This window comes from Neoarius graeffei, chromosome 14 (genome assembly GCF_027579695.1).
Source record: "Neoarius graeffei isolate fNeoGra1 chromosome 14, fNeoGra1.pri, whole genome shotgun sequence".
Lineage (NCBI taxonomy): Eukaryota > Metazoa > Chordata > Actinopteri > Siluriformes > Ariidae > Neoarius > Neoarius graeffei.
The window spans coordinates 4475917-4548005 of NC_083582.1; the positions used below are offsets into that span (position 1 = coordinate 4475917).

Consider the following 72089-nt stretch of genomic DNA (forward strand, 5'->3'; position numbering starts at 1 on the left):
ATCATTAGTTGGCTGCTGCAGATACATCCATCCATGACACACTCATCTCCCAACTGCCAGCTACTGGTATCACTGACACAGCCCTCCACTGGTCTCGGGCCTTCCTCACCAACAGATGACAGTTTGTCACACTGGGTCCACACAAACCCTCCATGTCCCCTGTTACTTGTGGTGTCCCCCAGGGTTCTGTTCTTGGGCCCCTCCTCTTCTTTAAATACAGTGTCTTGCAAAAGTATTCATTCCCCTTGCTGTTTTTCCTGTTTTGTTGCATTACAAGCTGGAATTAAAATGTATTTTTTGGGGGGGTTAGCACCATTTGATTTACACAACATGCCGATCACTTTAAAGATGAAAATTGTTGTTTTATTGTGACACAAACAATAGTTAAGAATTAAAAACAGAACTCTGGAGTCTGCAAGCATTCACCCCAAAGTCAATATTTTGTAGAGCCACCTTTTGCTACAATTACAGCTGCAAATTTCTTGGGGTACAGTATGTCTCTATTAGCTTAGCACATCTAGCCACTGGGATTTTTGCCCATTCCTCAAGGCAAAACTGCTCCAACTCCTTCAAGTTAGATGGGTTGAGTTGGTGTACAGCAATCTTCAAGTGATGCCACAGATTCTCAATTGGATTGAGGTCTGGGCATTGATTAGGCCATTCCAAGACATTTAAATGTTTCCCTTTAAACCACTCCAGTGTAGCTTTAGTAGTATGTTTAGGGTCATTGTCCTGCTGGAACGTGAACCTTCATCCCAGTCTCAAACCTCTGGCTGACTCAAACAGGTTTTCCTCCAGAATTGCCCTGTATTTAGTGCCATCCATCTTTCCTTCAGTCCTGGCCAGCTTTCCTGTCCCTGCAGATGAAAAGTATCCCCACAGCATGATGCTGCCACCACCATGCTTCACTGGAGGAATGGTATTCTCAGGGTGTTGGGTTTGTGCCACACATGTCATTTCCCATGAAGGCCAAAAAGTTTAATTTCTGTCTCATCTGACCAGAGAATCTTCTTCCATGTGTTTGGGGATTCTGCTACATGCTGTTGGGCAAACTCCTAATGTGTTTTCTTAAGCAATGGCTCAAAAAAGAGGGATATCAAAAGTAAAAATAGAAGCACAGTTCTCTGCAATGGGTTAAATATTTTCTAGTTGGAATGAAGTTTTGAGCACAAAAAACTGTAGCAGGAGTTTTGTGGTAAACAAGTGGGAAGAAGAAGAAGAGGAGGAGGAGGAGGACAAGGATGAGGAAGCATAATGTGTGAGAGATCGTACTGTGATTTCTGAAACAGTGATCACACAGTAAAATATTTTGATGAAATGCCAAACTCTTGTATGATGCAGTTTGTTATAAGATTAACTTTTTCATTCTCCTTGATTATTGATCGTTATTGTTCAGCAGGTTACGCTGCAGTCAGTCTTCTAACATCTCATCCATGTTCTCCTTTCATAAATTTGAGCACCTGCCCCTCTAATGGTCTCTGCATGGTCCTGCTTATGTGTGGAATCAGGTTTCATATTTATAAGTTCATGATATGGATTGACTCAAGTCTGTGGATAGGGAAATTAGTTCACTGTGGTCCACACATTTCTACTTTGCAGCATCTTTGATTTGCATCTTCCAAAGGAATACTATCCATTCCTACATGCTCACAAAATAATTCCAATCAATCTTTTTCACTTCTGAAAACATTCTCACCAGTCCCCCAAAATCCCATCCCAGTCCCACCCTCTCTGGAAAGAATCCATAATCCCCTGCTCCCAAAATAATTCGGAACAACCACTGTCCCTGCTCCCATAGGAAGTCTGACCATTCCTGTCCCAGTCCCGCCGTCTCATGAAGGAATTCTGACCAATACCCAGTCATGGAAAGAATTCTGATCTCACTCCTGGAGCAATTCTGACCAATCTCATCCGATCCTGAAGGATTTCTGACGATTCTTGCCCTCTCCAAAGGGATTTTGAACCAACCCCACCTGCTCCTGAGGAATTCTCAACACTTTTGCAGAAAAGTCACATGAACTTCACATGGGAATAAGAACATGATGCACATGCGAAGTACATGTGGTTTTTTTTGTTACTTCATGTTTTATTTCACACATTTTCCAACTATACTGTATGTGCTTTTATTTTCTGCAGGTTTTTCTCACATTATTCATTTACTGTCATTTTTTCCCCAAAAGCAATGCTAATGTTTCTTCACATTATGGATTTTTTCAACTCTTTTTTTATTTATTTTATTTAACCTTCATCTAACCAGGAAAAGTCCCATTGAGTTACAATCACTCTTCTCCCAGGGAGTCCTGGCCAAGACTGGCGGCAAAAAGTTTCAAAATACATAAAAAAACAAGACAAACTTACATACTACACCACAAATCCCATTCTATACATACTAAAACACAAACAAGACATTTCTTTATACAGGTAGGTGTTCTCCTGCACTGCCTTTTGGCATGCAGCACCTCCACCGGTGCCTTGTTTGCTAGCTGCAGGGTCGTCAGCTGGGGACCACCGCTCATAGATGTTTCGCCCCTTACCCCAGAACATCTCCTGGTGGCAGGGCAGTGAACAGGGATGTCTCCCTGCCACCCCCTGCAGCTAGCATTCTTAAATCGTACCTGCTCCCCACGCTACATCCCTCCGTCTCAGCCAGAGCCAAAAACTTGCCTTCTCTGCCTCCTCAGATAGCCCCCTAATGGCCCTCTGCAAACTGGTGCCACGCAGGCCTAAGTCTCTCAGCAGCCGGGTTGTCGAGTCTGCCACAAAGCCTCTTACCCCTACCTCCACAGGGTATAGCCTCGTACTCCATCTGGCTTCCCTGCACTCTACCAGTAGGTCAGAGTACTTTGCCCTCTTCCTCTCATGGGCAGCTGCCAACCCCTCTTCCCATGGCACAGTCAACTCTACCAACAGTGCTTTTTTCTCCACTGTGGTCCACAATACCATGTCAGGTCGTAGGGAGGTGCTGCAGATCTCTTGGGGAAATTGAAGTTGCCTGCCCACGTCCACTGCCAGCCTCCACTCTGCACCTTGATTGAGGAGCTTTGATGGTAGTATCCTTCCTAATCCTAAGTTCTCCCTGCCTGAGGAAGTGGATGCGATGTTGGGCTCCCGCTGTCTCTTCTCTGCTCGCCTCACGCCTTGCTGTTTCCACGATCTCGGCCAGCTTTCGGAGGATCTGATCGTGACGCCATCTCAACCTCCCCTGTGTCAGAGCTGTCCTGCATCCTGACAGGACATGTTGTAACGAAGCGTTGTTGGTACCGCATAGGTCACAGGCTTGTTCTGCCCCCAGCCACTGATGTAAGTTACGAGGGCAGGGTAAGGTGTCATACGTTGCTCGGATTAGGAAACTAAGGCAGGCCTGTGGAGTCTTCCAGAGATCCGCCCAGCTGACAGTTTTTCTCGTTATCCCCTCCCATGTTGTCCAACGGCCCTGCTGGCCCTGAGCGATGGCCTTGACTTTGAGCTCCTCCTGCTCCATCCTGGCCATCTCAGCAGCCACCAGGTCCTTCCTCTCCTTCTTACTTGATCTGGACCACACACGGGGTGGCTCCCTCCATCCAAGGCCTGCCCTCCCTAGCTGGACCATGCCAACCACTTCCTGGTGTTGTATCCTGCTTACTACCCTCTGCACCTCCTCCTCCACCTTCCACTTCCTCCCCGTCTTAACCCGTGCCCACTGGTCCTTCACCGCTGCATCGGAAGACTCCCTCAACTCCATTACAAGCCTTGCCTTCTCCTGCCTATACCCAAGGGTGATGGACTTCAGGGGCAGTTGGAGTGCATTCCATCCATACAGACCTGTTGCTGAAAAGCACTTTGGGAGCCCCAGCCATTTATGGATAAAGGCATTGGCTTTTGTCTCCATCCGAGTTACAGCTGAGGAGGTGACCTCGCAGAGCTTCAGCGGCCACATTACTCTTGGGTACAAGATAAAGTGGTAACACCACACCTTGTACTTTCCGGGCAACTGGCTGGCGTCGATCTTCTCCAGGCCTGCTGATAGCTGCTGCAGAATGGTCCTCCCCATCGACTTGTCTGAGAGACTGGATGTATATTGTCTTCCCAGACTGCGGATTGGCTGGTCAGCAATGAGGGGGATGTTTTCTCCTCCTATGGTGAACACAGCCCTGTCGTTTATACTTAATATGACAAATAACAGGGGCGGCACGGTGGTGTAGTGGTTAGCGCTGTCGCCTCACAGCAAGAAGGTCCTGGGTTTGAGCCCCGTGGCCAGCGAGGGCCTTTCTGTGTGGAGTTTGCATGTTCTCCCCGTGTCCGCGTGGGTTTCCTCCGGGTGCTCCGGTTTCCCCCACAGTCCAAAGACATGCAGGTTAGGTTAACTGGTGACTCTAAATTGACCGTAGGTGTGAGTGTGAATGGTTGTCTGTGTCTATGTGTCAGCCCTGTGATGACCTGGTGACTTGTCCAGGGTGTACCCCGCCTTTCGCCCGTAGTCGGCTGGGATGGACTCCAGCTTGCCTGCGACCCTGTAGAAGGATAAAGCGGCTAGAGATAATGAGATGAGATGAGATGACAAATAACAAGCTAATACAGACACAACTTAAAGAGCACCTAGTTAAAAACAATTGCACTATTCAGTCGGAGAAGACATTAAAAGGTTTTTAAAAGTATTGAAAGATGGAAGTGATTCTAGATTTAAAGTGTTTTGGAGTTCATTCCAGACATTTGGTGCATATGATGAGAAAGCTGTTTTACCAAGTTCTGTTCTTGCTGATGGAATAATTAGTAGTATGTTTTCTGATGACCTTGTCCTATAAACACTATTAGGGTAAGTCAGCGAGTTTGAAATATAGAAGGGTAATTTACCCATTAATGCTTTAACAATGAAAATCAATAAATGGAATTTCCTTCTGAGAGAGAGGGAGGACCATTGTACAGTTTCATACAGAATGCAGTGGTGAGTCTGAGCTACTGCACCTGTAATGAAACCCAAGGCTGAATGGTATAGTACATCTAGTTGTTTTTTTTTTTAATAAAGATGAAGTAGAGTGCATCTAAATTAGGTCACTGTAATCCAACACTGATAAGAATGTGCTCTGCACCAGCCTTTTCCTTGTTGAAAAAGGAAAGCACTTCTTTAATCTAAAGAAAAAACCTAACTTGGGTCTGAGTTTTTTTTAAAGGCTCTCAATATGGACCCCAAAAGACAATTTATCATCCAACCAAATACCTAGGTATTTGTAGGATGTTACTCTCTCTATTGGAGTACCATCTTGTGTTAAAATAGTGAAATCTATAAGAGAATGTGAACGTGTAAAAACCATTGATTTTGTTTTTTTTTTAACATTTAATACCAACTTTAATCCTACCAAAGATTTTTGTACCTGAGTAAAAGCAGACTGTAGATAATTATTTGCTTCCTTCAATGATGTAGCAGAAGTGTACAAAATAGTATCATCTGCATAAAGATGAATCTTTGTTTGTTTCAGATCCATACTTAAATTATTTATATAAATAGAAAATAAAATAGGACCCAAAACTGATCCTTGGGAGACACCCATTTTTACTTCTAGCAAGGATGAGGTACAATTATCTAATACCATACACTGAGTTCTACCACTCAGGTAATTAGAAAACAAATTTAACACAGTGCTACTAAAACCTATGCTTTGCAATCTTTGCAGAAGAAGATGATGGTCAATGGTGTCGAATGCTTTAGATAAGTCAATGAATAGAGCAGCATAAGACTTTTTGTTATCCAAAGCATTAACAATATAATTTATAACAGAGGTTACAACCATAATTGTACTGTGTCCTTGTCAGAAACCAGACTGAGTGGGACTTAAATTACAATTATCAGCTAAAAAATGTTTCAGTTGCTCATTTATAAGAGACTCAAACAGTTTAGCCAAGACAGAGAGTCTGGAGATTGGCCAGTAATTATCTAAGACTGACGGGTCTCCACTTTTTAATAGTGGGAGGACAAATGCAGATTTCCATGACTTAGGGATAGAACCACTGTATAGACTAAGATTGAAAATGGAAGCGATAGGACTGCAATCAAGTTTGCAGAAATTTTAAGAAAATATGGCTCAATCTGGTCTGGGCCAGCAGACTTTTTACAGTCCAGGCCTAACAGTGCCTAACAGTTCGGGTGTGGTCGCTGGGAAGACACACAAACACAGGTTAATTGACATCAGGTGTAGTGATTCTGCCACTTACCTTCCCTGACTCCGCCCTCCAGTCACAGACCAACGCTTGACCACACCCCCGCTGCCACGCTGGTATAATTCAGAATTCATTGTTCCATCAATGATGGATTGTGTACAAATGGAGGAAATTCAAGACCATTGTTACCCTCCCCAGGACGACCACTCCTGGGGAGGGTAACAATGGTCTTGAATTTCCTCCATTTGTACACAATCTGTCTGACTGTGGATTGGTGGAGTCCAAACTCTTTAGAGATGGTTTTGTAACCTTTTCCAGCTTGATGAGCATCAATAACGCTTTTTCTGAGGTCCTCAGAAATCTCCTTTGTTCGTGCCATGATACACTTCCACAAACATGTGTTGTGAAGATCAGACTTTGATAGATCCCTGTTCTTTAAATAAAACAGGGTGCCCACTCACATCTGATTGTCATCCCATTGATTGAAAACACTTGACTCTAGTTTCACCTTCAAATTAACTGCTAATCCTAGAGGTTCACATACTTTTGCCACTCACAGATATGTAATATTGGATCATTTTCCTCAATAAATAAATGAGCAAGCATAATATTTTTGTCTCATTTGTTTAACTGGGTTCTCTTTATCTACTTTTGGGACTTGTATGAAATTCTGATGATGTTTTTGGACATATTTATGCAGAAATATAGAAAATTCTAAAGAGTTCACAAACTTTCAAGCACCACTGTAGTTTCCCAGCAGGTGGGGTATGTGGCACCTTGGCCTGAGTGCACACTGAACATGACGAGAAGAAATGATTTATGTTGGAGATCATGTTCTCCCACCAGTATTTGCTTTTGATGAGTTGGTATATGTGGTGACTGATGGGATGACCAGTGGTGGGGGAAGAGTGGGCCAAGGTGATGAGTCTCCCTCTGAGTTCGGGTGGGACATGAAGGAGTCTGGGGGGGCAGTTCTGGGGGGCGGGGGTTCTGGGTTTGTGACTGTTGGAGTTCCTTGTCAATGTCAAAGTGATTGCCTGTACAAAACACTCTGGTGGTAGAATGGGAACTGTTTCAAAGGTGTGGGGTGAGGGGTTGTACATTTGGGAGAGAGTATCCACTTTGGTATTTCTGGAGCTGGGGTGATAGGATATTGTGAACTGGAAATGAGTGAAGAACAGGGCCCACCTGGCTTTTTGTGGGTTCAGGTGTTTAGCGGTCTTCAAATACTCTAGCTTTTTGTCATCAGTAAGGATTGTGCATGGGTGTGTGGTGCCCTCCAGCCAGTGTTTCCACTCTTCTAAGGTGAGTTTGATAGCTAGAAGCACTTAGTTACCAATGTTGTAGTTCCTTTCTGCAGGTTTGAGTTTCCTCGAAAAAAAAAAGCCACTGGGTGCAGCTTGTTTTTCTCCCCAATGTGCTGTGATACCACACCTCTAACTCCAGTTTCAGATGCATCTACTTCTATGATAAATGGCTTAGTAGGGTCTGGATGTTGTAGAATGGGGGCAGAGATGAATGCTGCCTCGAGTAGGTTGAAAGCCTCCTCAGCTGCCGGGCTCCATTGGAGGCAACATGGTATGTTATTTAACAGGGAAGTGAGGGGACCAACAATAGTACTGAAGCCCGGAATGAATCTCCAGTAAAAGTCTGCAAAGCCCAGAAAGCACTGTAGCTCTTTAACCAATGTGGGAGTGGGCCATGATGTGACTGATGTGACCTTGGTCTGGTTCATGCTTACTCCCTCAGAACTGATTATGTATCCTAAAAATGAGATCTGATTTAACATGGAATTTGCATTTCTCTGCCTTGACAAAGAGGTGGTTCTCAAGCAGGTGAGACAGCATGGACCTGATGTGAGCAAGATGACTGTCCTTGTCTGGGGAGTAAATCAGGATGCCGTCAATGTATGCTATCACAAATTTCCCCAGCATGTCTCTTAACATGTCATTTATTAGGCACTGGAAGATGCTTGGTGCTGAAGAAAGGTCATATGGCATGACTAAGTACTCAAAATGGCTGGTGGTGGTACTAAAGGCTGTCTTGCAGTCATCCCCCTCACAAATACATACCAGGTTGCAGGCACTGCGGAGGTCTAGTTTAGAGAAAATCTTTGTTGATCTCAGTTGTTCCAAGACAGATGGCACTAGTGGGAGTGGATAAGGGTACTTAATACTAATTTGAGTCAGTCCTTGGTAGTCAATACACAGCCAGAGGCCTCCCCCCTTTTTCTTCACAAAGAAGAAACCTGCAGATGCTGGAGATGTAAATCAGCTGATTTAATCTTGCTTCAGTGCCTCTTGTACATATTCTTCCATCGCAAATTGTTCTTTTTGGGATAGTGGGTAGATTCTGCTGCGAAGTGGAGTCATGCCTGGGAGGAGGTTGATAGCACAATCATAAGGGTGATGCAGGGGTAAGCCACATGCTTTACCTTTGCTGAATACTTCTTTCAGATCAAGATAGCAGGTAGGGACATTGTCCAGAGAATCGGGTGTAGGGCTCTCCACAGAACTAGAAGAAATAGTGACTTGAGGAAGCTGCAGACAATTTTGAAGACAAGCAGGAGACCATTGCCTAATGTCCTTTCTCTGCCAGGAAATTAAGTAGTCGTGGAATTGAAGCCAGGGGTACCCTAAAATGATGTCATGATGAGCTGCTTGTGTGAGGAGCAGGGAAATATGTTCGGAATGGACAGCCCCTACCTGAACCTGAAGATGTGCTGTGTGTGAGGTGATCAGCCCATCTCCAATGGAACCCCCATTGATGGTCCTTATTTGAGCAGTCCCTGTAGGGAATCTGTGGACAGGTTGAATCTTTGAACGACTGCACAGTGGATAAGATTCTCTTCTGCCCCTGAATCTATGAGTGCAGAGAGGACATGGGTAGCGTCTGGCAGCTTCAATAGTATTGGTAATTTAAGCAAACAGGGCAACATAGATAAAGTAATAAAGCAAGGTTGAGATGAAACGGAAATACTGGTCATACACTGAGAGACAGGTGGAAATCAAACAGCTTGTTATGTTAGTAGGGAACACTGAATGATACTCCGCGACTACATTGAATGAGAGCTTAGCTTATATAGGTGAGGGATAATTGCTGAATGAGATGCAGGTGGCATAATTAGTCATCAGGTGACAGAGGGCGCTGTGACTGTTGGGGTTTGTAGTGCGAAGCTGCCATGTTTGGAGGCTGCTCTGAACTTGTGTTTTCAGTGCCATTACTGAGGCTCTTTATCATTTAAAAATATGCAACATTGCAGATATTCACACTGCAATTTCAAGTGTTTTAAATATTTCCAAAACAGTAAAACATGGTTCTTTGAGCTTTTTTTGCATTCCACACTAATCAGGAAGTAAATATTGGCACAGGAAATTAAAGTCTACGAGATGAGTTTGTCGCGAGAATCAGGAGATTGTGACCTCTAGTGGTCAGGAGTGGTACTGCAGGACACTGGACAGTGGAGCAGAAACACTTGTGCAATTTTAACAGTTTGCTGAAGTCAAATGAAAACCGAGCTCTTACTGTCAGTATTATTACGTGAAGTGATATTACTAACCCAGTTTATAAATCTGCTGAGCAAGCTGTTAAGAATTATATCATTACAGTATACTCACACATTAATGACACTAAATCTATCATCTTTTTAAATTAATAACACATTTAAAATGATGTCTAGCTGCTGCCTTTTGAAATCTTTTTAAAATCAAGTCATAGCATATCTACAGATTGTCTGTGGAGCACAATGCCGTCTAAATATACACATTTAACAAATAAACTTTTCTTTCTTTGCAAGTTCTTTATTATGGTCTTTAGTTCGAGTAAAACAATTAATAGGTTGATCAGTTTTTCCATCACAAGTACATCATGATCATTTTTGACTCACCATTAAGAAAAAAAGCAGGAAAAGTAAAAAAGATAATAATATTGGTTTTAATAAGATGATCTAAACAACATCCTCATATTACTGAAAGTAAGAAAATGTGGAAAAGAAAACGATCATGAAGTCGTGTGTGAGTTCTTCAGAATGTTATCTCCCGGCTAACATGAGTGATGGCTTCGGTGATGCTGATGGAGGCAAAGAAATTAGAAATGAAATTAGAAATGAAATTAGAAATGAAATTAGAAATGACTGGATGTGTTTAATTCCAGATTGACTGGAACACAGCACGTACCTCTCAACCTCCAAACCACACTCACACAGATTCACTAAAACCTGCAGGTGTGAATGAGTGACAACAAACTGCACAGAGAAAGAGAGAGAAAGAGAGAGAGAGAGATTAAGTTAATAAGTCCTCGTCATAAGTTTGTACACCCCTACTCATTCATAGCGTTTTCTGTATTTTGACTATTTTCTACATTGTAGAACAATACAGCTGAGTCAATTCAGAGATGAATTACTTTCTGTGTATTGTTCACTTGGAGGTGGACTGACACCAGAGTGACTCTCAGACTCTCAAGGTCAACGCTTTTTTATTGGCATTTCAACCATATACAGTTGGTACACGACAGAGTTAAAATGAAACAGCCATGGCCTGAAGGTTAGAGAAGCAGCTTTGGGCCCAGAGTGTTGCTGGTTTGATATCTGGAATCAGCAGGAAAAATGTGAGGGGATTTTAATGTCTGAACAGCACTTTCCCCTCCCTCTGTATCATGGCTGAAGTGCCCTTGAGCAAAGCCCCTAACCCCCAACTGCTCCCTGGGTGCTGTAGTATAGCTGCCCACTGCTCTGGGGACCTGTGTGTGTGTTCACTGCTTCAGATGGAGGAATTTCACTGGGCTTGAGTGTGACAAAAAATGGTTTCTTCTTCTTTGAAAGAACATTTCTCCAGGACCATGGTGCTACATTAAACATCACAGGATCACAAATCTTTTAGAACATAAAGTGCAAGCAGCCACTGCCAACCAGTTCCTGCTAATACTGTCCTAAGCATGATTGCTATGTTCCCAGCTGCTCATTACATTGCATGCATTTAGCAGATGCTCTTATCCAGAGCAACGCACAACATACCCAGTAGGCTCAAGGGCACATCAGCCATTCCTGCTGGTCCAGGGAATTGAGCCAGCAACCATTTGGTCCCAAAGTTCTTTCTCTACCCTTTATGCCATAGCTTACCCATGGATTTATACTCATTCAGAGCTGACTGTAGCCGTGTATTTTTGACTGCGGATTCGACTGTGTTTCTCTTCACATAAAATGGACATTGACAATGTTTACCTTCATAAAGTGCCACAGAAATTAATTAAAAAAACATATCAATGTGTTTAATATTAGCAACCTTCATTTGTTTGAATGACAAAGAGCACAGTTCAATCTCCCAAATAACAAGTGTCAGTAAACCTGCCGATTTTGACCAAACTACACACATGGACTCTATGAACTACACTTCCCAGAACTCACAGCGCCCTCTGTCTCCCGACTATTAACCACAGCTGTCACTCATCACCCTATTAGTCCCTCTGTCTATTTAAACCCCACTTTCACACCACTTTACTGTGAAGTATTGTTCTGCCTTTCCCAGTACATACCAAGCCTTGTTTATTTCTGACTGATGCACGTTTTCTTGACTTTAGCTTCTCCTCTCTCGTTTCCTCTCTTGCCTGTCCTCGTTAGCCCTGTTTGCCATTCACCTGACCATTGCTAGTTCTTTGGCCCTGATTTATGTCTCACGTTTTGGCTTGTGCACTGTTTGCTCTACACTCCTCTTCTGCACATACATCCATAAATGCCTGCACTGTGATAACAAGTTATTAAAAAAAACCCATACATTATTGCATAATATTCTGTATCAGCTTTTGACTTATTAGCATTGGTCTCAAATTTAGAAATTAATTTGAATTAATACTGCTAAGAAGTGGCATGTGGCATCATCATGTTTTTATGATGGTCACTGCTAGTTTGCAAGGAAATTCAAGGCCCAGAGAAAGTAAAACATGGGCTGAGGTGTCATTCAGTGTGAAATTGAAGATAACAAGAATGGACATTTCAACTTGGAACATAACATGATGATACTTTCAACATATTTTACACAATTTCTATGATTCACCTTGTGACTCATCACCATCTGGGCACAAATTTTTAAACGCACTTTGTAATTTTGTCAATATTTTGAATTTCATTATTTTTTCAGACCTCAGATTTTGACACAAAGTCAATGAAATATTATAGCTGTAGCACAAAAGGGGTCTGTAAACCCTAATATCGCTCACATTTATAAACTTTGCCATTCTGAGGACCTGATAAGAAAACAAAAACTGGCATTTAAACAGATAAGAAACTATTTTTTTATGTTTAAACCAAATTCATGTGACTAGTGATAATATTTTGGAGGATATAATGTATTACATTACAGACATTTAGCAGATGCTCTTATCCAGAGTGACATACAGTGAGCACACACACACACACAGCTCTTGGGGAACAGTTGAGCATTAGGTGCCTTGCTCAAGGGCACTTCAACCATGGATTTTTCTTACTGGTCTAGAGAATCAAGCCAGCAACCCTTTGGGCCTAAGGTTGCTTCTGTAACCTTGAGGCCATTGCTGCCCCATGAATATGTTTTGGATATAAAATCCTAACCATGGCTTCCAAGATAAAAAACAAAAAAAAAAAAGAAAGATGTTTTTAATGGAAAAATATTATATTTTGATGTTGGATTCAGTCAAAAAGACTTTGGTTTGAGGTTACAAGAAACAAACAAATATTTAGAAGATGACTCAGTAGAGTGCATACCTCCATCAAGCCACATATTATCAACATCAAAATCAAATCACTTGAACCTAGGATAATACTAAAGCTGTCCACCAAATTTCATCCAAATCCATTCACGACTTTTTGCGTTACTTTGGGAACAGACAAAAAAAAAAATCCTGGATCCACATACAAATCTGGATTTGCATCAAAAGCTAATCAGTTGTTCCTTGGCCCATGGCTCATCTTTCCTCAAAATTTCATCAAAATCCATTCACCACTTTTTAGGTTATGTTGGGAACAAACAAACAGAGGCAAAAACATATCCTTTTCCAACACACTTGGCAGAGATAATCTCATTCATCTCATCTCATTATCTCTAGCCGCTTTATCCTTCTACAGGGTCGCAGGCAAGCTGGAGCCTATCCCAGCTGACTATGGGCGAAAGGCGGGGTACACCCTGGACAAGTCGCCAGGTCATCACAGGGCTGACACATAGACACAGACAACCATTCACACCTACGCTCAATTTAGAGTCACCAGTTAACCTAACCTGCATGTCTTTGGACTGTGGGGGAAACCGGAGCACCCGGAGGAAACCCACGCGGACACGGGGAGAACATGCAAACTCCGCACAGAAAGGCCCTCTCCGGCCATGGGGCTCGAACCCAGGACCTTCTTGCTGTGAGGCGATAGCGCTAACCACTACACCACCGTGCCGCCTGGCAGAGATAATAATGAAAAAATCCGAGACATGCAGAAACACCCCTATTGAGGTGACAGAATTATCCACCTGCCTAAAGACCTGAGCAGGAGACACACCAGGGGGCCATTTAAACAGATTAAACACTGCACTGGTGAAAGCACATGTATTAATATGTTTTTATTCCATTTAGTCTCTCATAAATTACAGCATGTTAATAAAGCTAGCCTCATTTATTAATTTTACCGAAAATGTATGAATTGAGCCGTTAGTTCATGCTGTTTCTTTGATTTGGTGATGAAATAAATGTTCGATACTGAATGAGTTTATTTTTTAATTATTCAGTTCATTGTTTTGGAAAAATCACAAAATAAAGATGTTAATTAGCTTGTTAATGTTACTAATGATGTATTAATGTTGATGTTAGGGGAACACTGTGCAGTGGAATGTTAATGTTACTGTGGTTTTTCTAGTTCCTGTTGTCTGAAATGATCATAAGTCATGTTAGTCAAAAAAAACAAACACACACATACAGTACAGATACATACCGGCTCCTCTTCCCAGTTGAAGATCGTTTTTCTAAAATGCTCAGCCACAACTTTGAGTTCGTACGTGCGAGTCACCTCACGTTTTTCAGTCAGAGCTTGTGAAGTGTTTACGCACTCAGTAATCTTCTGCAGGGCTTCATCCACTGTCTTCCTCTTCTACAAATAAGACCATAATATACACATTTCAAATAGAAAGACATCGAGAGGAACTGTTTCTAAAATACAAAGGTCTTTTCACGTTCCATGATAATATGTAATTCATGACAAAATGAAAACAATTTTGACATCATGGCTAATTTTATTACAGAATTAAAAATCAAACACATGTCACATGTGGGGGCGGGGTTTATCATATAATGGGTGTGGTTTAAACTTGACCCAGAGGAGTAATGGCTGATGTGGGACACCTGACCATTGTTTCCCCCAATAATAAACACCGCTGAGTTTGTTACATTCTACTGTGACACAGACGGTTGCTGTTCAGATTCATTTACAAAATTTGCTGCACAAAAATAATCTCGACTTAAAAAGCATGTCAACATGAAATGTAACTACAAACAGATAAAAAAAAGTATGTCGTGTCAATTTTTAAAATAAAACATGTAGTCATTGCAGATTGCTGTGGTCGAAGAGGAATAAAACTCTTAGGGACATGCTGTTAGAGGAAAATGATCAACTTTTTTAGTGGTAACAGTAACTCTGCTTCATCACTCCACCTCTTCACTCAGTATTTTACTATAACAGCTACATGCAGTGTTTATTACTCCTATAATACAGGGTTATGTTGATGAATAAGAGTCAGGCTATGGATACAGTGAGTGTGAGTACTGAATCTGTTCAGAAATAAGGAGTGTAAATAATGCGGTGCAGTAGAAGTGGCTTACTCACTCTTTTAAGATCCTCATATTGCCTTTCCAGGGCTTGTCTTTTTTCTGGATCCTGTTCATTGTTAATCCTGTTTTCTTGGATTATCAGTGGAACTTCTGCAGTGTCGACCACATCGGATACTTGAATGTTCAGCGATTGGGATGTGTAGGCCTCACTGACAGACTTGGAGGATTCTCCAAGAAATTCACTCAACATTAACTTCAGCATGCGCTAAATAATGTCAGTTAAAGAAGAATAATTATGACATTACATGAAACAATCTAAGGATTTAAACACTGTCATTAACGTTTAATTGTCATAAATAATACAACACTTGCCAATGCCAGAGAACAAAATCATTAAGGATTTTTTTTATTCACAGAATGGTTCACTTTATTCCAAAATTGGCATATAATAATGATGTGCAGAAACCTTTAAGATATTCCATTTATTTTTATTGTACATTGTCATGTATTTCTCCTGGGCAGCCAAGTGCATACTGACTGCACCATGCTGGCATATGACTCGACATGGTTTCTCCAACACAAATAGTAAAATATCCCAGCTCCCTATGATGGAATATCCTCCTAATGGGTTCCTGCGCCATTGGCAATTCATTGACAAGAGCCTAGTGGAGCCCAAGCCTCAAGAGAGGGTGTGTGGGTGAGGAATATGATATACTGAATCACTGGGTCAGCTCACTGCTGGGTCAACTACCTCATTACCATCAAGGACCCATTGCTCAGAGACTCCACAAGGTTCAGTGACATGATGAAATGACTGTTCTGAACACTTGGCAAGGGCTTTTTTTGGGGGGTGCAGCCTGCATGGGCATGCCAAAGGCCAACATGTTGGTCTCCACTGAGGACCTCCCTCTAGAGGCCAACCTGGTGGCCTCCACTATAGAGCTCAGTCCAGAAGCCAACAGGGTGACCTCCAGCAGAATGCTCCCTTCAGAGGCTAACAGGGTGACTTCCACCAAAGAGCTCCCTCTATCGGCAGACAGGGCCACTTCCAATAAAGTGCTTCCACCAGAGGTCAACAAGGTTACCTCCGGCACCATGCTCCTGCTGGAGGTCAACCAAGTGACCGTCAGTGTCTGGCTTCTCCTGGTGGTCAACGAGACAATCTCCAATATCATTCCTTTGCAGGGGCCAGGATGGCCAAGTGGTTAAGGCTTTGGATTTAAGACCCAATAGATACATGTCTTTGTGAGTTCTCTTTGCCTGTTCTAGTTTATGCTTTGTGACAATGCTTGCCCCTTTTTGCAAGCCTGCTTTGTTAACCTTATGCCTTGGTTACTTACTAATAGTCTCTCTCTGTCACTCTCTCTCACTCTCTCTTTGGGAGTGTTTTTCCTGAGGTCAATTCCAGTGTATAGATACATTCATAGATGCACTGGGGCACATCATCAGTGATGTTTCCTGAGATCATTGCATGTTTTGGGTCTTTCAACATCAGACACCCTCACTCAGATGTTCCAGCCAGGGCCCGGCTTGTGTCCCAGCAGCATTGACCCACATTTTGGACCATTTTATCCAGATCCACCTAGAGGCCCTCTCTGCAGCTTCTATGGTGGATTTGATGGCACTCATCTTTACAGGTCCTGTGATACCAAGCCGGGTGTAGGTGTTACATAGGCAGCAAAGCCTCTACATCCTACTTCTCTGCACTCACAGCAAGGTTCTTTTGTGAGAGCTGGAGAGAAGCCATGACCACAGCAAACACCATCAGCCACCCTGCTTTCATGGGCATCAGACTGGGAGCTGTGAGTTGATCTTGGCAGGCAGCTCAAGTTCCCAAACCATGTGACATTAACCTCCTTGAGGCTAGATGTCATGTTAAAATTGACTTCTTCAAAGCAGGTCTTATTAATTGAGTGGACATTCCCTGGGAGGACTGCATGGAAGAGGCCAACAAGCAGAAGCAGCTCAATTAACACAAGCTGGTGGAGCAATGCTGAAGGAGTGGCTTGAAAGCTTGCTGTAAGTGCATAGAAGTGGGATGTAGAGGCTTTGCTGCCTGCTCCCTATGTAAGACCTACACTGTGCTCGGCATCACAGGAGCTGTAAAGATGAGAGCCATCAAATCCACCATAGAAGCTGCAAAGAGAGCTTCCAGGTGGATCTAGATAAAAAGGTCCAAAACATGGGACACAAGCCGGAGTCTGCCCTTGCCACAAGCCTTGTCATATTGAGGCTGTGGGATGGCTCCCAACCCAGCATGCCCAGGTAACACTATGTCCACCAGAGTTTTGTGTCTTAACTGAGACTCTGCCAGCTCCAGGCCATCTTGAGTGCTCCATTTCCTGCCTGTCCTCACCTCAGTCCCTGCCAATGCCACTCTGGATTCACTGGAGTCCTGAGACACCAGTGCCTCTCTTCTGCAGGAGACCCTGAACTCCTCCTCCAGGCTGCTGATAGGAAGCTGGAGTTTGTTGCTCCTACCGTACAGTGCTGCACTGCTGAGACTGTGTGGCAGACCCAGCCATCTACAGAGGTAACAGCTGATCTTTCTCTCTTGGGTCTCTACTGTAGACATTGTCACCTTGTTGCCCTTTGTCTGGCTGGAGTCTCATCACATCGCTCCTGTGGAGGACAGCCCCATATGGACAGTTGAAAGTCACACTTGGAAGATGCTCTGGACACTTATAGTAATGCTTTTATGGCTGAGGACTGCAGCTGACTTGCCAACTTTAGGACTGCAGTTATCATGAACAGTTTTGCACTCAAGTTTCCATCAATGAAGAGTTACAGCGGTTACACTTCCTGAGAGTCCTCAGGAAGTACAACCTAGACTCCAACCTGCTGCTGACCTTCTACCGCTCATCCATTGAGAGCCTGCTGACGTACTGTATCACAGTATGGTACGGCAGCTGCACAGCTGCAGACAGGAAGAGGCTCCAGAGAGTAGTAAAGGCAGCACAGATGATCATAGACTGCCCCCTCCCCTCCCTGATGGACATTTACACCTCACGCTGCCTCAGCAGAGCTAGGAACATTATCAAGGACAGCTCCCACCCTGGCTTTGATCTGTTTGACCTGTTGTCCTCATGGAGGCGCTACAGGTGCATCAAGACAAAAACAGTTAGATTCAAAAACAGCTTCTTTCCAAAAGCCATAACCACCCTGAATTCGAATATGCACTGACTTTATAGTCTAACTCTCACTGTGCAATACTTATAATGTGAAATACCTGGACTCTCCCTGTGCAATACTTATATGTGCAATACCTGGTCTCTCTCTGTGCAATACTTATAATGTGCAATACCCGGACTTTCCCGTGCAATACTATAATGTGCAATACTTATCATGTGCAATACCCAGACTCTCTCTGTGCAATGCTTATAATACTTAGAATGTGCAATACCCGGACTCTCTCTGTGCAATACTTGTAATACTTAGAATGTGCAATACCTAGACTCTCTCTGTGCAATACTTATAATATGCAATACCCCACTGCATAAATGTGGAACACAACACTGTATATAGCACCCCCCTTTTTTCACCCCTTCTCTTTTTTATTGCAGATTTTATATTTTATACTGTTTGCACTGTGATTGGAGTTGCTTTTAATCTCATTGTACATGTGTATAGTGACAATAAAGGCATTCTATTCTATTCTATTCTATTCTAAATGAGGATGAGTTCTCTTTTGAGTCTGATTCCTCTCGAGGTTTCTTCCTCATGTCAACTGAGGGAGTTTTTCCTTGCTACTGTTGCCATAGGCTTGCTCATTGGGAAGAGATTAGGGATAAAATTAGTTCATGTTTAAAGTCATTAAAATTCTGTAAAGTTGCTTTGTGACAATGCCTGTTGTTAAAAGCGCTATAAAAGTAAACTTGACTTTGTACACCAGCAGAAGCCAGAAGATATGGGGCAAGATGCCATGTTGGTATATCCATTCCTTGAACCTGCCAGGTAAACCAGACTTGTCTACTGTGGACAGCCAAGCTTCAAGGTTCTTGATGGTTGACTAGATAGATGCTGCATCCCTGAAGCTACAGTCAAAGACCTTGCCAAAATTAGTGACTTTTATTTCCGTTTCCGGTTGAGAGTACATTGTGCGCATTCTGGCTGCCACTTCTCACCAGAGTCTTTTATTTTATCTCATCTCATCTCATTATCTCTAGCCGCTTTATCCTTCTACAGGGTCGCAGGCAAGCTGGAGCCTATCTCAGCTGACTATGGGCGAAAGGCGGGGTACACCCTGGACAAGTCGCCAGGTCATCACAGGGCTGACACATAGACACAGACAACCATTCACACTCACATTCACACCTACGGTCAATTTAGAGTCACCAGTTAACCTAACCTGCATGTCTTTGGACTGTGGGGGAAACCGGAGCACCCGGAGGAAACCCACGCGGACACGGGGAGAACATGCAAACTCCACACAGAAAGGCCCTCGCCGGCCCCGGGGCTCGAACCCAGGACCTTCTTGCTGTGAGGCGACAGCGCTAACCACTACACCACCGTGCCGCCCCTTTTATTTTATTTTCTCTTCTTTTTTTTTTTACTTTTTTTATCTTTTAATTAATTATTTTTGTGTGTGTGTGTTTGTGTAGGTTGATGTTTATTTTTGTTTGAGTGTTTTTGCCCACCGGTTATGGTGTAGCTCTGGACCCAGTTTTGGGTGTCAGTTCCCTCCAGGCCTTGGTTCGTCGTGGGTGATGCCTGTGCTCCTAGCTATGGACTGCAGTGAGCTCATTGCTCATTTTAACATTGGGGTTGTCCAGCCCTCTGTGCAGCTGTGTTTTAGTGCTTGGCGTGATGTTCCAAGCGATGTTGCTCGGTGGCGTTGTGGCAGCTGTGCAGGTGGTTTGGGACATACCAGCACTCTGTGTGGCAGTGCATCTGTGCTCACTTTGTGGATCCATGGCGTGGTGTTCCGAGTGATGTTGCCCGGCTGATGTTGCCCGGCAGCATCACAGCAGCTGTGCTGGCAGTGTGGGACGTGTTTTCATGCGCCTTTTGGTGGGACTGTGGCTGCTACACCATTGGAATGACATCCTGACCTCTATTTGGTGGACTTTTTTTTCCCCTGTAATTGTAAAGTGACCTTGGGTTTTGACAAAGGCGCTATATAAATTTAACCTATTATTATTATTATTATTATTATTATTATTATTATTATTATCAGAGGCATGGTGGTGTAGTGGTTAGCCCTGTCACCTCACAGCAAGAAGGTCCGGGTTCGAGCCCTGTGGTTTCTGTGTGGCGTTTGCATGTTCTCCCTGTGTCCGCGTGGGTTTCCTCCGGGTGCTCCAGTTTCCCCCACAGTCCAAAGACATGCAGGTTAGGTTAACTGGTGACTCTAAATTGACCGTAGGTGTGAATGTGAGTGTGAATGGTTGTCTGTGTCTATGTGTCAGCCCTGTGATGACCTGGCGACTTGTCCAGGGTGTACCCTGCCTCTCGCCCGTAGTCAGCTGGGATAGGCTCCGGCTTGCCTGCGACCCTGTAGAACAGGATAAAGCGGCTAGAGATAATGAGATGAGATTATTATCGACTGGTTTCTCAGTGATAGATGGTATAGGAATGCCATCCACAAAAAAGCAGAACTTGGTCATCACTTTTCCTCTCTTCAGGACCATGGACCTGGATTCCGTTGGTTTAAAGCTCATTCTTTCTGAAGAAATAAGTTTTACCAGGCCCTGAAGGCTCCATCTGCTGACAGGAACTGATGTAGTGGTGGCCATCAGGTCATCAACATAGGCTCTGATGGGGGGCTGCTGGATACTGGATTTGGACAGGGGCCTCTGCATGCCATCTCAGTTGCCTTGAACACCATATTCATGGCAAGGGTGAAAAGAATAACTGAGCTGGTACAGCCAGTTATGATCCCTTTCTCAAGCCAGTGACAGTCAGATGTTGAGCTCCCAGAAGTGACTCTAAGCCTGAAGTTGCCATCATTGTTTTATGGGGGGGGGGGGGGGGAATGATGACCCCTGTCCCTTTTTGCCAGCCTGTTTTGTATACCAGCTTTTGGGCGGGGGATCTTATGCCTTGTTTATTTACTATTAGTCTCTCTCTCTCTCTCTCTCTCTCTCTCTCTCTCAGGGAGTGTTTTTCCTTAGATCCATTCCAAAAGTTTCACCTGTTTGGCTAGCAATAAAAACTGCATGTTTCAAAGTTGGCGGCTCTCTTTCCTTGCTTTTGTGCTTTTTCCTCTCTGATGTTGTTTACTGTCTAGAAGACTGTGACCTTCTGGATATTTTTGTTATGCTGTTTCTTTGGTTAAATTTGAGTTGTTTAATACATTATTTAATGCTGCAAAATGGTGTGTTTCCTGTATTCATCATGGTCTTGTGAGCCAGATTGTGACCTGACAGAGGCTCGTCTGGGATCATTGTCTTATACAGGGTCCATCATTCATATATTTAAGGGAAGGGGATATATGTGTTGCCTGTGTTAATCCATATATTATGGCTTAGTTCAGAGTTGGTGCATGGTGAGCCATACTGTAGATGTGCTTCACACACTGCCTGTTGTGTGTGTTTCTTTAATCCTAGGTAATGACCTTGCTGGTAATAAAGTATGGCCTGAGGGGGTATTAACACCTTCTGTAGCCACTGTCCCACCACTTTTGTCAAAATTGGATGAATGTGCAGCTCAATCTCCAGAGGTGTCTCCAGTGTGTGCTGTGATGCATGCCGAGAGTCATGCTGAGGCAAATTTGTTTTCACTGATGTCAGAACAAACTAAAGGACCACACATAAAGGATATGGTTCCTTTTGTCAGGTTTCCCTCCATCTGTCTCCTGTTGTGAGGTGGTGGAGGAGCAACGTGCTGACCCATACTTGTTGGAGCTGGTTAACTTTTTCCATCCATAGGACGACATGAAAAGTGCTGATCAGGGTTAGTTTCTTCAAGGTGAGCTGCTGTTGAGCAAATGGGTGCTGTGTGGTGACAGTTCTGTGGTTGACTCAACTGTTCATGTGGTAGTTCCAACCAAATTCCATGATATGGTCTTGAAGTTGTCTCGTGATAGAGATGGTCATCTTGGAGTGCAAAAAACATATGACTGCATATTGCAGTATTTCTTTTGGCCTTGGTTAAAGTGTGATGTTGCTACCTATATTAGAACATGTTACACCTGTCAACTTACAGTAAAGCCAAACCAGTCCAATAAGCCTGCTCCTCTGGTGCCAATTCTGGCAGTCAGTAAGTCCTTTGAGCAATAGATTGTGTGGATCCTCTACTTCACTCTGAGGCTGGCAGCACATATTTGTTAACTGTTATGTGTCAGAGCACAAGGTATCCTGCAGCTTGTCCACTCCGTACCATAACCATCAAATCAGTGGTGAGAGTGCTGACTCACTTTTTTTTTCTATTTTTGGCATTCCTTCTGTCATACAGAGTGATCAAGGTTTGAACTTTACATCTTGCTTGTTTTCACAGGTTTTAAAAGAACTACATATCAAACATCATTGTACATCTGCATAACATGCACAAAGTTGTGGTGTGTGAGAGAGATTTCATCAGACTCGAAAATCTTTGTTGCATGCTTATTGTATGGAGTCAGACCAGGACTGGGAAAAGGGTTTGCCATGGCTTCTGCTGTCTGTCAGGGAGGGAGTACAAGAGAGCATGGGGTTTAGCCCAAACGATCTTGTGTTTGGCCACACTGTGAAGGGTCCACTGGCAGTTTTGCAAACAGACTGGAAGGAGGCTAACCCACCTGTAAACCTTTTAGACTATGTAAATGGTTTTAGACAATGGTTTTAAACAGCAGGTGAGTGGGTGCAAGACAAGTTGGCAACCACTCAGGCCAAAATGAAAAAAAAATGTTATGATTGTTGAGAAGAAAGGCATGAGTTTGGCCTTGGCTCTCCTCCCAATTGTGAGTTCTCCATTCCAGGCTAAATTCATGGGTCCATACTCTATTTTAAAGAAAGTCTTTGAGTAAAATTATATCATTGCAACTCCTGACTGCTGAAAAGACACTCAGTTGCATCACATGAACTTGCTAAAGCCATACAATGCCCCTGTGGTGCCAAGAGTTACTGAACCGCTAATGCGAGATTCCGCTAATGCAAATTATTTACTTTATTTAATGCTGCAAAATGATGTGTCCCCCCTCTTTGTCATGGCCTTGTGAGCCAGGTTGTGACAGCTGTTTGTAGATCACCTGACCTTTGCCTGTTTCTCTACATTGTTTCTGCCTCCCAATTTGAACCTGTTTGTGTGCCCTTTTAACAAACACTCTAAACCTACACTTGCATCCACCTCCATTACATGACATACATACCTTGTCCCCATAGTGACATGGTGTCTCAGTCACTCCTGCCTTCCTCGCATCCTTACTCACATGTTTCTCCAGGTAGGAAAACTGCTCTCCAAATGAAGTCATGGTAAGTTTTACCTTTAGAGTGAAGTGAAAAGGAACAGAAAAAAATGAATGATGTTCAATTCAAATACATTACAATTATGCAATAAATTAAATGAAAGTTTTGTAGTGTAAAAATAATTTATTAAAGAATTAATTCCTCAAAATAATCCAAAAACTCTTACCGTCTCCATGTGCTGTAGCCAGTTAAAGGTGAACATATCAGAAAGAAAGGTATTTCTTTCCTTGTTGAAGAAACAAGCATAGGTATATTCATCAGGCTTGCATGAAGAAACTGCATACACTGAAATTCAAGGTTAACAGTCTTTCAGAAACATGAGCAGAATGTACCTAAACATATCAGAACTGTGAATTTTCCATCAGTAGATATGGTACTAACCGTTGCTCTCAGACAGATGATCCAGCATTGATCCAGAACAACATGCTTCCAAATAAATGACCATCTACAAACATTGACCAGGTTGTACAAAAGATCAGCAAACACACACACACACACAAGAACAAATGTAAATACACATACAAAAATATAAATGGTTTAATGTTTTAGGGTTATTATTTTGGGGTCATTTTCTTGGTTTATAAATAAGAATGTTGGGGAGGAACGTGTACCGTAAATAGAACAGGTTCTTATCATGTTAACACTAGAATCAGCGGCCAATTGTATCTCCCTGACTTTGTGTTGTGACCTTGCCTTTGTTGAGCGCTCTAATTTTGATGAGATTGCTGATATCTGATTTTGTGATCTTGGTTTGCCTTTTGACCACTTTTTTTTTTCCCCAAAATTGTTGTTCTATTAGAGTGTTTTGTGAAGGACCTTGACTCTCTTGACCTTGATTTCCCTGCTCATAAACCTTTTCTATATGGATTCTTGCTCTGCCTCTGAGAGCCCTGGGTTACAGAGATGTTCTGAAATGTAAATTAGGGGTTAAAGTACTTACTGTACCTTTGAAAATTTGTGACTCTGTGACATCGCCTTCACTGTCTGAATGAGGTCATGGGCATAAAGCTGTAACAGGAGAAAAAAGATCATTATGTTTCATGACCTCAGTAGTAGATGGATCTGATACTCTGATGGAAATGAGTTCTTACTAATATTCAGTTTCATTGAAATCAAAACAACTCAACAAGCTGATGTTTCAACTGTACAACACCCTATAATGATGTGTCACATCTGCACCAGCGACCGTTCAAGACTCCACTTCCCAGCATTCACAGTGGACTTCAAACATGGCCACCATGGACTACAGCACCTCTCCTGCACATCACCATTCACTGTCACCTGTTTACTACCAGTAATTGCACCTGGACAATCACTATTATAATCATTTAAGCACTCTCACTGCACCTAGTCTTTGCAATGTAATGCTCAGTGTGTCCTGCTTGACTTTACCAAGCCTGGCTAGTTTCCATATTGAGATTCTGGTTTATGGTGGTGTAGTGGTTAGCACTGTTGTCTCATAGCAAGAAGATTCTGGGTTTGAGTCTACTGGCTGCTGGGGACCTTTCTGTGTGGAGTTTGCATGTTCTCCCTGTGTCTGTGTGGGTGTGCTCTGGTTTCCTCCAAAGACATGCAGGTTACGGTAGGTTAATTGGTGGCTCTAAATTGACTGTTGGTGTCAATGGTTGGGTTCTGGTTTTGACTTTGTTTTGTATTTTTGGGCTTTGCCCTTTGACTCTGCCTTTGACCTTCATTTTGTGCTGAATCTCAGCATTTCCTGTTTTTGATTCTGGTTTTGTTTCTACTTTATGATTTGGGTTTGTTTGCCTGTGTGCTCTTAATAAAGTCTTTTTCTGCTTTTACATCCCTCTGTTGCTTGCATAACCAGCACTATGTAAGAGATCTGAATACGACCTAGAAGGAGGAGGAAAATTTACTAAACTTACTGTGGAGTTAGGAAAGTGAAAAAATCCTTTATTTCCATGGTCTGATAAGTAGATGAAGATGGTATCATTTTCACCACTGAAAGAGAATAAATATTAAAATAAGATATATTGTCATAAATGTTATCAAAATGTGGTGTTTATTTTATAGATTCCTAACTACATTGTTCCCATGACAACTGATGATGCAAACAAAATCACAAACCTGCCAACCTTCACATGTTTTGTGTACGAGCTCCACATTTTAATGTCAGAAAACACGGCAGTGTCTTATCACTCAAAAATAGACAAAAAGAAGAATCTTCTCCCCCACACCCCCCAATAAAAAACAGGAGATGAACCAATTGAACAGATGCACAGCAGCAGCTTGTGCTCATGACTTTGTGTTGCATGATGATATTAATATCTACACAGCCTCAAATGAAATAAAGTGGAGAGGATATCACACTCGGCTTATGTGAGTGAACCTTTGAGCAAACCAGGTAAAAAGAGTTGCCAGGTTTCAGCAAAATTTTCCAGCACAACTGCATCTCAAAATCCACCTGAAAGATCTTAAACTAGCCCCAAATTTTGGGTATTAGAAAAAGGTGATGTTTTTCTTCCTTTTTCAGTCTTTGTGGGAAATGCTCACTGTGACACACACACACACACACACACACACACACACACACACACACACACACACCTATTTCTGATGTATGGATATTAGTCACTCAATAATCCCCCTTTCCCTCTCACAATCTGTACAATATCTAATCATTGAAAAGGTTCTGTACATCATTTCTACACTGTCTGCACTTTCTTAGATTTAATTTTGATTATTTGTTATCAAAAACATCTGTTAATAACTCTCCGATCCTCTGAGTCTCCTATCAGCATGGGGCAGTGTGATTCCTGCCTCAATGAGCCTCTTTTAGCTCTTGTTGCAGTTCTCATTTTGACCACTAGGTGCAATAACAACTCTATGGAGCAAAGTGGGGCAGTCTACCATTGGACAACATCGAGAAAGGTGAGTGAATGCAATGTCAGATTATATCTGTCAAATAGCAACTAGAGTGGTGCTTGAAAGTTTGTGAACCCTTTAGAATTTTCTATATTTCTGCATAAATATGACCTAAAACATCATCAGATTTTCACACAAGTCTTAAAAGTAGATAAAGAGAACCCAGTTAAACAAATGAGACAAAAAATATTGTACTTGGTCATTTATTTATTGAAGAAAATGATCCAATATTGCATACCTGTGAGTGGCAGAAATATGTGAACCTTTGCTTTCAGTATCTGGTGTGACCCCCTTGTGCAGCAATAACTGCCACTAAACGTTTGCGGTAACTGTTGATCAGTCCTGCACACCGGCTTGGAGGAATTTTAGCCCGTTCCTCCGTACAGAACAGCTTCAACTCTGGGATCTTGGTTGGTTTCCTCACATGAACTGCTCGCTTCAGGTCCTTCCACAACATTTCGAATGGATTAAGATCAGGACTTTGACTTGGCCATTCCAAAACATTAACTTTATTCTTCTTTAACCATTCTTTGGTAGAACGACTTGTGTGCTTAGGGTTGTTGTCTTGCTGCATGAACCACCTTCTTTTGAGATTCAGTTCATGGACAGGTGTCCTGACATTTTCCTTTAGAATTCGCAGTTATAATTCAGAATTCATTGTTCCATCAATGATGGCAAGCCGTCCTGGACCAGATGCAGCAAATCAAGTCCAAACCGTGATACTACCACCACCATCACATCCCATACCATACCATACCATACCATACCATCACAGATGGGATAAGGTTCTTATGCTGGAATGCAGTGTTTTCCTTTCTCCAAACATAACACTTCTCATTTAAACCAAAATGTTCTATTTTTGTCTCATCCATCCACAAAACATTTTTCCAATAGCCTTCTGGATTGTCCACGTGATCTTTAGCAAACTGCAGATGAGCAACAATATTCTTTTTGGAGAGCAGTGGCTTTCTCCTTGCAACCCTGCAATGCACACCATTGTTGTTCAGTGTTCTCCTGATGGTGGACTCATGAGCATTAACATTAGCCAATGTGAGAGAGGCCTTCAGTTGCTTAGAAGTTACCCTGGGGTCCTTTGTGAGCTCGGCAACTATTAGATGCCTTGCTCTTGGAGTGATCTTTCTTGGTCGACCACTCCTGGGGATGGTAACAATGGTGTTGAATTTCCTCCATTTGTACACAATCTGTCTGACTGTGGATTGGTGGAGTCCAAACCCTTTAGAGATGTTTTTTTCACCTTTTCCAGCCTGATGAGCATCAACAATGCTTTTTCTGAGGTCCTCAGAAATCTCCTTTATTTGTGCCATGATACACTTCCACAAACATGTGTTGTGAAGATCAGACTTTGATAGATCCCTGTTCTTGAAATAAAACAGGGTGCCCACTCACACCTGATTGTCATCCCATTGATTGAAAACACCTGACTCTAATTTCACCTTCAAATTAACTGCTAATCCTAGAGGTTCACATACTTTTGCCACTCACAGATATGTAATATTGGATCATTTTCCTCAATAAATAAATGACCAAGTATAATATTTTTGTCTCATTTGTTTAACTGGGTTCTCTTTATCTACTTTTAGGACTTGTGTGAAAATCTGATGATGTTTTAGGTCATATTTATGCAGAAATATAGAAAATTCTAAAGGGTTCACAAACTTTCAAGCACCACTGTATTTTTAAATTGGTCACTCAAATCGTGCTGTAAATAAAGTTCTTATGAATATCAAACATCAGAATGGTTTGACCGTGACATGGTTGTTCGTGCCAGGTGGGTTGGTTTGAGCAGAACCAGTGCATTAATATAAACCTATGATTTGCAGCTGTGCTACTGTCTGAGTGCAACAGTGGCCACACCCTGGGCAATGGCTTCGACTGGCTGGCTAAACTTGGTGAGGGTAGTCGTTGGGTCACAAACCCTCAGTGACTTGGGGCTTGTCCACCCAGGCATGCGAAGACTGGCTCCAGTGGACTGGGCAGATTAGGTACCAACGAGGCCCAACAGCAAGAAAGGCAGTGTCGGCAGGTGTTGTGGAGCACCTAGAGCAGGATGGGACACATAGAAATCCTAGTCATCCACTGCAGCAAGAAGGGTCTCCAGGTGTAATGGTCTCTGTGCCACTGGGTCAAGGTTCCTTCTGCTGAGAGAGTGGAATTGCCCCCATGCAATGGCTCTTCCACTTAAAATAGCTCACGTGCAAATGTCTGTGAACAAACTCACTCACCTGGCCATCAACACTAAATCCCAGGTCCTGCAGTGACGGGGCGTGGTGGAAGGGACAGGTGGAGGTAACCACTGGAGGTCCTAGTCACAGGCCTACATGTGGGCGGCCTGTGGACCAGTGGTCGTCGCTTTATGCACCGGACAATGGAGAACCCCAGCAGCATCCCAGGTGACTGAGCAGCCTGTTCAGGATGGCACCGCTCACCCTAACTAGGGAGGGGCCTAGAAAAGGTGGCCCAAACAAAGCTTGCCCAGACCATCCCGGCCAGCACACCACGGTTGGCAGGTTTACCCACCCTGTGGGTGATTCAAATGGTTCCGATGATAACTTACCAAGACTGTCTGAGGTGATTTTGGTCTCACTATCAGTCTCAAGAAAACACAAGTAATGGGTCAAAACACTGAGAACCCACCCATCATAATGATCTCTGATCAAACATTAGAAGTAGTCAATGACTTCGTTTACCTGGGTTTAACCCTTTCCAACTCCCTCTCTCACAACTCCGAGTTGAACAAATGCGTTGGTAAGGCCACAACCACAATGTTGAGACTCATCCAAAGAGTTTGGAACAAGAGGAAGCTAACTGCATGCATGAAGATCAAGGTGGACAATGCATCTGTCATCAGCATTCTTTGAGCAAGACATGGACCCTTAGAGCCTGTCAGGAGAAAAGGCTAAATACATTCCACATGCAAAATCTTCGACAAATCCTCAACATTAAGTGGCAGGATAAAATTCAAAACAATTCAGACAAGTCTTGGAATGCGCAGGCACCACATCAATGTTTAGCATCTTGAAGCAAAGATGTATGCGTTGGATGGGTCACATGGTTCAAATGGCAGACAGTAGGATCGCCAAGGGTCTTCTGCATGGTGAGCTTGCTCAGGGAAAAAGACCGATTGGTCAGCCATACCGTACCTGCACTACAAGGATGCCTTCAAATGTGATTTCAAAGAAATGCACATTGAGATGAACACCTTGGCAGAGTGCAAAAGGGACAGGGGCTCCTGGAAGCAAACAGTGAAGCTGATCTTGCTACCTTTGAGAATGCGCAGACCTGGGCAGCAAAAGAAAAACAGTTGAAGTGACACACTCAACCACAGCCTACCCACCAGCCCACAAATTAGGCTACAACAGCTCCTTACACTTGTGATGCATCTGGAAGAGTATGTGATACTCGTGTAGGACTTAACAGTAACAGCAAAAGTGCAGAAATCAAACCTGCAGAAATCAAATGGTCTCTCAAGACTGAAGTTGCCAAGGACTGTCTGAGCTGCTGTTCTAGAAATTAACCAACACCTTCTGACCAGAATCCAGGATTCAGCAGTTATTTAAGGAAGTTTAGTAAAGTATGTTGTCATAGATCATCTGAATTAGATGTGGAATTTGGTGAATAAAGATAAAAGAGATGGTTTCTACCTTTGTATTACTTTTTTTGGTCCTGTTTTCTTGACAGCAGCTGAATCTCCACGGAGTACAGCCAGAAAGTTTTCAGCTGATACATCCTGATAATGAACAGTTATTTAAAACAATTAATTCATCTTAACAAAAATAACTAATCAGAATATTTATTTATTCCATGTTACAGGACACATTACTGTTCCAGTGTAGTCCTTTAGAACCCCAGGGTAAACATTTGGGCCATTTGGTACATTGATGATGTTTCCAGGAAAGGGATTTCTGAACAAAAATATGACAGACAAGTAATATAATTATCTATAATTAATAATTATCTCATCTCATCTCATCTCATCTCATTATCTCTAGCCACTTTATCCTGTTCTACAGGGTCGCAGGCAAGCTGGAGCCTATCCCAGCTGACTACAGGCGAAAAGCAGGGTACACCCTGGACAAGTCACCAGGTCATCACAGTGAGTAATAATTTTGTTCCACATGTTAGATTGTGGGGCGGCACGGTGGTGTAGTGGTTAGCGCTGTCGCCTCACAGCAAGAAGGTCCTGGGTTCGAGCCCCGGGGCCGGCGAGGGCCTTTCTGTGTGGAGTTTGCATGTTCTCCCCGTGTCCGCGTGGGTTTCCTCCGGGTGCTCCGGTTTCCCCCACAGTCCAAAGACATGCAGGTTAGGTTAACCGGTGACTCTAAATTGAGCGTAGGTGTGAATGTGAGTGTGAATGGTTGTCTGTGTCTATGTGTCAGCCCTGTGATGACCTGGCGACTTGTCCAGGGTGTACCCCGCCTTTCGCCTGTAGTCAGCTGGGATAGGCTCCAGCTTGCCTGCGACCCTGTAGAAGGATAAAGCGGCTAGAGATAATGAGATGAGATGTTAGATTGTTATATTTGTTTAAATCTCTGCCCTGGAAAATGAGTAAAATACTGTAACATTCTTGTATAAGACTGTAATGTGTGTTCCATTGTGAGATGTTTATGTGATGTCACTCTGGAAATAAATTACAGGATGTATAATTTAAAAAAAATGCACATACTAATCCACTGTCCTGTTGCTTAACAGATTAAAATAATAAAGATTAAAAATAAAGTCTGGTGTGTTGGATAAGACTTTCCCAGAGGGTGGACCAGGACATGCTTCTTTTGTCCTTTTATTCCTCAGCTCACAAGAGGGCGAGAAGCTCGAGTGGGAACTTGTTGGAAAGGACTCAGCAAGAAGGAGGAGTACATGCATGAATTTCAGGTCAAATAAAGTACCAAAACATGGTCCAATTGGGCCCAGGTTGGGTTCATTGAACGCCTCTTGGCGAGCCCTATGCACCTGTAAATGTTTCCAGATCTGGGCCTTTCACTTTGGAAATTAATATCTTTTAAATTTGGGTGCACAAGGCTCCTATTTCTCAGGGTTGTGGGGCTCCAGTGGGTCAGGTGCGGCCCCGTTTGGTCTGGGCTGACGTGAGGAACATTAAAGTAAATTATTTTTTTACGAATAACATAAACGTATTTTACATCACCACAATGAAATGTATTTTTTAATTCTCATGTCATCTAATCTGAGAGTATTTTCTCACTATTTATCACGGCCCACTTCTCCTACAGTGCACCATACTCACTGTTGCTCATAAGCGACATCATCATACATCATCACCACAATCTGCTCGTCTGGAACACCATTCTGGTGTACGATCTGGTAAGCGTGACACACGTTGGCCTGTAACAGAAAAGGTCCTTGAAAAGAAATCATTTAACTGAGCTTTAAGCATAAAAGCAATTTTTCAAAAGTACCTAGAACATATTAGCATTACATATGTATGACATCTGAAGTTAACACTAAATTTAAGTCACTGCATTTAATATTCACACCTGTACAGCATAGTCTTCCCAACCATTTGAACCTGCTGCCAGGAGAACCCACTGTTTGCCCTTACTGGCCATGTTGATGGTCCTACAAAGCAGAAAACTGAAACTCAAGTGTCATTGGGCCAACAAGAGAATTCACAAAACTAACAATAATGAATTAAATTTAATCACAAAGAATCATAGCAGAGTTTTGGTATGTTTTTCTGATGTCTGGGTGAGTTTTCCTCTGCTTTCATCCCACTTCCTAAAAACATGCCAGTAGGTGGATAGGTTCAGGTAACTTGTCGGTATGTGAATGAGTGTGTGAATGAGTGCACATGGTGCCCTGTGATGTCCTGGCATACATTACCATCCCGGGTGATCTCACACCACATTCTATAATTTCTTTTTAATTGGATTACTGGTGCTGAATAAAAACTGTTGATTCTTACCTGTTTTCTCTCCTGTGATGGCTTCAGCTCAGTGGGACTTTGAGTGAGTGTCCTGAAAAGGTGCATCAGGAGTTTTTATACCCAACAAACAGTCCACTTTCAGTTCTTCTCCCAAGCTATCAGCAAGTTTTGGTTTTGGCATACCTGGAAACACAGTGCATGGTACACAAAATGTCATTAAATTTGGCTTTAAAATACACTGGACATGTCTAACAATGTGATATCACTGAACCTTCTGTATCTTCAGTTTGTATATAAACCATGTGCAATAAAGCTTTTACGTATTTTTCAGTGTAGTAAATGCTACCTGTAATAGCTGTGAGGTTCAGACAGAGATATAATCTGCACCCCCTTCTGGGAAGATTTATTTTCAAACTCAAGCTTAATGGACTCTTTTTTACTTTCTTCATCACTTTCAGTATCATGCATCACTCTTCAGTATGTTTCAGTGATTCAGTACAATTCACAGTACCGTACATCACTCTTCAGTGATTCCACAGAAAAAGTCTTGTGTCACATAATAATCAGAAGGTGCAGCTTGTTGTTATTTATGATTTATTTTATTGTGATTATAGAACTTCCCACTGAGGGAAGAACAGTAATGTGTGTTGTAATCGTGAAGAGTGCCTCTACAACGCTAATGATGATCTGTTTAAGTTTCAGGAAGTGCGCTGAGCCTGAGCCATCAGCTCTTCATCAAGCTCCCCTTTACTCGTTCTCTTACTCCACCTTTACAGGCCTCCCTCTGACCAGCCTTCACAAAAAATTAGTAGGGTGTTGTTTGGTGGTTGTTGTGGTCTTACACGACATTGCTAGTGTGTTGCTTTGTTTATAGGTTGATGTTATGGTATAGGAAGTGGTTGCTAGGATGTTGCTAGGTGGTTGCAGAGTATTTACTTGGTATTTCAGGTGGTTGCTTGGTCATTTCTATGGAATCAAATGTTCTTGCTAGTTTGTTACTTTGGTATTGCAGGTGGTTGCTAGGGTGTTGCCAACTAGTTGCTAGGTCATGTTATAGTATTGCAGGTGGTTGCTAGGCCATTTCTCTGGTATTACAAATGCATACTAGTTTGTTACTTTTGGTATTACATGGGGTTGCTAGGGTGTTGCTAGGTTATTGCTATGGTATCCTGGGGGTTGTTAGATCATTGCTGGTGGTTGCTAGGGTATCACAAGTGTTTGCTAGGATGTTACAATTTGGCTGCATGATTGCTATGGTATCCCAGATGGTTACTAGGGTTTTACTAGGCAGTAGCTATGGTATACAAGAGCGTTAGTACGTTGCCTGCAATCATATTCCAAATGGCTGTTATGGAATTCCTAGGTTGCTAATGTATGAAGTCGAGGCAGGTTATTTGTATCAAACTTTTAACAACAAACATTGTCACAAAGCAACTTGACAGAAAAATAGAGTTTAAACTTATGAACTAATTTTATCCCTAATACATTTATTTATCCCTGATGATGAAGCCTGAGGTGACAGTGGTAAGAAAAAAACTCCCTCAGACAACATGAGGAAGAAACCTTGAGAGGAACCAGACTCAAAATGGAACCCATCCTCATCTGGGTGATAACAGATAGCGTGATTATAAATGTGTCACCAGGAAATTCATTATAGTTTAACAGGAAGTCTGTTTTGTTGAAGTTATAAACTGTTCATTGATGGAGACTTGAGTGCAAAATTGTTCATGACAACTGCAATCCTAAAGTTATAATGATGATTGGAGTCCTAAACCATTGGCGCAAAACTGTAAGTGTCCGGAGCCATCGTCTAAGTGTTTTGACTGTCCATATGGGGCTGTCCTCCACAGGAGCGATGTGATGAGACTCCAGCCCAAAGTAGGGCATCAGGATGGATCAGGCAGGTCTGAAGAGGAGGAGAGGCCAGCATCACTGGTATCTTGGGAGTGATATGTAACGAGCAAGAGAGAGAGAGAGAGAGAGAGAGAAAGCACAGGTTGTTAGGTATGTCTATGACAGTTAGTAACTATATATACTGGTCTTGGGCATGACTTTAAACTGCAACCGGTGGTGAGTCTCAGGTCCAGGAGGACTTGAATATTGGGGAAAGTGGAGTTACCCCTTAATCACCATTGCTCCCAGGTCCACTCTGACCTGGAGTTGTAGCACCTGCCTGGGTTACAGCTATGGGTTAAATAGTACATCACCAATAAGGTGCTGGCAGCAGGGTGCTTTTTGGTGCAATGTGGCAGATGAACCCAACAGGGTCAATGGCACACCACCTGATGGCATGTGGAAAAGCCACTCAAATGGCCAACAGATGTCATCACTCGGCAAGTCAGTTGTCACTGCGGGGCAACTTCCATACCCATCAGGCCTGTGACACTTTGGGACACTACTTGCATCAGGTCTGGAGGTCCAGAGAGACAACACGATGGGGGCATGTCATCACTTGTCTTACCATACTGTGCATGGTGCTTTGTTAGGAGAGGAGATAGGCCATTCATGCCACCACTGCAGACAACTCTGGTGTGGGCCTCTTGGCTCATCTGCATTTCTGTGCATCCTAATGAAGCCATCATCATCGCTAGAGATGGGCAGCTAGTGATGATGATATACACTATATACAGCGTGTTTCAAAAAATTTGATATTATTTGAGATGTAAATATCTCAGAAACTACATAGTCTAGTCAAATGAAACTGAACAGGTTTAATGTTGAGCAATATATGATTTATTCCTCAAATTTTGAATGAGAAATTCAAAGTTATGTGGATTCCATGAACAATTTCACAAATTTTCAATATGCGTGCCGCCTGAGACACAGACACATGCAGCCTTCCTCTTTGACCTTTTTGTGCCATGCCCAAATCTGCATTGCAGTTGATGCATTTTTAGAGAATTCTCTCATAATGCATGCTGCACAGTCTTGTTCGACTGTGTTCAAGCATACTCTAAAACACAAAACGCCTTTTATTTTCCAGTGAATGGCATTTCTTTACCTAAAAAGATTAAAAAAAAAAAACAATTAAACATAAAATTTTGACCTGTTTCCACACATACTGTTAAAATTTGAGGTCAGTTGAACGAGAATTGGTGAAGTTATTAGATTGTGAAATGATATCAAATTTTTTGAAACACCCTGTACTATATAACTATTACACATATTTTTTAGGATGTTGCTAGGTGGTTGCTAGGTCAATGCTATGGTATCCCAGGTGGTTGGTTAGTTTATTGCAATGGTATCCTAAGTAGATACAACGTGACTGCTGTATGGTTGCTATGGTATAGCCATATGGTACAGCCAAAGCTTTTTATTTTTCTTTTTTCCCCTTTGTTTTTCTTTTTGTGTTTGTATGGTTTGATGTTGTTCTTTGTTTGAATGTTCTTTGTTTGAATGTATTGTCTGCTGATTGTGGCGTAGCTCCAGACCCAGTTTTGAGCGTCGGTTTCCTTCAGGCCTTGGTCCACCATGGGTAGTGCCTGTGCCCCTCATGAGGGACTGCAGTGAGCTCATTGTGCTCTTTAACATTGTGGTTGCCAAGTGCTCTGTGCTTCTATACTTCTGTACTTGGCGCAGTGTTCTGAGCAGTGTTGCCTAGTGGCATCGTGGCAGCTGTACAGGCGATGTGGGACATATCCTCATGCACCTTTTGGTGGGATTGTGGGTAGCTACGCCACTGGAATTACATCCTGACCCTCTTGGGTGGATTTTTTTTTTTTTGTAATTGTAAAGCAACCTTGGGAGTGAGAAAGGTGCTATATAAGTTCAACTTATTATTATTATTATTATTATTATTATTATGTGACAGATCTCTGATTTTGGGAAACAGAGGAATGGGAAGCAGGCTTCAGAACAAGTGAGTTATTTTATTTTGTACACTTTTCAGTGACTTTTCACTAAACAAACAAACACACACAACAAGGTGTCACAGCTCTCTCTTTCATTCCTGACTGTCTGAAAGACACACAGAGACACAAGTTAATAGACAGCCAGTAATTTGGCACAGGTGCACCTCATTATATGTTACCTGCTGGTTCAACCTGCCTCCTCACTGTTCACAGCCAACACTTGACTATGCCCCGACCACCATATACCCCCACCACCTGACTCAGGCCAAGGAGCTGTCTGGCCTGCAGTTGACTCCCACCCCCTGGTGGCAGAGGTAATCTGCCACCACCATCTGTGCCCCTGACCAGTGGACCACCTCGAAGGGATGAAGGGCCAGATACCAACGAGTGATCCATGTGTTGGCATCCTTTATGTGGTGGAGCCACTGGAGTGGGGCATGGTCAGAACAGAGGATGAATGGGCATCCTAGCAGGTAATAGCAAATAGTGAGGACTGCCCATTTGATGGCCGGACACTCCTTTTCTATGGTGCTGTACTTCGACTCTTGCATAGAGAGCTTACAACTGATGTACAGCACTGGACGCTCTTCCCCCTCCATCACCTAGGACAAAATGGGTCCCAGCCCTCTGCCTGATGCATTGGTCTGTAAAACAAAAGGGAGAGAAATGTCAGGAGAAGGCAACAGCTGGCCCCCATACAAAACTGCCTTTACCTGAGCAAAATCCCGTTCGCACTGCTCTGTCCAGTGGACCGGATCTGGTGCCCCCTTTTTAGTGAGGCCACTCAGCGGGCTGGTGATGTCTGAAAAGTTAGGCACGAGCCGCCTATAAAAGCCAGCCAGCCCCAGGAAATGTCTCACCCCCCTTTTTGGTCTTTGGTCACAGGAAGGTCACAATCACTGCAGTCATCAATTTGGGGACACACCTGCCCATGACCCAAATGGAAGCCCAGATACTGTACTTCCATCTGTCCAATTGCACACTTCATTGGGTTTGCTGTGAGCCCAGCATGCCTCAGCAACCTCAGAACCACCCTCAGATGTTGTAGGCACCACTCCTAATCATAACTATAAATGATTATATCATCTGAGTAGGCTGCCGCATACACATTGTGGGGATGGAGAATTCGGTCCATGAGATGCTGAAACATCGCTGGAGCCCAAACAACCCAAAAGGAAGGGTGACAAATTGGTGTAAGCCAAATGGAGTGGAAAAGGCCGTTTTCTTGTGGGATAATGGAGTCAAGGGGATCTGCCAAAATCCCTTTGTCAAATCCAGTGTCAAGTAAAAGTGAGCTGCGCCTAACTGATGGAGCAGTTCATCAATGTGGGGCATTGGGTATGCATCAAATTTAGACACCGCGTTGACTTTTCTATAGCCCATACAGAACCGGACTGACCTGTCAGTCTTGGGAACCAAGACCACTGGGCTGATCCAGTCGCTGTGCCACTCCTTAATAACTCCCATCTTAAGCATAGCCTGGAGTTCATCATGAACAACATTTTTCTTGTGTTCAGGGAGCCAATACGGATGGCTGCACACCATCACCCCTGAGGGAGTCTCAATGAGGTGTTCTATGAGGTTAGTGTGACCAGTGAGGGGTGAGAACACATCACAGAATTCCTCCTGCAACCTAATTACCAGTGCTCTCTGGGACAGTGAGAGGTGGTCTCCACAGGGGACCAGGGTGAATTGGGCCACTCTTTTTGGACTTACCTCCGGTCCCAGCTCTCCCCTCTCCAGAACTACCATTGCCAGAGCCACAGGAACCTCCTGTCTCCATGGTTTCAGGAGATTGAGGTGGTAAATTTGACATGTGTCACCCCATCTGGCCATTTGACCTCATAGTCAACCTCCCCAATTTGCTGTGTGACCTCAAAGGGCCATTGCCACTTAGAGAGCAATTTTGAGCTTGAGTTGGTCAGTAAAATAAAGACTTTACCTCCCGGTGCAAATTCCCTTAGCCATGCCCCTCTGTTGTACAGGCGAGCTTGACATTCTTGGGCCTCTTGCAAATTCTCCTCGGTTGTGTAACTCAGTGCATGGAGTTTTGCTCTCAGGTCAAGAACATATTGAATTTCATTTTTACTTTGAGAAGGCCCCTCCTCCAAATTTTCTTAAATGATGTCAAAGACACCATGGGGCTTACGCCCATACAGCAATTCAAACAGGGAAAACCTGGTGGAGGCTTGTGGGACCTCACGCACTACAAACAACAGATGGTCAAGCCACCTGTCCCAATTTTTAGCATCCCCATGAATAAACTAACAAATCATGTTCTTAAGTGTTTGGTTAAATCGTTTGACCAGCCTATCCATTTGTGGATGATAAACACTAGTACTAATCAATTTAATCCCCAATAATTCATATAATTCATGCAGTGTATGTGACATAAACATAGTGCCTTGATCAGTCAGGATTTCTTTCAGAATCTCGACTTGGGAGATGACGCAGAAGATCGCCTCCACAACACTACGTGCTGAGATACTGTGGAGAGGCACTGCTTCCGGGTATCGCATTGCATAATCCACAATGACTAATACAAAGCGATACCCACGTGCAGCTCGATCTAATGGCTTGATGAGATCCATGCCAATTCTTTCGAAGGAGATCTCCATCAGTGGCAATAGGTGCAATGGTGCGTTTGGTGTGGCCGCTGGATTTACCAGCTGGCATTTGTGACATGCAACACACCATCTGCGGACATCGGTGCAAATCCCTGGCCAATAGAAATGGGCCATGAGACCATTCACTGTTTTATCCTGCCCTAAATGCCCAGCCATAGGATTATGATGACACAGTTGTTGGTCCCAAAGAGCCGCAGGGAACTTTTATTCCATGTGCAAAGTGCAAAGTTATGCTGGAGGATTTGGCCATCAATTACTTTCACTTGGTCAAAGGCATGTCTCAGAGACTCGTCACATGCCTGCACCTATGGGAAATCCCCTAAGGGATTCCCCAGAGAGGGAGGAGGGCTCTCCCCACTCTCTGTGTCATCATGATGTGGAGCTGACACGGGAGTGCCTGAGACTGCTTCCCAGCCAACATTGCAGTGGGATTCCCCCGTGATGTGCTACTGCAGGACTCACCCACTACTATTTGTTTCATTAATGTTTTAAACCCCTGCCAATTGGTCCCCAGGATAAGTGGGTGACTGAGACTTGGACTAACCGCAGTGTCTACACTACGCTTTTCTCCCTGGAAGTGTATAATGATGGGCATCAGCGGATATTTGTGTATATCACTGTGCACACACTTAACCTTCAACAAACATGCATTTCCCAGTGCCCCACATTGAGTCAGGCTTTGATGTATGAAGGTTTGATTACAACCTGAATCCACCAAAGCCTAATGTGTACCCCCTTGAATACTCACAGCTATCCTGTATGCCTCTGCTCAATCAGGGGAAGCCTGAGGTGCATTGGGAACACAAATCAGTAACCCTGCCTCCTTGCTGATTCCCCTTCCCTCCATGTTTACAGACCTGTCCAGGCTCGCTCACGGTTCTGGTGGGCATGGATGAGTTCATTTGTAGAGAGAGAGTGTTAATGGCAGTACAGACACAGAAGGAGAGGGGAGAGTGGAAACACGGGGATAGACATGGGTGCTGGGAGCAGGTTTCGGGGGAGTTGGCCCCCATTTCTGCGGGGCTGGGATAGGGGAGGGGTGAGGAGATGGAGAGGGGGAAGGAAAAAGCGAAAGTGATAGAGAGAGAGAGAGGGAGTTGTCACAGAGCCTGCTTCTGGATATGCCATCAGATGATCCTCAGCCAGTCAGACAGTCTCCTCCAGCGATGTCGTTCGGTGACACTGGAGCCACAGACTGGGCCCAGCTCCATATTACCTGCCAATCCTCTCCCTGGGCTTCAAACAGATCCTGGAAGCGCCAGTCCAGGTTGACAGAAAGCGCGATGAGGGTGTGCTGCTGGCACTGGAGGTCATTGGCAAGCATTTGGAGGAGTTCTTGGACTGGTTCGGATTCCATAGTGGCGTTCGTTCCTCAGACCTGGGGTTTTGGCACCAGTGTGACAGATCTCTGATTTTGGGAAACAGAGGAATGGGAAGTAGACTTCAGAACAGGGCGGCACGGTGGTGTAGTGGTTAGCGCTGTCGCCTCACAGCAAGAAGGTCCGGGTTCGAGCCCCGTGGCCGGCAAAGGCCTTTCTGTGCAGAGTTTGCATGTTCTCCCCGTGTCTGCGTGGGTTTCCTCCGGGTGCTCCGGTTTCCCCCACAGTCCAAAGACATGCAGGTTAGGTTAACTGGTGACTCTAAATTGACCGTAGATCTGAATGTGAGTGTGAATGGTTGTCTGTGTCTATGTGTCAGCCCTGTGATGACCTGGCAACTTGTCCAGGGTGAACCCCGCCTTTCGCCCGTAGTCCGCTGGGATAGGCTCCAGCTTGCCTGCGACCCTGTAGAACAGGATAAAGCGGCTATAGATAATGAGATGAGATGAGATGAGATGAGACTTCAGAACAGGTGAGTTCTTTTATTTTTGCACACTTCAGTGACTTTTCACTAAACAAACAAACACACATAATGGGGTGTCACAGCTCTCTTTCTTATTCCTGACTGTCTGAAAGACACATAGAGACACAAGTTAATAGACAGCCAGTAATTTGACACAGGTGCACCTCATCACATGTTACCTGCTGGTTCAACCTGCCTCCTCACCATTCACAGCTGACGCTCAACCACACCCCTACTGCCACATATTATTATTTTTTTTTTATGGTATTGTATGGGGGTGGCATGGTGGTGTAGTGGTTAGCACTATCGCCTCACAGCAAGAAGGTCCTGGGTTTGAGCCCAGCGGTCAGCGAGGGTCTTTCTGTGTGGAGTTTGCATGTTCTCCCCATGTCCACGTGGGTTTCTTCCGGGTGCTCCGGTTTCCCCCACCGTCCAAAGACATGCAGGTTAGGATAATTGGTGGCTCTAAATTGACCGTAGATGTGAGTGTGGATGGTTGTTTGTCTGTGTGTCAGCCTTGCAATAACCTGGTGACTTGTCCAGGGTGTACCCTGCCTCTCACCCATAGTCAGCTGGGATAGGCTCCAGCTTGCCTGCGACCCTGTAGAACAGGATAAGCAGCTACAGATAATGGATGGATGGATGGTATTGCATGGGGTTGTTAGGGTGATGCTCGCTGTAGTGTTAGACTAGCTCTTGTTTTGTGTTCAAATCAGGCTTCCGTTTTTGGTCAAGATTTGAAAACCTTTGTTTATTATTTATTTTTATTTTTTTTTTTAATTGAGCCCCTAGAACTGTTTATAAAGTACTTTAATATGAATCAGTATCACATGAGTGTGAGTGCTGAACACTAGCACGGCTGTGATTCAACTGTAGGCACGAGGCCACAGGTAATCCCAGATGATCACCGCCGAAATACTTCCTGAGTTTCTAACATCAGTTTGAATTTCTGAGTGCTGCTATAACACAAACTTAAATCACTTCATGATTCTATCACATTAATTTGAATTACTTTCTGGTTATTTGACGCTAATTTGAATTACATTCTAATTCTACGGCTTGAATTTGAATTCTGTTGTGATTCTATAACATTAATTTCAATTATTTTCTGCTTAATCCTTAATCCTATCTGGATGAATATGAGTGTTGAAGTATTCAACAAAATTCATTTTTCGTCTAATAATTGGGTTTAATAACACCAAAAAATCTTGGAAAAGTACTTTTTTCCAAGACAGAAGTTTTTTTTGAGAAAATAGAATCAGGAAGTATTTCAAATTAATATCTTAGAACCACAATTAATCCAAATTAATCTGAAAGGTGCAGAAAGCAGGGCGGCACGGTGGTGTAGTGGTTAGCGCTGTCGCCTCACAGCAAGAAGGTCCTGGGTTCGAGCCCCGGGGCCGGCGAGGGCCTTTCTGTGTGGAGTTTGCATGTTCTCCCCGTGTCCGCGTGGGTTTCCTCCGGGTGCTCCGGTTTCCCCCACAGTCCAAAGACATGCAGGTTAGGTTAACTGGTGACTCTGAATTGACCGTAGGTGTGAGTGTGAATGGTTGTCTGTGTCTATGTGTCAGCCCTGTGATGACCTGGCGACTTGTCCAGGGTGTACCCCGCCTTTCGCCCGTAGTCAGCTGGGATGGGCTCCAGCTTGCCTGCGACCCTGTAGAAGGATAAAGCGGCTAGAGATGATGAGATGAGATGAGATGAGGTGCAGAAAGCAATTCACATCAAACACCAAAAATTCCTGATCATTATAAAGTGATGCCAAACATGTCTCCTTTTTGTAATGCCCCAAAATTAGAAAAACCACGATGTGCCCACACCCTAGTAACCATTTTGTATACCATAGCTACTGCCTAACAATAATTTTGAACAACTTCCAGATCAGCTGTATTCAGCACTCATGCTCATGTGATATTGCTTCATATTAAAATACTTTATGAACAATCCTAGAGACTCCATAGTTCTATAAACAAGACAATAATATGGACTAACTGATATTTTAGACACAATGTAGCCAAAAAATGTGTTTTTTTTTTTTTTTTTTTACTCCATCAAAGAAAATAGTTCCGAAAAAAGCCACAGCTGGATAGAGCATATTGTGTTGTCATAGTAACACACGAACTGACTGACAGCCTGGAGTAAGTGTAGTAACCATTTAAATACAGCAAACTGTTGCAGTGAAAGAAGCTGATGGTGTGGCTTCTTTTTATCCTGCAATTGTTCAGAATTTCTTATCCCAACTTTAAATAGAAGATAAATAATAATTTCTGTGCTTTCTCATTGTTTAAGGTCATCAGTCCACTTAATAATCCACTAGTTTTACTTCAGTGTTGGTATTGTGTGAGATGTACAGTATGAAAATGCCTGTTTCACCTCAAAATGCATTTCACAAGAGGGAAAAAAAGTCTGCATGCTTTAACATATTGAACAGAAAGTTCACAATTCCGAGTCAACATTAGTCTGTATTTACAGTGAACTTACTAATTTCTAATTTACCTCGCCCACTACGGTGTAAGCGGGGCGAGGTATTGTTTTCGGTGGGGTTTCATTGTTTGTTTGTTTTTTTGTTAATGATATTATGCGAAAATGGTTGGACCAATCTTCATGAAACTTTCAGGATAGATGGAGATTGGTCTCAAATAGAACCTCCAACATGTTGGGGGTCATCAGGCCAAGGTTTTTGTGGCTACTGTCTCATATAGAGACGCTAACGACCATGTCATTGTGCTGTAAGAATGTAAGTGTAACAATTGCGCAGTATGGTGTGGGAGCCGTATGGTGTGTTATGATTGGCTGAAAGCAGCAGAGAATCAGAATCAGAACCATGTTTATATTGGCCAATTATGTTCACACACAAGGTCAAAATCAAGGTCACGGTCACCAAAAAGGTCAAAATAGGTTTTTTTGCAATATCTTCCTTCATATTCATCATAAGTGCTACCGGGCGAGGTTTGTTTTGCCTGGCAAAACTTGTTACTGATAGATATGAGATGTTCCAGAGACACAAATGGGCAAAAGGAATCACACCCACACCCAAACACACACCCACACCCAAACACACAGAAACAGTTCTAATTTTATTCTCTGAGTCATCATGCCAGGAAAAATTTTAATTTCCCGAAAGCAGGTCATATTCTGCACACTGCCGACAGCTTTCTTTTTCTTGTTGCAAAACTCTTTAGTTCCTCAGAAAGTGGCAAAAGTCAAAATGACCCTCAGTATACAGCAAGAAAGAGAAATTATTACTCTAAATTTTCAAGGTGCGCACAAACACACACAAAAACCTTGCAAACTTTACAAAAGTATCTCAGGGAATAATGTAGAATAATGAAAAGTGTATGGTATGTCCTCTTTTAAACAATCCTTTCAGAAATCCTGTCAAGTTCACTAGTGTTCGCTGACTGACGAGCATTAGCAGTAAAGATTATGAACATTTGTTGCTCTGTTAGTTAGCTGATGTGTATAACGTCCACCTTGGTCTTGTCAGTCCAAAGGAGATTGTTCTAGAACTTTTGTGGTTTGTTCAAATGCAATTTTCCAAACCTAAGTTGTGCTTCTGTATTCTTTTTGAAGAGAATGAAAGCTGTACTTTTTTGGTGTTATTCTGATTGTGTTGTCATGAATATAAACATTTTATGTGCTTACTGTAGGTCAGTGTTTCTCAACTGCTGGGCTGAGGCCCATTAATGTGCTGTGAAGTGCCATCTAGTGGGCTGCAAATTTTTTTTCAAATTGAAGCTAATTTTTAGTCGGGTAAAATTGCTGGGCTGCATCTGACGTCACATCCACCTCATTAGATATGCAAGACATGAAGTGGTGGTCAGCTGAGCTCACTGTTCACCAAGCATTACTATCGCTGGGGCACCTTGCTAGTCATTAAAATGCTCTACACTTGCTATGTTTTAGGCTGTTTGAATCAAACAAACCATGAAACTGATAAAAGTTTCTTCTGGATTCCCCATGAAGTGATAAAAAAGGGTGAAATAGCAAAGGATTTTCCCAAAAGATGATGAGAAAGGTAGCTCTTGAACCTTTCGCTGCGATGAAAGGGAGCCGAGTTGAAGAAGGCTCAAATTTGCAGTGATCACTTCGGGAAAGGTTTGTAAATTCCTCTGATTTATTTTGTTTGGATTCACAAATCAGTTTTCTCACCATTTTCCATTATTTCATGGTGTCTTAAAGTTCAGGAGACTTTTCAGTCCTCAGATGTGTTTTTGTTTACTGTTTGAACATGCTCACCATATTGTAGACCAACACGTATTTAATATGTGTAATCCCCAGGACTTTAAATGGGTTACTGTGGATCTTTGTGAATGATTTAGCTGGAAGAGAAGAGCAGGGAGGATTGGGAATTGAGCAGCGGTAGTTTGTTTATACCCAAGACTAAAACTTGTACCCTAATGCCTTGGTCACAACCGGCCGTACATGCTCCTACGGCCGGTCTACGTGCAAAAAACGCAAGAAACGCATGGAGGGCGTGCGTGAAACGCCCGGAGGGCGCGTGTGTGACGTGCTGATTTTCGAGTCGTAGACCGGCCGCAGACCGGCCGCAGAGGTTCTTTGTCATGTCAAACCAATTCTACGGGCGCTTACGTTTTTTTCAGGTTGCAAGACAAACTTACGGCCAACGTGCGTCTTTCTCCACGAACAAAAAAACCGCAGCGATTTGGGAAACGCCAAAAATCGCACGGCCAAAAAATCGTACATCCGGTTGTGACCTACCGGTAGGCTTAACATCCTAGCAACCATCACAAAGACACGTACAAAAAAAACAAAAATGCCTACTTACCCAGGCAAAAACAATACAGGATTTATCTTGTAGTGTCCTGATCCCCAGATCTTTAACCCAGCCACATATAAAAAGTTGTATTCCTCCATGCTCTTCCAGGTTTTCATCTGTGTGTCCGTGTACAATGATGTCTGCAGCACCAGGTAGTTTGAGATGTCGGGGAACTCAACGGATGGATAATTCTCCAACACGTAGGAAAAATCCTTCTTTTTTTAGTGTGTAAGGATCCGATCCCATTGAGTGGTTTCTATAGCCACTTCTTTTGAGTGTAATTCTTGGTTTTAATAACGTGCTTGTTTGCTGAACACAAACATGGCAATAAGCTCCGGTGTTAATGGATCAGACTCCACTTTTGGATCATGTCGCATCCATTTAATACACTTTACAATAGATTATTAGATTCTAATAAAATAGATGAGCCAAAATAATTGAAGATCTTTTTTAATGGGACCCGACTCATTGCAAGTCTGAATAGGTGGGCCTCAAAGTAGAAAAGCTTGAGAACCCCTGCTGTAGGTGACACGATGTACAACTCCAGTTCCAAAAAAGTTGGGACACTGTGTAAAACGTAAATAAAAACAGAATATGAAGATTTGCAAATCTTGGAAATCCTATATTTAAGTAAAATCATACATAGACCATTTGTATCAAATATTAAAACTGTTTTACAGATTTTACATATATAATAATTTTTAAAATACATTTTTTAAATATATGTTCATTTTGATTTTGATGTCAGGAACACATTTAAAAAAAGTCGGGACAGGGAAACAAAAGCCTAGAAAAGTTGGGGAATGTTAAAAAAATTATAAGTTAAATAATTAGTTTAATTCTCCTCAGGTCAGTAAGATGATTGGGTATAAAAAGCGCATCCCAGATTGGCGGAGTATCTCAGAAGTAAAGATGGGGTGGGGTTCGCCGAACTATGAAAGACTGTATAGGCAAACAGTGCAACAAATTAAGAATAACGTTCCTCAATGTAAAACTGCAAAGAATTTGGGGATCACATCATCTATGGTCCATAATATCATTAAAAGATTCAGAGAATCTGGAGAAATCTCTGTATGCGAGATACAAGGCTGAAAACTGACACTGGATGCCTGTGATCTTCAGGCCCTCAGGAGACACTGCATTAAAAGCAGACACGTGTCTGTAGTGGAAATCACTGTATGGGCTCAGGAACACTTCAGAAAACCATCGTCTGTGAAAACACTTCATTACTGCATCCACAAATGCAAGTTAAAACCAGATATAAACAATATCCAGAAACCCCGCCCCCTTCTCTGGGCCCAAGCTCTTTTACGATGGACTGAGGCGAAGTGGAAAACTGTCCCGAGGTCTGACGAATCAAAAGTAGAAATTCTTTTTAGAAATCATGGACACCATGTCCTCCAGGCTAAAGAGGAGAGGGACCATCCAGCTTGTTATCAGTCCACAGTTCAAAAGCATTCAGCATCTGTGATGGTATGAGGGAGCATTAGTGCACATAACATGGGTAGCTTGTACATCTGGGAAAGAATCATCAATGTTGAATGAGATAAAAACGTTTCAGAACAATATGCTGCCATCCAGACAAAATCTTTTTCAGGGAAGGCCTTCCTTCTTTCAGCAAGACAACGCCAAACTGCTTTCTGCACCTATTAAAACTGCACGGCTCTGTAGTAAAAGAGTCCAGGTGCTAAACTGGACTGCTGCAGTCCAGACCTGTCTCCCATTTAAAACATTTGGTGCATTATGAAGCACAAAAAATGACAAAGGAGACGCCAAACTGTTGAGCAACTGAAATTGTATATCAGGCAAGAATGGGACAACATTTCTGTTTCAAAACTACAACAATTGGTCTCCTCAGTTCCCAAAATGAGCATATATTTTTCAAAAACAATAACATTTCTCAGATTCAACATTTGATATGTTGTCTTTGGACTATTTCCAATAAAATATAGGGTTTCCATGATTTGCAAATCACTGCATTATTTTTATTGATGTTTTACCAAATTACCACCTGGCCTGACGACGCCCTCCCCCGACTCCAGGACTGCTTTGAACGAACACAGTGGGAAGTTTTCCATCACGAGGACCTGGCCACATACACGGATGCAGTGCTGGCTTACATCAAGCACTGCATTGACACGGTCACCGTGGTAAAGACCATTCAGGTGTTCCCGAATGAGAAACCATGGATGACCGGCCAGGTCCGTGCACTCCTACGTGCCCGGGATGCAGCCTTCAGATCCGGCGACCGAGCGCTATACAGTAGGACTCGGGCCGACCTGAAGAAAGGCATCAGCGCAGCCAAAGCGGACCACAGGAGAAGGATTGAGGAGCAGCTGACAAGCCCCAGGCAGCTGTGGCAGGGCATTCAGGCAATAACAAACTACAGGGGCTGTGCTGTGTCAGCCGGGGACTCAGATGCGGCACTTGCGGAGGAGCTGAACAGCTTCTTCGCCCGCTTTGAAGCTCAGGCGCAGCACACAGCCAAACCACCCCCCGGACCATCTCCCCAGCTGCCACTACAGCTCACACCTCCCCCCAGCACTCCACCCCAACCCCCACTTCAACCGACAGCAATCACTGGCACTCCCCCGCTCATTCTGAAGGTCGAGCCTGAGGATGTGAGACGGGTGCTCCGGGCCATAAACCCCAGGAAGGCAACTGGCCCAGATGGCGTACCAGGGAAGGTGCTCAAGGCCTGTGCTGACCAACTTGCACAGGTCTTCACGGACATCTTCAACAGGTCACTGGAACAAGCCATCGTCCCGACCTGTTTGAAGTCTGCCACCATCATCCCGGTCCCCAAAAAGTCACCCACAGCCAGCCTCAACGACTACCGCCCCGTAGCACTCACCCCCGTCATAACGAAGTGCTTTGAGAAACTGATCTTGCACCACATAAAAACCTGTCTCCCCCCCACCCTGGACCCCCACCAGTTTGCATACAGGCCTAACAGATCGACTGAGGATGCAATAGCCACTGCTCTCCACTCTGTGCTGAGCCATCTGGAGAGACAAGGACGCTATGTCAGAATGCTCTTCATCGACTACAGCTCAGCTTTCAACACCATAATACCGGACATCCTGATCCCCAAGCTAACCAGCCTCGGGCTCCCATCATCCACCTGCTCCTGGATCAAAGACTTTCTAATCAACCGACCACAACAGGTGAAGCTGGGCCGCCACCTTTCATCTGCCCGCACCCTCAGCACTGGCTCACCGCAGGGCTGCGTGCTGAGCCCACTCCTGTACTCGCTCTACACATACGACTGCAGTGCAACCCACCCAGAGAACATCATCGTCAAATTCGCTGACGACACAACAGTGGTGGGGATGATAACAGGGGGGAACGAGGAGGCCTACAGAGATGAGGTCCTGAACCTGGAGAGGTGGTGTGCAACCAACAACTTAGCACTGAACATCTCTAAGACAAAGGAACTCATCCTGGACTTCCGGCGGAACAGCGCTACCCCTGCCCCCCTGTATATCAACGGTGAGCGTGTTGAGCGAGTGCAGACCTTCAAATTCCTGGGTGTCCACATCTCTGCTGATCTCTCCTGGTCAACCAACACGTCAGCCCTGGTCAAGAAGGCCCAGCAGCGGCTACACTACCTTAGAGTGCTCAAGAGGGAGCAACTGAGCACAAGCCTGCTGGTGACCTTCTACCGCTCCACCATAGAGAGTCTGCTGACCTACGCAGTGTCAGTGTGGCACTCTAGCTGCACAGTGGCTGACAGGAAGAGGCTGCAGAGGGTGACCAACACTGCACAAAGGATCATCGGCAGCCCTCTGCCTTCCTTAACTGACATCTACGACTCTAGATGTCTGAACAGAGCAAAAAACATCATAAGGGACATCACCCACCCTGGCTTCCATCTGTTCAATCTGCTACCCTCTGGCAGGCGATACAGGTCCATACCGGCCAGAACAAACAGACTCAGGGACAGCTTCTTTCCTAAAGCAGTCACCATACTCAACTCCAGCCTGCACTGAGGAACTGGTGCTTTGAGAACTGGCCTACTTGTGAACTGTTCAAAAGGTAACTTTGTGTGTGTGTGTGTGTGTGTGTGTGTGTGTGTGTGTGTGTGTGTGTGTGTGTGTGTATTGCATCATGTCTTTTTGCACTGTCAATACAAATGTCACCTTATCACTGAATGCTGCTATCACTAGCCACTTTACTTATACTACTGGAGTATTGATGCCAATATACTTGAGCTGTGTGTGTGTATGTACATACACATGCATATGTATGTATGTATATATATATATATGTATATACTGTTATTATAATGCCAATTATGCACAATATGCCAATTATGCCAACAATGCCAATATACTTGAGCTCAATGTATGTGTGTATGTATATGTATGTGTGTATATGTGTGTGTGTGTGTGTGTGTGTATGTATATATATATATATATATATATATATATATATATATATATATGTGTGTGTGTGTGTGTGTGTGTGTGTGTGTATATGTGTAGGTATACACTGTTATTACAATGCCAATATACTTGAACTGTAATTATGTTACACATGGTTGCACACCACTGGATGCTGCTACTATCAGCCACTTTACTTGACCTTAAGGTTTTATCTACTGTGCTTTGTCTTGTGTGTATTCTCCATGCAGGACCTATACAAATGTGTCTGTATATAGTAACTAGTAGTTCAATAGTAGTTTTTGTATTTTGAATATACCTTTTCTTTTTATTCTATGTGTGTGTGCACTTTATGGAGCAGCTCTGAATTTCATTATACTCTGTGTGATGACAATAAAGGCTTTCTATTCTATTCTATTCTATTACACTGCATCCCAACATTTTTGGAATTGGGCTTGTAGCTCTTGGGGTTTTCTTTATATCTCTGGGCATTAAAAGATCTGACCTTGGACTGAATTTGCTGGGATGTCAACTCCTGGGAGAACTGGCAACTGCCTTGAATGTTCTCCATTTGGAGATGGTCTTATAACCCCTCCCAGATTGATTAGCAGAAACAATTGCTTCTCTGAGGTCATGACTGATGTCCTTTCTTCTTGCCATGATGTAAACACACACCTGAGAGCTCCAGAACATCAAACTGCCAAAAGTTCTTTTTTTCTTCTTAAGGTAGTCACACCTCCTGATGGTTAACCATTCTTGTGCATTATATTGAAGAAAACCCAGCTGCTAATTGTTCTCATAATGATTGAAATAGTATGAAGGGTGTACTTATTTTTTCCCACCTAGTTTCTGAATGTTGGTTTACTTTATGGAAAAAAAAAATTACATATTTTCCTCATGTTGGTGAGTCCAAAGCAACTGTTATTTAGGTCCTAATAATAAAACCATAGAATTGAAGGAGGGTGTACTTTGTTGTTGTTGTTGTTTTTTTCCAAATCACTGTATATAACTCTTGTGTAACATCTGAATTGTGCTTAAGTCTGGAGTTATGTCTGAGTTCTGATCACTGATGTGAGCAATTTCAGCATTAAATCCTCACTGCATGCATTTAACTCTACTCTAGACATGGGCCTTAACTAGCAAACTAGCTCAACATATGTTATCACACTACATTAGCTACCACTTAAAAAGTAAACATAGTTGACCTTGTCAGTTTTCAGGCCAAAACACCGGTGGATTTATTAAAAAGCATCATCTCTGAGCCCATTTAGATGCCCTGTAATGTCACATTAGTGTGAGATGATACAGTGATGAGATTAAGCTCATCACCTTACTCTCCATCAGATTGATATTTCCTGCAAATGAGAAATAAACAGTGGACAGTGAATATCCTTACAACGGAGAATATTTCAAACAGCTACGTCACAAAAAAAACAGGATGGTGACTTCAAGTGAAACTGGTTTCCTAAGAGGAAGCAAAAAACAGCTCTAATTATAGACATAATGACGTGTAGAAGTGATGCGTATTAAATCGCTGAGCCGAGCTGAAAGTACAGAATTGGTTTGAGATAAAAGTTGAGGTTAACCAGTGAAGAAAACCTGCAGTAACTTCTCAACTCTCTTTGAGGTCTTAAGAAGCTTTGATACAAATTTCTTCTTCATCTAATTGTGAGTATGATGTTAATTCCTGTAAGACATATTGTGCTATTATACAAGTCATGATTTTGGATATTATTCATTAATATTATGTTTCATTCAGAAAATATAAATTAAAAAATGCTTTTTGTGAACAACACCATATTATTCTTCTCAAGGATTTTGCTTATGAAAATATTCATTATCATGGAGTTTTCATTTTTATCAACAATACAAACAAAAGAAAAAAAATCCCAAATTGAAAACAAAAAAAAACCTTTAAATTTTTTGGATAATTGATAAAAATGACATCGTAAGCATGTCATGAAACAACATGCAAATGTAATTATCGTGTAATCATTATACTTTTTAAAAAATCATATTCATATTCCTTATATTTAGCATGAGCTCATTCTGCCTTTCTTTTTCTTTCTGTATTTTTCCAGCCACTGTTTTCACTCTGTCTCTGAAGATGGCACGTAAGCGAGGTAAGCTCATAATAATAATAATAATAATAATAATAATAATAATAATAATGTCTTAAATAAATTTAAGGTCACTTTCTAAAGTATATCAGGAAAAGACAAAGAAGAAACAAAGTTTTCTTCGAGTTTAAATACAATAAAAGAAATGTTTTACTTTACAGTAAAAATTGCACTCAAAATTTTGGTTAACATTCTGAAATATTGTCGTTTTTCCAGAACAATCTTAATTTAATGATATTACATTGTAGCAATCGTTGAAGGTGGGTGGAGCACAGAAGCACGGCAGGCCAGAACTGAGTTCTCAAACTTTTTATTTTGCTTTTCAGCTTGTCCTTCACACTCTCCCAGCCACACATGCACACACACTCATCTTCTGGTTAGGGAGAGCTCCCATCCTCTGCTCTCCCTCTCCTCTTATAGGGCTCGGTCACTGGGGAAGACACACAGACACAGGCTAATTCCCATCAGGTGCAGTGATTCTGCCACTTACCTTCCCTGAATCAGCCCTCCATTCACAGACCAACGCTTGACCACGCCCCCGCTCCCACATACCCACACCGCCCGACTCAGGCCGGGGAGCCGTCCGGCCTGCAGCTGACTCCCCCTCCCCCCCCGACAGGAGAGGAAATCTGCCACAACCATCTGCACCCCCGGCCTGTGGACCACCTCGAACTTAAACGGTTGGAGTGCCAGATACCAACGGGTGATCTGCATGTTGGCATCCTTCATGCGATGGAGCCACTGCAGGGGCGCATGGTCCGAACAGAGGGAGAAAGGGCGTCCCAGCAGGTAGTAGCGGAGGGCAAGGACTGCCCACCTGATGGTGAGGCATTCCTTTTCTCTGGTGCTGTATCAGCCCTCACTCACCAACAGCTTCCGGCTGATGTACAGCACTGCACAGTCCTCCCCATCCACCTCCTGGGACAGAACAGCCCCCAGCCCTCTGTTCAACATGTCCATCTGCAAAAAAAGGGGAAAGAAAAGTCAGGGGAGTGTAACAGTGGCCCCCCACACAGTGCAGCCTTTACCTCAGAGAAAGCCCGCTGGCATTGCTCCATCCACTGGACCGGATCTGGTGCCCCTTTTTAGTGAGATCAGTCTAAACCTACGATAGTAGCCAGCCAGCCCCAGGAACTGTCTCACCCCCTTTTTGGTCTTGAGCCTTGGGCAGGCCACAATCGCTGCTGTCTTATTGATTTGGGGACGCACCTGCCCATTGCCCAAGTGGAAGCCCAGATACCGTACTTCTACCCACCCAATCGCACACTTCTTCTGGTTGGCTGTGAGACCCGCTCACCTCAGTGACCTAAGGACGGCCCTTAGGTTTTCTAGGTGTCACAGCCAGTCATTACTATAAATAATTATGTCGTCCAAGTATGTGGCCACGTAGGTGGCGTGGGGTTGGAGGACCCTATCCATAAGCTGCTGGAATGTTGCGGGCACCTCAAACAACCTAAACTTAAGTGTGATGAACTGGTGTAAGCCAAACGGTGTGGAAAAGGCTGTTTTCTCTCGGGATAGCAGAGTCAAGGGGATCTGCCAATATCCCTTTGTCAAATCCAGTGTCGAATAAAAACGAGCCATGCCTAGTCAATTGAGCAACTCGTCAATACGAGGCATTGGGTATGCATCAAATTTAGACACCACTTTGACTTTTCTATAGTCCACACAGAACTGGACTGACCCATTGGCCTTGGGAACCGAGACCACCGGGCTGCTCCAGTCACTGTGGGACTCCTCGACGATGCCCATTTTGAGCATGGCCTCGAGTTCTTCCCGAACCACCTTTTTCTTGTGTTCAGGCAGTCTGTAAGGGTGTCTGCGCACTACTACCCCCGGGGTCGTCTCAATGTGGTGTTCTATGAGGTGGGTGCAGCCAAGCAGGGGCGAGAACACATCAGAAAATTCTGTCTGCAACTGGGCGACCTCTGTGAGTTGGGTCAGGGAGAGGTGGTCTCCACAGGGGATTGGAGTGGTGGGTGATGTCAATTTTCCCTTTTGAACCTCTGGCCCCAGCTCCGCCTTCTCTGGAACCACCGACACCAACACCACGGGGACCTCCTTGTTCCAAAGTTTTAACAGATTGAGGTGGTAAATCTGTAATGCCCCACCCCTGTCCATTCGCCTCACCTCATAGTTGACGTCCCCAACTCGCCATGTGACCTCAAAAGGTCCTTGCCACCTGGCAATCAATTTGGAGCTTGCTTGACGTGGGCAACAATACGAGTACTTTATCTCCCGGTGTGAATTCCCTAAGGCACGTGCCCCTGTCGTACAGATGGACTTGACGTTCTTGGGCCTGCTGCAAATTCTCCTGGGTGAGGTGCGTGAGTGTGTGGAGTTTGGCGCGCAGGTTGATAACATATTGAATTTCATTTTTGCTTGTTGAAGGTCCCTCCTCCCAATTTTCACGCAGCACATCTAGAATGCCACGTGGCTTATGGCCGTATAATAATTCGAACGGAGAGAACCCCGTGGAGGCTTGTGGGACCTCTCGCACTGCGAATAACAGGGGCTTGAGCCATTTATCCCAGTTGCGTGCGTCCTCGCTTACAAATTTCCGAATTATGTTCTTGCGGGTGCGATTGAACCATTTGACTAAGCCATCCATTTGTGGGTGATAAACACTGGTGCGGATAGGCTTAATTCACAGTAACCCATGCAGTTCGCGCAGTTTGCGTGACATAAACGTAGTGCCTTGATCAGTCAGAATCTCTTTGGGGATTCCGACTCGGGAGATGACATGGAAGAGTGCTTCTGCAATACTACGTGCTGAGATATTGCGAAGAGGCACTGTTCCGGATATCGCGTTGCATAGTCCACCAGAACTAAAATAAAGCGATATCTTCATGTTGACCAATCTAATGGCCCGACGAGATCCATCCCAATTCTTTCGAACGGGGTCTCAATTAATGGCAGAGGGATCAAAGGCGCTTTTGGAATGGCCGCTGGATTTACTAACTGGCATTCGCGGCACGCCGTATCCCACCTACGGACATCGCCGCGAATCCCTGGCCAATAGAACTGGGCCATTATTCAGGCAAGTGTCTTATCCTGCCCCAAGTGTCTGGCCATGGGATTAAAGTGAGCCACCTGGAATATAAATTCCTGATGGCTCTTTGTGATTAAAAGCTGTGTTATTTGTTCCTTAGTCTGAGTGTCCTGCGTCACTCGGTATAATCTATCCTTAATAATGGAAAAATAGGGGAAGGATGGGGTGGTATTTGGCTGGAGAGTTTGACCATCGATTACTCTCACTTGGTCAAATGCATGCCGCAGAGTCTCGTCTCGCAACTGCTCTAATAGGAAATCCACAAGGGATTCCCCGAGAGAGGGAGGAGGAGCATGCTGCTCCTCACTCTGATGCGGTGATGATGTAGACAGCTCTGTGACAGCTGATCCCGCCAATGCCACACCGGGACCTCCCCCCGCTGAACTATGGCAGGCCCCACTCTTCACTAAATGCGTCATTAATTCCCGAAATCCCGGCCAATCAGTCCCCAAAATTATCGAGTGGGTAAGGCGAGGATTAACCACCGCCTTTACTCTAAATTTTTCCCCTCGAAATAGAATGTGGACTGACACTAAAGGGTAGTTGTGAACATCCCCGTGCACACACAACACCTTCATCAATTGTGCTCTCCCCAATGCCTCGTCTTGCACCAGGCTTTGGTGGATTGAGGTCTGATTACAGCCGGAGTCCACCAAAACCTGAAGCGTATCCCCTTGGATACTCACCGGTATGTGATACGCTCTGGCCCAATTGAGGGTGGTCCCTGGCGCATCAGGGATCCGGACCACCTCGCCCACCTCCATCGCCGAGCACTGATGCTGGAGGTGCCCCAGCTCCCCACAGCACCAGCATACTGGCCCAGGCTCTCCCTCTGCACTGGTGTTTCAGAGCTCACTCACCTGAGGGGGGGGGAAGACACAGACATGGAAGTAGGAAATGGTAGGGCACCGCAGGTGCGGCAGGCTGGCTGGGGTGGAGCCAGCCGGCCTCCGCAGTGGGGGAATGGGGTGAGGACGAGGAACAGAAGGAGAGAGAGAGAGAGAGAAAAGAGGGGAGAAGAGGAGATACGCTGTCCTGCCCTCGGAACAGCCACAATATGGAGTTGCTGGCCAAATGCGAACGGCCGGCCGACCTCCTCCAGGTGCATCACGCGGAAGCGCTGCCGTTGCTGCTCCGGGGTGCACCCCACATGTTGGAGGACAGCCCTGCAGAGGTTGGCATAGACCAGCCGGCTGTTGGTGGGAGCTCTAGCGCGGCCAGCTGCACCTAGCCCATTAGCAGGGGGAGGAGGCACGCCGCGCACTGTTCCACCAGCCAACCCCACGCCTCTGCTGCCTGCTTAAAATGAGCGAGGAAGGCTTCGGGGTCATCCTGCGGACCCATCTTTGTTAGGGTGAGGTGGGGAGGGTCCTCAGAGGTGGTGATGGTGGACCCCGCCAACATGAGAAGGTGCCAGAACACCTGCCGATCTTCCTGCTGCGCCAGCACCAGGGCTCCGAACCGTTGTTCCTGCTCCTTCCGGAGGGTGACCAGTGCCTGGTGCTAGCTCTGTTGGGCCATGGCGAGGGCATGGACCAGGTCCTTGAAGGGGGAGGACTCTATGAGGCTGTTCTCTTCTGTACTCCGTCCCGGGTTTCAGCACCACTGTAGCAATCGTTGAAGGTGGGTGGAGCACAGAAGCACGGCAGGCCAGAACTGAGTTCTCAAACTTTTTATTTTGCTTTTCATCTTGTCCTTCACACTCTCCCAGCCACACACGCACACACACTAGTGTTATAGTTGGGGAGAGAGCTCCCTTCCTCTGCTCTCCCTCTCCTCTTATAAAGCGTGGTCACTGGGGAAGACACACAAACACAGGTTAATTCCCATCAGGTGCAGTGATTCTGCCACTTACCTTCCCTGACTCCGCCCTCTATTCACAGACCGATGCTTGACCACGCCCCCGCTGCCACAAACACGGAGAATTATGAACACTCTGGTTATGAACTATGATGTTATCTCAAACATTTCCATCAAACTCATCATTCTAATCAAAGGAAAGAGCCATAGTCATGAACAGACACTCTTTAATTAGAAAATCACTAGTTAGTGAAGTAAAAAAGCTTCTAGTTGCATGAGGTAGAATTAAACACTCTGTGTGTGTGTGTGTGTGTGTGTGTGTGTGTGTGTGTGTGTGTGTGTGTGTGTGTGTTACAGTCAAACACTGAATGATGATGTGGTGTGAAATGATAATGCATTAGACGAGCACATTAATATAAACCTGTGATCAGAGCTGCTGTTATAGAAAATGAATAAATACCTTCTGACCAATCACAATCCAGAATTCAGCTGCGCTGTGGTGTAAATCAGTTTATTCTATCCACATTCACTGGATATGAGCAATCGCACACTCTGATTGGCTACTCTACTACTATGATATCAACTCATATACCGTGAGTAGAGGAAAACAAAATGTCAGATTGTGTTGCTGAACCAACTGAGGAGGAAAGAAAAACTACTCGAAAACGAAACCCCAAAAATAAAAAAAGCAACAAAATATGGAATAAAACTATTTGATGGTAAGAACGCATTTTCTTTTATTATTTTGCAATTTGTCACCTCTCCGCTAAGAGAAATGATTTTGTCCGACGTTTTTTATACAGTTTTTATTGATTGAATTTGCAAAAAAAAATTTCTCTGTTTCTCAAAATCCAGTGACTGTGGATAGAATAAAACAGTTATTCCACTTAATATTGGTGCTACGCGCCTCGTTGGCCATCATAACGTGTACAGCTCGATTTCGTGGAATAACTGTTAATTATTTCATGAATATTTTTTAAAGAACTCTGACATTTTAAAAACCATATTCCAGACCATTCACCACGGGGCATCATAGAAATGATCGATACCTTCGACAGACCAGCAGAAACGTATGCTGATGGAGCGTATAGTGACACAGACACATACGCACACGGATTGGAAAACGAACCAGGGAAGCGTATTCCTAAAGCTGGAGCCATAGCTGAGGCTGGTGTAGGACGAGCTGGAGCTTCATGGAGCATCTTTTCAGTTGAAGCAAAAGGACCAAATGCTTCTGTGGAGGTGAAGGCTGACGCGTTGCTGGAAGCAAGTGCCATGGCTCGTGCAGGGTTAGGAAGTGTATCAGCTGCAGCTGGTCCACTTAAAGCAAAGCTGGGCCTGGATATTGACACCGGTGTCAAAATTAGCCCCACTAAAATAAAGCTAAAATTTCTTGGCACCGGGGTGACACTGGGAACCACAATGGGAATTTCTCTATTTGGAAGTGAAGTGAAACTAAAACTTTGGTGAATGTATTTAAAATGACAAGTTCTGTATTATGCAGTCGAACTTAGTCTAATCCTCATGTTCAGTTTGTTGGGGAGTGTTAATGTGTTACAGTTCAGGAGAATGTGATGTGTGTTAGTGTGTAACTATGAGATGGAGTAACTCAAATAAAGTCATTAAAATATTGAAAAAGAAAACAACATCATCTCAATGTCCATTCTGACAGAAGGAAAAAAAATATGAATTATTAAAATGCTTTTACTTTTCACTTTGTTTGTATTTATTGTCAGTTTTATTAATAAATAAAATGCACAACAACCCTGGAATAAAAGACAGAAAAACACAGCTGAGGATGTTGAAGGCTGAGATCTTATGGATGTGATCTGAGGAAGTGCTGAGGGTGGAGTCAGACAATGAGTCAATGGGAATTTGATCCAGAGCTGATAACAGCACTGACTTTCAATTTCTGTCTCAAAGCATTTACTGAAATTTACACTGTCATCATTAGTTGGCTGCTGCAGATACATCCATTCATGACACACTCATCTCCCAACTGCCAGCTACTGGTATCACTGACCCAGCCCTCCACTGGTCTCGGGCCTTCCTCACCAACAGACGACAGTTTGTCACACTGGGTCTTCTTTGTTTTGTTTTCTTGACCTATTTAAAGAGACCTTGAGTTTGAGAAAGGCACTACAGAAATGTAAATTATTATTATTGTCTCATCTCATCTCATCTCATCTCATTATCTCTAGCCGCTTTATCCTGTTCTACAGGGTCGCAGGCGAGCTGGAGCCTATCCCAGCTGACTACGGGCAAAAGGCGGGGTACACCCTGGACAAGTCGCCAGGTCATCACAGGGCTGACACATAGACACAGACAACCATTCACACTCACATTCACACCTACGCTCAATTTAGAGTCACCAGTTAACCTAACCTGCATGTCTTTGGACTGTGGGGGAAACCGGAGCACCCGGAGGAAACCCACGCGGACACGGGGAGAACATGCAAACTCTGCAGAGAAAGGCCCTCGCCGGCCACGGGGCTCAAACCTGGACCTTCTTGCTGTGAGATGACAGCGCTAACCACTACACCACCATGCCACCATTATTATTATTATCCTTGAGTATAATACACACATTACTGTTCCACATGCTTCTATATAGGCTGAGGCAGGAAGCAGGAGCCATAGCTCAAGCTCAGATGGGAAGTGTATCAGCTGCAGCTGGTCCAGTTAAAGCAACACTGGGCCTGGGGATTGATACTGGTGTCAAAATTAATCCCACTAAGATAAAGCTAAGGGTTCGTGGCACTGGGGTGACACTCAGAAACATATATCTCTTTTTGGAGAAAAGTTAAAACTAAAATTTTTGCGAAGGGATTCAAAATTATGTAGACTATTTACATCATTAAACCTCTTTGTAAGAGTTTTACTAAGACATTTCCTCAAACTTTGGATCCTGACACTTTGTCTAACCCTCATAATTAGTGTTTACAGCTTTGTTTCATTTCATCAGCAGAATGCTACATTAATAACTAGACCGTCAATGACGGCGTAGCTCACTCCGGCCCCGTCTAGTCCAGAAGGAACGATCTAAAGTGGGCCATCTTGGACAATAAATGTTGCAAGCTATATACACTATATACAGGCTATATTTAGAAGCGATATCCACCCTAGGAATACTGACCTATTTACGTACCAGAAAGAATCCAAAACAGCAAGGAATTGACCGAGAAGAAGCGATTTATGTTGAACTGCTCATTAAGGCTTAAATAGTCCGTAACTTCATTAATAATTGTGATGAAGCAAATCTGGGTAGAAGTTATATGCACCCTAGGTCCCCCTACCCTCATGCCAGAAAGAATCAAAATTGGTGAAGAATTGAGGGAGAAGAACGATTTGTGTGGAAACTGCTGGTTAGGACTTAATTACTCCATATCTTCATTATTAATTGCAATTATGCAAATTAGTGTAGAAGCCATATGCACCCCAGGCAGACCTACCTCATCATCTCATCTCATCTCATTATCTCTAGCCGCTTTATCCTGTTCTACAGGGTCGCAGGCAAGCTGGAGCCTATCCCAGCTGACTACGGGCGAAAGGCGGGGTACACCCTGGACAAGTCACCAAGTCATCGCAGGGCTGGCAGACCTACCTTCCTGCCAAAAAGAATAAAAATCAGTGAAGAATTGAGAGAGAAGAAACAATTTTTGTGAAATGTGGATGTGGCAGTGGGGACATGGTCAAGCGTCGGTCTGTGACCGGAGGGCGGAGTCAGGGAAGGTAAGTGGCAGAATCACTACACCTGATGTCAATAAACCTGTGTCTGTGTGTCTTCCCAGCGACCACACCTGATATAAGGAGAGAGAGAACAGAGGAAGAGAGCTCTCTCCCCAACCAGATGGCTGATGTGTGTGTGCGTATGTCTGAGTGTCTGGGAGAGTGAAAACGCTGAAAAGTGTTAATAAAGAGTTTTTGGAAACTCAGTTCTGGCCTGCCGTACTTCTGTGCTCCACCCACCTGCGCAAAGTTCTACAGTGGTGCCGAAACCCGGGATCGGAGCACAGAGGAGAACAGTCCCATGGAGCCCTCCCCCTTCGTAGACCTGATCCACGCCCTCGCCACGGCCCAACAGAGCCAGCACCAGGTGCTGCTTGCCCTCCAAAAGGAGCAAGAACAACGGTTCGAGGCCCTGGTGCTGGCGCAACAGGAAATTCGTCAGGTGTACGGCACCTCCTCGCGTCGGCGGGGTCCAACACCTCCCTCACCGCAGGCCCACCCCACCTCACCCTAATGAAGATGGGCCTGCATGACGACCCCGAGGCCTTCCAGTAAGCTACAGACTCCCTACTGGCTTCCAGTAAGCTACAGAATTGACTTTAAAGTATTGCTGCTGGTGTATAAATCTCTAAATGGTACAGGGCCCAATTACCTCTCTGATATGTTGCAGCGGCCTAACCCAATCAGATCTACCAGATCGAAACAGAAAAATTTACTATTAAAACCAGTTGTTAAAACAAAGTGTGGTGAAGCAGCTTTTAGCTACTATGCAGTACATCTATGGAACCAACTGCCAGAGGACATTAAAAATGCTCCTGCTGTTGGCAGCTTCAAATCTAGGTCAAAGACCAAGCTGTTCTCAGATGCTTTCTGTTAAATAATTAGTATTTTTTACATTTTTTATAATCTTTACTTTCTCTGTATGTTTTAAATTTACTTTATTTTATTCCGCTGGTTTCTTTTTCTTTTTCTCCTTTTTTCTTTTTGGCATTTTATTATTTTATTTCTACTCTTATTATTTTCTTTTAATTCTTTTAATTAATTGTTTTAGATTAAAAATAAAATTCATCTCATCATCTCTAGCCACTTTATCCTGTTCTACAGGGTCGCAGGCAAGCTGGAGCCTATCCCAGCTGACTACGGGCAAAAGGCAGGGTACACCCTGGACAAGTCGCCAGGTCATCACAGGGCTGACACATAGACACAGACAACCATTCACACTCACACCTACGGTCAATTTAGAGTCACCAGTTAACCTAACCTGCATGTCTTTGGACTGTGGGGGAAACCGGAGCACCCGGAGGAAACCCACACGGACAACATGCAAACTCCACACAGAAAGGTCCTCGCCGGCCCCGGGGCTCGAACCCAGGACCTTCTTGCTGTGAGGCGACAGCGCTAACCACTACACCACCGTGCCACCCCAACAATAAAATTATTTTATGTAATTTTATTTCTCTATTGTTTACTGTTTTTGTTTTTGCTTCTGTAAAGCACATTGAACTGCCATTGTGTATGAAATGTGCTATATAAATAAACTTGCCTTGCCTTGCCTTGCCTTCCTCAGACTATTCGAACAAGCAGCAGAGGCCTCGGGCTGGCCAGTGGAACAATGTGCGGCGCGCCTCCTCCTGCTGCTAACGGGCGAGGCGCAGCTGGCCACGCTACAGCTCCCTGCCGACAGCCGGCTGGTCTACACAGACCTGCGCTGGGCCATCCTCCAGCTTGTGGGGAGCACCCCCGAACAACAATGACAGTGCTTTCGCGCTCTACGCCTAGAGGAGGTCGGCCGGCCGTTCGCGTTTGGCCAGCAACTCCGGGATGCCTGCCGGCGGTGGCTGAGGGCTGACAACTGCGACACCGAGGGAATCATCGATCTGGTGGAACTGGAGCAGTTCATTGTCCAGCTTCCCGAAGGAACAGCGGAGTGGGTCCAGTGCCATCGTCTGGCGTCGCTGGATCGGGCCATCGAGTTGGCGGAGGATCATTTGGCAGCTGTTCCCACAGCAGGACAGCAGATCTCCTCTTCTCCTCTCTCTCTCTTTCCCCCTCCCCTTCTGTGTCTCGTCCTCTCCCCATTCCCCCACCGCGGAGGCGGGGGCCGTCTCCACCCCAGCCGGCCCGCCGCACCCACGGTGCCCTCCTGTTTCCCACTTCCATGTCTGTCTCTCCCCCCCCCTCAGGTGAGTGAGCCCCAGAGCGCCGGACAGAGAGAAAGCCTGGGCCTGTTTGCTGGTGCTGCGGGGAGCTGGGGCACCTCCAGCATCAGTGCTCAGTAATGGAGGTGGGCATGGTGGTCAGGATCCCCAACGTGCCAGGAACTGCCCTCGATCAGGCCGGAGCGTATCACATACCAGTGAGTGTCCAAGGGGATACGTATCAGACTTTGGTGGACTCTGGCTGTAATCAGACCTCAATCCACCAAAGCCTGGTGCAAGGCGAGGTATTGGGGAGAGCACAATTGGTGAAGGTGTTGTGTGTGCACGGGGATGTTCACAACTACCCTTTAGTGTCAGTCCACATTCTATTTCGAGGGGAGAAATCTAGTGTAAAGGCGGCGGTTAATCCTCGCCTTACCCACTCGATAATTTTGGGGACTGATTGGATGGGATTCGGGAATTAATGACTCATTTAGTAAAGAGTGGGTCCTGCCGTAGTTCAGCAGGTGGAGGTCCCAGAGTGGCATTGGCGGGAGCAGCTGTCACAGAGCCGTCTATGTCATCTTCATGTCAGAGTGAGGAGCAGCAGGCTCCTCCTCCCTCTCTCGGGGAATACCTTGCGGATTTCCCATTACAGCAGTCACGAGATGAGACTCTGCGGCATGTGTTTGACCAAGTGAGAGTAATCGATGGTCAAACGCTCCAGCCAAACGCCACCCCGTCGTTCCCCTATTTCTCCATTATGAGAGATAGATTATAGCGAGTGACGCAGGACACTCAGACTAAGGAGACGGTCTCACAACGTTTGATCCCAAAGAGCCACCGCGAATTGGTATTTCAGGTGGCTCACTTTAATCCCATGGCTGAACACGGGGCTGGATAAGACACTAGCCCGAATAATGGCCCGGTTCTATTGGCCAGGGATTCACGGCAATGTCCGTAGGTGGTGTATGGCATGCCGCGAATGCCAGTTAGTAAATCCAGTGGCCATTCCAAAAGCGCCTTTGCACCCTCTACCATTAATTGAGACCCCAATCAAAAGAATTGGGATGGATCTCGTCGGGCCATTAGATCGGTCAACACGAGGGTATCACTTTATTTTAGTCCTGGTGGACTATGCAACGCAATACCCGGAAGCAGTGCCTCTTCACAATATCTCAGCATGCAGTATTGTGGAAGCACTCTTCCACGTCATCTCCCAAGTTGGAATCCCCAAAGAGATTCTGACTGATCAAGGCACTTCGTTTATGTCACGCACACTGTGTGAACTGTATGGGTTATTGGGAATTAAGCTGATCCGCACCAGCATTTATCACCCACAAATGGACGGTTTAGTCGAACGGTTCAACCGCACCCTCAAGAATATAATTAAAAAATTAGTAAGCGAGGACACACGCAATTGAGATAAATGGCTCGAACCCCTGTTATTCACAGTGTGAGAGGTCCCACAAGCCTCCACGGGGTTCTCCCCATTCGAATTATTATATGGGCATAAGCCGCGCGGCATCCAAGATGTACTGCGGTAAAAATTAGGAGGAGGGACCTTCACTGAGCAAAAATTAAATTCAATACGTTTTGGACCTGCGCTCAAAACTTCACACACTTAACCCAGGAGAATTTGCGGCAGGCTCAAGAATGGCAAATCCGCCTGTACGACAGGGGTACATGCCTTAGGGAGTTCACACCGGGAGATAAAGTACTCGTACTGTTGCCCATGTCGAGCTCCAAATTGATCGCCAAGTGGCAAGGACCCTTTGAGGTCACACGGCGAGTCGGGGACATTGACTATGAGGTGAGGTGAAGGGACGGGTGGGGTGCTACAGATTTACCACCTCAATCTGCTTAAACTCTGGAACGAGGAGGTCCCCGTGGCGTTGGTGTCGGTGGTTCCAGAGAAGATGGAGCTGGGGCCGGAGGTTCAAAAAGGAACATTGACATCGCTTACCTCTCCAGTCCCCTGTGGAGACCACTTCTCCCCGACCCAACTCACGGAGGTTGCCCAGTTGCAGACCAAATTTTCGGACATGTTCTCGCCCCTGCCCGGCTGCACCCGCCTCATAGAACACCACATTGAGATGCCAAGAAAAAGGTGGTTCGGGAAGAACTCAGGGCCATGCTCGAAATGGGCATCGTCGAGGAGTCCCACAGTGACTGGAGCAGCCCGGTGGTCTTGGTACCCAAGACCGACAGGTCGGTCCGGTTCTGTGTGGACTATAGAAAAGTCAACGTGGTGTCTAAATTCAATGCGTACCCAATGCCTCGCATTGATGAGTTGCTTGATCAACTAGGCATGGCTCGCTTTTATTCGACACTGGATTTGACAAAGGGTTATTGGCAGATCCCCTTGACTCCATTATCCCGAGAAAAAAGGGCCTTTTCCACACCGTTTGGCTTACACCAATTTGTCACACTTCCTTTTGGGCTGTTTGGGGCACCCGCTACGTTCCAGTGGCTCATGGAAAGGGTCCTCCGCCCCCATGCCACCTACGTGGCCGCATACTTCGACGACATAATAATCTATAGTAATGACTGGCCGCAGCATCTGCAGCACCTGAGGGCTGTCCTTGGGTCGCTGAGGCAAGCGGGTCTCACGGCCAACCCGAAGAAGTGTGCGATTGGGTGGGTGGAAGTACGGTATCTTGGCTTCCACTTGGGCAATGGGCAGGTGCGTCCCCAAATTAATAAGACAGCAGCGATTGCGGCCTGCCCGAGGCCCAAGACCAAAAAGGGGGTGAGACAGTTCCTGGGGCTGGCTGGCTACTATCGTAGGTTTATACCTAATTATTCGGACATCACCAGCCCACTGACTGATCTCACTAAAAAGAGGGCGCCAGATCCGGTCCAGTGGACGGAGCAATGCCAGCGGGCTTTCTCTGAAGTGAAGGCTGCACTGTGTGGGGGGCCACTGTTACACTCCCCTGACTTCTCTCTCCCCTTTATGTTGCAGACGGACGTGTCAGACAGAGGGCTGGGGGCTGTTTTGTCCCAGGAGGTGGAGGGGGAGGATCGCCCCATGCTGTATATCAGCAGGAAGCTGTCAGTGCGTGAGGGGCGCTACAGCACAATCAAGAAGGAGTGCCTAGCCATCAAGTGGGCGGTCCTCGCCCTCCGCTACTACCTGCTGGGATGCCCTTTCACCCTCTGTTCGGACCACGCGCCCCTCCAGTGGCTCCACTGCATGAAGGATGCCAACGTGCGGATCACCCGTTGGTATCTGGCACTCTAGCCCTTTAACTTCAAGGTGATCCACAGGCCGGGGGCGCAGATGGTCGTGGCGGACTTCCTCTCCCGTCAAGGGGGGGGGGGGGGAGTCGGCTGCAGGCCGGACAGCTGCCCGGCCTGAGTCGGGCGGTGGGGGTATGTGGCAGCAGGGGCGTGGTCAAGCGTCGGTCTGTAACCGGAGGGCGGAGTCAGGGAAGGTAAGTGGCAGAATCACTACACCTGATGTCAATTAACCTGTGTTTTTGTGTCTTCCCAGCGACCATGCCCGATATAAGAAGAGAGAGAGCAGAGGAAGAGAGCTCTCTCCCCAACCAGATGGCTGATGTGTGTGTGCGTGTGTCTGACTGTCTGGGAGAGTGAAAACGCTAAAAAGTGTTATTAAAGAGTTTTTGGAAACTCAGTTCTGGCCTGCTGTACTTCTGTGCTCCACCCACCCGTGCAAAGTTCTACAGTGGACAACAACGGACAGACGATGGGCAACACATGATGACATAAACTCATCACCTATAGGCCGGATGAGCTAATAACACTGGTCAACAATTTTTCAGAAGTTGTCTGCTTCAGAGATGTTTCTTATGAAATTTGGTGTGTTGAATTCAAATATGACAATTAAAACAGCTGATTGGCTATGGCTTCCAAGATATTAAAAATTTTACATTTTATACTTATGTACACTGTGTAGATCATAACATTTGAAGTATAAATTGTAAACCGAGGTCTCTTCATGTGTTTATGGTTGATTTACATGATATTTATTTAACACTAGAAAATCACCAAAAAGTTTATATTAAAAAATCTATTATGAACCAAATGGCAAAAAAAAAAAATTATGTAAAAGTACTGAATAGGTTTAGTCCTTATTCAGTGTCTACTCAGTGGTTTTTGGCAACTTGTCTCTTGTATTCATGAAACGGAGCATCTCTTGTCAACCTTCCATGGCTCACCTTCCATGAGGAGAATGGGACAAGATCCTTTTGACAGTTGCAGAACATGAAAACACTAACATCGTCTACCAAGAGATTCCATTGCTATAATCTGAAGCCCCAGAAGCTCTGCCTTACTCTTGGGTAGTTCCAAATCCCTGACAAGGTCATCCAGTTCATGTTGTGCTGTCAGGTGTGGTTCAGAGGAGGAGGAGGAGGATGGGAGAAAATCTGGATCATGTGACATTGATGGTTGAGGACCAGAAGTTTCGCACTCTTCTTCTTCATCTGACTCAAGTGAGAATGATTATGGAGCATTAAGAACAGGCATGCTTTCCTGGCGTACTGGGCATAGAGCTGATGGAATGTTTAGATACTCTACAGTCCACTTTTTCTTCTTTGACAAACCTTTCCCAACTGGGGCAAATTGTTGATATGATCAGTTGGTTCTCTCCAAGTCATTGGCCCTGTACAAGACATGGATTTCTTTTCCTGTTCAACCACTGTCAAAGAATTTTTGCACAGGTGTTACAGCATGTGTGTGGGTCCCAACTCTTGTCCTGATCTCCAATTTTGTAATCAAAATATAAAGGTGGTAGGCTTTATTAATTACAGCAGTTATGCTGTACTTTTGTGATGCAAAAGTCACTTCACCACAAATATAGCAGAAGTCATCTGCATTGTTCCTGCTCACTTTGTCGAAACAGATAAATCAAAGACTTAATCTCAAGTGCATAGCAATGAATGATTTTTTTTTTAGCTGATTCAGGGCAATTTGTTCAGCAAAGTGATGTAAGTTGACTTATGATTGCATCATCGGTGACTTCTAGGAATAACATGATATCATGTATGATGCAATACCGGCTTCAGATTGCGTCATTCATTGTTTTGCCAAAAAAGTAAGTACAATCAAAACCCAATCATAGATTTATTCGTAGAGCCAGTCTTGAAAACTAGATCCAAGTAATAATTTTAACTTTCATTTTTGTTCTCAGCAACCCAGAATTAGTAAAGTTTGACTATATTTATTTCAGAAGCATTTTGTCTGTAGACCAGTGTAATAATTACACAGAGAACACACTACACAGTGACTTTGTGAGCTATTTGTAAGATGAGTATTTTGTGGAGTTTTGCAACATGCAGTTTAATTTTTTAAAATATTATTAAAGGTGTCAGAAACGAATGTGTATAAATAAAGCTGATGTGTGTGCACATGCACAGGGAGGGGCTTTAAGTGCTCAAGCACCCGCCCCATTTCCCCTTGGTGCTCTTTTTGGCGAAGGGGTTGTTGTTGTTGTTGTTGTTGTTGTTTGTTTGGTTGTTTTGCTTCCACATGGCCCTTATCAAGAATACTTTTAATAATGTTTAAACTCTAAATATTCTGACCTTTTCAAAATTTATAAATGATCTGCTTGTTGTTGTGTGATCATCAGGCCTGGAGTATTTCACTTCATCAGGAAATCACAGTGCTTTTATTTTCACATACAATGGTGCTTGAAAGTTTGTGAACCCTTTAGAATTTTCTATATTTCTGCATAAATATGACCTAAAACAGTGGTTCCCAAAGTGGGGGGCACAGAGCCATTGCAGGGGGGGGGCGCGGATGGAATGAATGAATGAATAAATTACACTGCTAGCATAACATGGAGAAGTTTTGGCAGGGGGCGCAGGGCTCCAACATAAACGCAAATCAGAGGATGAAGCATCGCCAAATGTGCTTCCAAAGCAAGTTCATTCCAAGGCAAAGACAAGAAAATATGATGACACATAACTTGTCTTTGGCTTCACCTGCACAACGGTGGGTAATGAGGAGAGACCGCAGTGTGTTGTCTGTCTTAAAGTGCTAACTTGTGACAGCTTGAAGCTGAACAAGCTAAGACGCCACTTGGAGACAAAACATCCAGAGCACAAAGACAAGCCAGTTGAGTTTTTCAGACAAAAACTCGTAAACTGCCGTGCTCAACAGTCCCTATTTACTAAAGCTGCATCCATGCCAGCAAATGCTCAACTCGCCTCATATAAAGTTGCCTACCGAGTGGCACAGTGTAAAAAGCCACACACAATAGCGGAGGAATTAGTACTTCCCTGTGCTATGGACATGGTATCAACTATGCTTGATGACACTGCAGCCAGCAAACTAAGGGCTATTCCTCTGTCCAACAACACCATCGGCAGGCACATTTATGACATGTCAAAGGACATAGAGGAGCAGCTTAATGACAGTGCATGACAGCCACTTTTCTCTTCAGATGGCTGAAGCCACTGACAGTAACAAAGACTGTTTATTAATTACTTACGTCAGATTCATAGATGGAGATGACATGAGGGAGGAATTGCTTTTCTGCAAAAAAGTTACTGCAAGAGCCACAGCAGAAGAACTGTTTAAAATCATTGACTCTTCCTTGAAAGAGGCCAACCTGAAATGGGAGGACTGTGTGGGGATCTGCACTGACGGGGCGCAGGCTATGGCTGGGAAACGGGCAGAGCTGCAAGCGCTCATCAAGCGCGTCTCCCCCAATGTGCAGTGGACGCACTGCATGATACATCGCGAAGCACTGGCATCTAAACAGCTGAGTCCCGAGCTGAATGATGTAATGATCGACATTATTGCCACCGTCAACTACATCAAAACACGACCTGTCAAAGCCCAGATTTTTTCGGTACTGTGCGAGGAAATGGGCTCCGACCACACAGCTGTTCTATTTCACAGCGAGTCCCGATGGCTGTCACATGGGAAGGTGCTGTCCAGGGTCTTTGAACTGCGAGATGAAATCCGCATCTTTTTGAAGGAAGAGGGCAATGATCTTACCCACAAATTTTACTGTAGCAAGTTCCTCGTGAAACTTGCATACCTCAGTGACATGTTTCTGAAACTCAATGAAGTGAATTTGCAGTTGCAGGACACAAATACACACCTCCCACATCTGGCAGATAAAATCACATCATTCACCAGAAAACTTGAAATGTGGCTGCAGCGAGTGAAGGTTGGAAATGTGGACTCATTTGAGAACCTGAAATCATTCATTGAAGACAACAAACTGCAGAACACAGTGATCCCATGCATGAAAGCACACATCTCTGCCCTTCAGAACCATTTCCAGAAATATTTCCTGATCCAGGATCCCAAAGAAAATGACTGGATCCGTGACCCCTTCAGTGCAACACCACCTGCCGACTTCAGCACATCAGAGGAGGAACAGTTCATTGATGTCACCTCTGATTCAACAATGAGGCTGCAGTTTCAGTCAAAGACACTGGCTGCATTTTGGATTGGAGTGGAGAAAGATTACCCACTGCTAGGTAAGAGAGCCCTGGCCATACTTCTTCCTTTTGCCACATCCTACCTATGTGAGAGAGGTTTTTCTGCTGTGGCCTCAATCAAGACAAAATACAGATCAAAGCTGGACATTGAAAATGAACTCAGAGTGGCAATCTCAAAACTGCAGCCCAGATTTGAGAAGACCTGCAGCATGAAGCAGGCCCACACTAGTCACTGAAAAGATGCGAGGATTAAAAGTGTTATTTTTGCACAACAAATCTTTAGGTTTTTGTTTTTTTCTTCTCAGGGAGTTGGTCATGTTTTAAAACCCATTTTTGCAGAGAGGCAATGTTTGAAAACTGCATTGATAACAATGCTGAATATTAAAAAAGAAACCTGTTACACAGTTAAGGTGCTTGAAAACAGTTATACTTAAAATAATTATATTGCAACCTGTAGTTTATGGCAGTTTACTTTTATTTGTTCAAAAAAGGTTGAGGTTTGGGCGGCAAGGTGATGTAGTGGTTGGCACTGTCGCCTCACAGCAAGAAGGTCCGGGTTCAAGCCCCGTGGCTGGCGAGGGCCTTTCTGTGCGGAGTTTGCATGTTCTCCCCGTGTCCGCGTGGGTTTCCTCCGGGTGCTCCGGTTTCCCCCACAGTCCAAAGACATGCAGGTTAGGTTAACTGGTGACTCTAAATTGAGTGTAGGTGTGAATGTGAGTGTGAATGGTTGTCTGTGTCTATGTGTCAGCCCTGTGATGACCTGGCGACTTGTCCAGGGTGTACCCCGCCTTTCGCCCATAGTCAGCTGGGATAGGCTCCAGCTTGCCTGCGACCCTGTAGAACAGGATAAAGCGGCTATAGATAATGAGATGAGATGAGATGAGATGAGGTTGAGGTTTGTATTAATAAACTGCAATGGAGTCTGAAAACAAAATATGTGTATGTGTGTCCTGTTTATCTTTTTTTTTCTCTTTTTGTCGGGGGGGTGGGTGGGGGTGCAAAAATGTTCTAATCTACCAAAGGGGGGCCCAGCAGAGAAAGTTTGGGAACCACTGACCTAAAACATCATCAGATTTTCACACAAATCCTAAAAGTAGATAAAGAGAACCCAGTTAAACAAATGAGACAAAAATATTAGACTTGGTCATTTATTTATTGAGGAAAATGATCCAATATTACATATCTGTGAGTGGCAAAAGTATGTGAACCTTTGCTTTCAGTATCTGGTGTGACCCCCTTGTGCAGCAATAACTGCAACTAAATGTTTGCGGTAACTGTTGATCAGTCCTGCACACCGACTTGGAAGAATTTTAGCCCGTTCCTCCGTACAGAACAGCTTCAACTCTGGGATGTTGGTGGGTTTCCTCACATGAACTGCTCGCTTCAGGTCCTTCCACATCATTTCGATTGGATTAAGGTCAGGACTTTGACTTGGCCATTCCAAAACATTAACTTTATTCTTTGTAGCAGTCCATGTAGGTGGGTGGAGCACAGAAGGACGGCAGGACAGAACTGTTTTAACAAAACTCTCTTTTATTTGCACTTTTCAGTTGCAAACACACAGACACATGCACACACATCAGCCATCTGGTTGTGGAGAGAGTCCCTCTGCTCTCACTCTCTCTCCTTAAGAAGGGTGCAGTCACTGGGAAGATACACAAACACATCAATTAACAACAGGTGTAGTGATTCTGCCACTTAACTTCCCCGACTCCGCCCTCCTGTCACAGACCGATGCTAGACCACGCCCCCGCTGCCACATTCTTCTTTAACCATTCTTTGGTAGAATGACTTGTGTGCTTAGGGTCGTTGTCTTGCTGCATGACCCACCTTCTCTTGAGATCCAGTTCATGGACAGATGTCCTGACATTTTCCTTTAGAATTCGCTGGTATAATTCAGAATTCATTGTTCCATCAATGATGGCAAGCCGTCCTGGCCCAGATGCAGCAAAAAAAAAAAATGATACCAACACCATGTTTCACAGATGGGACAAGGTTCTTATGCTGGAATGCAGAGTTTTCCTTTCTCCAAACATAACGCTTCTCATTTAAACCAAAAAGTTCTATTTTGGTCTCATCCATCCACAAAACATTTTTCCAATAGCCCCCTGGCTTGTCCATGTGATCTTTAGCAAACTGCAGACAAGCAGCAATGTTCTTTTTGGAGAGCAGTGGCTTTCTCCTTGCAACCCTGCCATGCACACCATTGTTGTTCAGTGTTCTCCTGATGGTGGATTCATGAACATTAACATTAGTCAATGT

General features: G+C 44.3%; 1 protein-coding gene across 1 annotated transcript; it reads right to left on the minus strand.

The window, feature by feature from the left end:
* Window positions 1-10154: 10154 nt before the first annotated feature.
* Window positions 10155-31759, minus strand: LOC132897439 (legumain-like). The gene is made up of 13 exons (XM_060938712.1): window positions 31688-31759; window positions 31438-31535; window positions 30019-30100; window positions 29840-29925; window positions 25178-25253; window positions 24237-24299; window positions 23673-23736; window positions 23458-23576; window positions 23195-23308; window positions 14963-15172; window positions 14075-14230; window positions 10308-10375; window positions 10155-10200 (listed from the first exon to the last, which is right to left on the minus strand). Exons 1-13 carry the CDS (start codon window positions 31757-31759, stop codon window positions 10155-10157), a joined length of 1254 nt encoding a protein of 417 aa, XP_060794695.1.
* Between the last annotated feature and the right edge of the window lie 40330 nt (window positions 31760-72089).

Coding starts and splice junctions, on each gene's coding strand:
- LOC132897439 (XM_060938712.1), bottom strand. CDS start 31,759: ATGGCCAGTAAGGGCAAACAGTGGGTTCTCCTGGCAGCAGGTTCAAAT. Junction 30,101..31,437: donor GATGTCGCTTATGAGCAACA/GTGAGTATGGTG, acceptor ATTTTTGTTCAG/AAATCCCTTTCCTGGAAACA. Junction 10,376..14,074: donor TCAACTGGGAAGAGGAGCCG/GTATGTATCTGT, acceptor TTCTCTGTGCAG/TTTGTTGTCACTCATTCACA.